The following is a 72,089-nucleotide window of genomic DNA, read 5'->3' as shown; positions in this document are numbered from 1 at the left end:
GTATTAAGGTATACAGCAAGGTGCATTGAGTGAAAGTCTTCAAAAGGGAAGGCTAAATGCAAAGCTTACTTAAGGGTTAGTCTCAGACAGGAAATAGTTCTAAAATTTGTGAGTGACTAAATATTTATAATATTTTAAAGAAACAATGTTTTAAAGAAATATTATTCTCATGCTAGCTAGTTTATTTCCAAGCAAACCATGAGTTATGTTTTAAACACATGCCATGTATGAAAGTTAATTGAAAAACTATTTATGTGTGTTTAATTACACAAAGCATGCGTTGTTATCTTTAAGGACATGTTTTCTATGCGTTATGCTTTACATGCTTTAAAGAGAAAGTCATTGTATGACTAGTGTTACTTGGAACTCGATATCGAGGGACATTAGAGAAGGTATCAGAGCAGCTCGATACTAAGGGACAAGTTCTGAGAAGGTATCTGAGCAAAATTACCTAAGGTATGACGGTACTTAGTTATGGCCACGTGCACGTAGGTAGTTAAAGTCAGAGATTGAGCAAAAGGGTTCTCTCTTGATTAGAAGTTGATATTGGGATTTAACCACAGCAGGGTTTTTCTCAACTAAGGAACAGTTTAATGTTTTATGATGAAAACAACTTTATATGCTTTATGTTTGGAAAATGTTTATATTGCAGTACAAGGTTATTGTAGAAATTTATATTTTAGTTTAATCTCTTTACTGTGATTTTTGCATGAGAATCACTTTTCTTTTTTATGTCACTCATTGGGCTAGCACGCACACCCTATTTTGCAATGTTTTCCTTTTTCCCAAGTAGCGGTCAAATCCTCAGAAGGTAGCTTTGCATTTGCTCTGCCATTCAAGGACAAAGTTATTGTAACCCGTCTGTTAGGTGGTTACTGTAAATATTGTACACATGTTACATTTGTTCATATAGAGACATAAGGTTTTGGGTATCGGGACTTAAGAAACTAGTAATGTAATCTCTCTAAGTATTTTGTGTGTAAACTTAATATTTTTAGCCATAGAGGCATCCACTATGTATGAGATTGCATGTTGGTAACAAAGTTATTTCCGTTAGAATTATTAGGCAGTAAGTATCAGTTCAAGACTCGGTTCACCTGTTTGAACCGATTGACTTGATGCTTTTTGTAATAGATAGCTTTATTTTTCTGGTTTTGAGGCTAATTTTCCTGGTCCATCAATTTTTTAAGAATGTACATGTGTTGTATGTTTAGTTTATATGCCGTAATGTATGACATATAATTTTAAAACTCACCGTAGGTTATGCATTTATTCATGCATATCTTTATATTATAAGTGTTATAATATAGAAGTTTTCATGACTAAATTACTTTAAAGCATGCTCATGCATCATACAATATAAGAGTTATAATACATGCATTAAGCATATTCATGCATCATCTTTATATTATAAGTGTTATAGTATAAGGGTGTATGTTAGCATACATGCTTAGTTCACTACAAATTATATAAAAGTTATATATAGTAATGAATGAACATTGCATGAAGCATGACACTTCGGTTAATTTATAAAAGTTAATGCCTTGAGGATTTCTAGCTTAGCAATGTGGTTGATTTTAGTTGTTTCATTCTTTATAAGTGTTATAATTAATGAAATTAAAATTAAAATCAATAAGAAAGACATGCATGCTAACTTAGGCTTTAATCATGTTTTAAAAGAGTTTTATAATTTGATTGAGATAGACCTAAGATCACGGTTATAATGAGATTAGAGACCTAAGTTTAATCTCTTAATTATATTTAATAAGATTAAATTAACTAATAAAAGATTAAATATATACCAAATTTATCTATAAGGGACCTTTTTTCTAAGGCGGGTTCTAGCTAGGCTGGGGTATTTAAGTTGACGAAAATGGAACACCCCTACCTGGGAACCTACCTAGAAAGATGAATTAGATAGATTTGTTGCATTCATGCAAATTTGATGATAGTCTGTTAAAGTGTTTAAAAATACTGGAATCAAACTTGTTGAATTATCAAAAGCAAGTGTTTTTTTTTAGCAAATTAAACATCCACTTAGTTAAAATCAATAGCCAGATTTACTAAGTTAGTAAAATCCTAGGTAGAACATTTATTGGGAGGTACTTGGGGTATATGATACTTCACTTAAACCTCTACACGTTTCTCCCTAAAAGTTCACACAGTGAGATCTATCCTCGGGCCTCAAGGCACCCTGGGAGTGTCCCCCTTAATGATGGTGTTTGGGTAGATCAATACCAAGGTGAATGGAGAGAATGTTCATCTTAAGTGGGAGTGGGACGTGTGACAACATATCCCACGGTCTCTCTCATTAGGTTGGATAACGTTTTCGTGCATCGCCTCGAGGCACCTTGGGAGTGTCCCTCAAAGGGTGGCTGTATTTGTACAACTCTTTATCTGATCTCCAGAAATGGATAGAGTTTCTTTAGTCTCTTGTCCTAATTTGCTCTTTCCCTACAGTGCGCACATTAGGGCGAGAGTCTAGGGCTTAACATGAAGGGTTACATTTATGTGGAATTGTTAAGGATGTTAACAAATTCTGAACCGAACAATGGTGACTGTTAGATTCAATTACAAGGAGTTGTTTCTGTCTAATGGTTGAGAATGTCTCATCCCAGTGAAGGGGCACTTGATCACCCCAACGGTGACTTTTTTCCTTCCTCATAGGGACATCATTGCAAAATAGATGTCACTTAGGGTATAACAGAACTATTTTGCTAACCTAAAATTGGCGTTAAAAAATGGTAATGCAAGTAGACTCATTAAGTTTGTTCTTTTTTCAGCAACTTTAACAAAAATGGCTACCGCTACACTTACCTTATTACAGGGGTAAAATGGTAAACTGGCCCAGCTGTACTTACAAGCAATTTATGAAGGGTCATCGTACTATTGATTGGTTATATCCAATGGACATAGAAATATATCTGTAGTGCAAATAGTGCAGCTGTTGGTCTTTAGTGGACTGCTCGGTAATTAACGGATGGTGGATATCGTGATTATAGAGTTTAGTCAGTTATTCACGTACCTTGGAGCTTCAAGCTATAGGTTCATAAGGTCCCCATGGTAGCTCAATGGATTCAGGTTGAGAATCAATTTTTAGGTTAGTTTTAAGTGTTTAAATTAATAAGAGGAAATTTTATTATATATGATATAATTAAATTGATTCAATTATATGTGATATAATTGATTTTATGTATTAGATACATTAATTGGAGGAATTAATATAAATATGATTTATATTAAATGCAATAAAGGAGAAAAGATCTACGGTTTAAATATTACATATGATGTGATATTGAAACTATAGGTTATAAATATAATATGATAAATTAGTTATTATATTTATTTATAATAAAAATAATTATGAGATAATTGTTTGGTTGGTCCTCATTTTCGTTGCAAGTTGGAAGTTAGTATCAGTTTTGATAATTGATGGATAAAAGTGAAAAAGGTTTTCATTTTTCAAGATTGCATCACATTCGACTGGGTTGAAAGAAAAGCTATACCATAGCATTTGAGAGATTAAACGACCAAGCTTCTCGTTACCATACGATTGCTCCACGTTTGCTAGACGATCGAGTATCTAACTCTATACGATAGAGGTTTCTCATTCTCCTACCTACTCGACCGTTTAACTCGATCGTGTACATCCTCCTTGAGCCAACACCTCCTAGATTCTCACACCGAGAATACCAACGCAACCGAGTGGTGGTGTCGAGCTTTGTCGTTTGAGGGTCGAGGATCAAGTCTTACTTGATTGGGTTCGAGGATCTGACAGTTCGTGAGTTGCACTGGTTGTTCGTTACATTTGTGTACTTTATCGAGGTTACTTGGATGCATGACTGGTGTTGATCGAGGGAATACGCGAAAAATAGTTCTTCAAAGGTATGTCACTCTGTCTTAGTTGGTTTTAACTTGAAAGCATGTTATAATTTACTCAATGATGCATAATTGTTGTTGATTGTTTGTAAAGGCTTTGTTCTTTCACAATGGGTTGGAACGATGTTGCTTCCGCTGAATGGTTCTCTTGTTTAAGACTTCTTTCAATTGGAATCAGAGCCAGGTTGTTCTGATATTCCAAATTCCATTGATGTATTGAATTGCATTTACATTCTTGGTGGTTTTCAGCAGGTCTACATTGCGTTTAAGTGTTAGATGTAGTTGTAGATATGAATTAATGGTTGTTTCTGGGATGATTGCCTCTGTTTACTGCTAACCCATAACCTGCCGCACACTAGGGTAGGCGTCCAGTGTCAGTTGGGAAAGGGAAATGTTTCCATTAGAACCAAGATGGGCATTAGAGGTAGAATTGTCCATGGTGGTAGGAAAGGAAGAAGGCTAAGGCCAAGGCCAAACAAGGTAAATGTGATTTACTGGTTTTGGAAACTTATTTAGTGGAAAATGATGATTCTGCCTGGATTATAGGCTATAGGGCCGCTAATCATGTCTGTTCTTCTTTTCAGGGGGATTAGATCCTGACAGCAACTTGATGCTGGTGAAATGATGATGCAAGTAGGCAACGGGCACGTTGTCTCAGCTGTGACAGTGGGAGGCCTCCAGTTGACTTTATAGAATAGGTTTATCATTTTGAATGATGTATATGTAGTTCTCGAGTTAAAGAGAAACTTAATTTATGTAAAATGCTTGATTGAATGTAAATATACTCCCAACTTTTCGGTGAATAAAGTGTTTATTCTGAAAGATGGTATTGAGATATGTTCAGCTAAACTGGAAAACAATTTGTATATTCTAAGGCCATTACCAACAAATTCCCTCCATAACATATAGATGTTTAAAATTGTCGTAACTGAAAATAAACAACTTAAAGTTTCTCCTAAGAAAAATGCCCATCGATTAGGGCACATCAATCTCAATAGGATTGATAGGTTGGTGAAGAATAGACTTTTAAAGGAGTTAGAGGAAAATTCTTTACCTGTGTGCGAGTCATGCCTTGAAGCAAAAATGACTAAAAGACCTTTTACTGGAAAAGGTTATCGAGCCAAAGATCCTCTAGAGTTAGTGCATTCAGATCTTTGTGGTTCGATGAATGTGCGAGCTAGAGGAGGCTATGAGTATTTCATTACTTTTACTTATAATTATTCAAGGTATGGGTATGTTTATTTGATGCAACATAAGTTTGAATCCTTCGAAAAGTTCAAAGATTTCAAGGATGAAGTTGAAAACGCATTAGATAAACGGATTAAAACAATTTGATCTGATCGAGATTGGAGAGTTTTTGGATTCTGAGTTCCAGAACTATTTGATAGAACATGGAATCGTTTCCCAACTCTCAGCACCTGGTACACCTCAGTAGAATGGTGTATCAGAGAGGAGAAACAGAACCTTGTTGGATATGGTTCGGTCGATGATGAGTTATGCTTCCTTACTCGACTCGTTTTGGGGTATTGCAGTAGAGACTGCAACTTATATCCTCAAATATAAAGGAGGTAAACCTTATCCTTGTGACACTACAGATACTGCCCACTTTGTAGATGTTACAAGTATTGTAAAGTGTTACAGATGGTCTGATTCTGATCATTCATGTGGAGACATACGAGCAGGGGTGTCTTATGCAAAGGAGTTTGTATAAGATCGGACCAGGAAATGTTTAGTCTTGTTATATAACATCGTTCATGATAGAGACTTTCATTTCACTATGATGACCATAGATAACATGACCTTAATTATGAGAGAGTTAGGACTCGTCTGATTGGGGATCTGGGAACTTAGCTACACCAGATGAAATTCACTCCTTCCCTATAGCAGGGGTAAGTAGATAGATTACTCCCTTAAAGGCTGATTTTGGGGCTTGAACGATGTGGCACCACACACTTTCTCATGGCTCAAGAGGTGTTCACTCATGGTAGGACTATGATGTATTGTTCATTAGAGGAATCAATGGTACTTAACGAGTTAGATGTAACTACAGGGGCAAAACGATAAATTGGCTCAGCTGTACTTACGGGCGATCTGTGAAAAGTTATCGTACTGTTGATTGGTTATATCCAATGGACACAGAAATATATCTGTAGTGAGAATAGTGTAGCTGTCGGTCTTTAGTGGATTGCTCGATAGTTAACAGATGGTGGGTTTCGTGATTAAAGAGTTTAGTCAGTTATTGACGTACCGTTGGAGCTTCAAGCTACAGGTCCATAAGGTCCCCTTAGTAGCTCAATGAATTCAAGTTGAGAATCAGTTTTTGGATTAGTTTTAAGTGTTCAAATTAAAAAGAGGGAGTTTGATTATATATGATATAATTAAATCGGTTCAATTATATGTGATATAATTTACATGATGTATGAGATAAATTAATTGCAGGAGTTGATACAAATATGATTTAGACTATATAAAGGAGAAAAGAACTATGGTTAAATATTACATATGATGTGATATTAAAACTATAGCTTATAAATATAATATGATAAGTTAGTTATTATACTTATTTATAATTAAAACAATTATATGATAATTGGTTGGTTATTTTCTCCATTAACCGTGAAAGTAGGAGGTTATGTTCAGTTTTCATATCTGGAGGATAAAATGAAAAGAGTTTTCATTTTGTTAAAAGCTCGCTTCATTAGTTGCATTACTAATCGTTTAACTGATGAGAGATTACACGATATCCTTCAAGCGAGAGTCTAAACTATCGTGTAAAGCGATTTACTAAACAATCTCATGCTAAGCGAGATTTACTAAACGATCGTGTAAATGATCTACCGTGTTTTACCAAACGATCATGTACTAACGAGACTTACTAAACGATCAAGCATTCACTGTCTATGTGATAGACAATACTTTCTCCCACTAGCTTGATCGTGTAGTTCGATCGTTTATCCTCCATCCCTCTACCAAATTCACACAAAGCCCACGCCTCCTGGATTCTCACCCCGAGAATACCAAGGTTGCCGAGTAGTGGTGTTGAAGGGTGCTTGTTTAAGGAGAAGACTGTTCGTGATCACTAGACGATTAGGTAGGCGATCTAAACGAAAGCGAAAGGTTGTTGTCCACTTGTTGACGAGAGCGAGACAATCATAGAAGAAGAGTTCTCCAAAGGTATGTCTCTCGTTCCTTTTGTTATTAATTAAGAAAGCATGTTGTAATTTTGTTTAGATGCATAACTGTTTTATATGTTTGTGAATGCTTTTAATTCTTTCATAATGGGCTTGGAAAGATCTTGCTTCCGCTCATAGGTTCTCTTTTATAAGAAATCGTTCACATAGGTAACATGGCCTTAATCTTGAGTGAGTTGGGAACTCCTGCATATGAGGGCGGTCCTTTGATTTACATGGGTGCGAGTGGCCAGATCGTCGGCTCAAACCTACCACTTTGCAGATTCGTCTGATTGAGGAACTGGGAACTCAGCTATACAAGACGGAATTCACTCATTCCCCGAAGCAAGGGTAAGTAGATAAATTGCTCCCTTAAGGGCTGATTCCAGGGCTTAAACAATGTGGCGCCACACCTTCTCATGGCCCGAGAAGTGTTCACTCATTGTACGACTATGATGTATTGTTCATTAGAGGAATAAGTGGTACTTAAGAAGTTAGATGTAACTACAGGGGAAAAATGTGAAACCCGGATTTCTATTTTCCTTACTTAAGCAAGTGATAAAATGAATTAACTAAATGTAAGTTAAATCCTAAGTTAAGGGGAAGGAAATTTCTAAGTATTAAGTAGATTTTTCTTTGAATAAATTAAGTTGAGCTTTAATTGGTAATATTGTAATGAAATTTGTATAACAAGTAGGTTGATGAGAAAGTTAGTGTGAAATGGTGAAGAAGGAATGGGGATTTGAAAAGAAAAATATGGACATCGAAGTTGGGAAATTTGGGAAAAATTGGCTAAGTATGGAAAATTTATGTGAAATGCGTGTTGTGCACAAAGCACTAGAAGGCAAGTGACTAGTGGCACAATCGTGTAGAAATTGCACGGAGACGAACAATGTTCGCTGTAGCTAAGAGCGAGATCGTTGAGAGCGAGATCGTTGAGATCGAGACCAGCAAGATCATTGAGAGCAAGATTTTGAGCAAGAAAGATTGGAGAAAACAGTTGGAGAGAAAGATTGGAGAGAAAAGTTGGAGAGAAAGATGAAGAGAGCGAGATTGGAGAGAAAATTTGGAGAGAAAGATAGTTGGAGAGAGCGAGATTGGAGAGAAAGTTGGAGGGAAAGCTGGAAAGAGCGAGAGTAGAGAGAGCGAGATTTTGAGCTAGAAAGTTGGAGAGAGCGAGAGTAGAGAGAGCGAGATTTTGAGCCAGAAAGTTGGAGAGAGCGAGAGTGGAGAGAGCGAATCAGCGAGAAAGTGGGAGAGAGCGAGAGTGGAGAGAGCGAGAGCAGCCTGTGCGTCAGCAACGCCTTGTCCGGTGCTGCATTCGAACGTCACGCCCACGCCTCGCCTATGCATCGATGGCCGGGCAAGTGTATATGCATTGAATTTGGCTGCATTCTTGTAGATTATACATTGAAAACCCTAATTTGAATACAAAAAAATATTGAAGACTAAGGGTAAATGTCAATTAAAATCTAGGTGTCCGATTAAGAGAAATTCTTAAACGCTAAGAAATTGTGTTGGATGCATTTGGGAAGAACACATTGAACCAAGGTGAAGTCAGCTTACGTTAATAAAGGGAGGATTAAACATTTGGCCATGCAGCCAAGTAGGTGCTGTCAATCCGATGAGAAATTTGAACGCCTATAAATAGGGAGTTGGGATTTCATTTTCAGATCACACAAAAATCATAAATTTCGTAGAGAAAGTAGAGGGCAGTGAGGGTTCAGAGGAATGGGTCAAATTTGGACGAGACGATCTTCTAATATACTCATGCGTTTGGAGTGATTTTAAAGCCATTTGAAAGCTCTGGAAGTCTAGTTTTCAGAGTTGGGCTGCCGGAGGAAAAGGCTCAAAGGAACTAGGCTGGAGGTTGAGAAGAAGGCAGAAGGGTCAGACTATCGGATCAGTCTGAGCCAGCCTAGAAGATTTTGAGATTCCGGCCAAACCACAAGGAATTATAAGCTGAAAGTTTAGGGTAATATTTCTAAGACATTTTAGAATAATTTTGTAGAATGAATTATTTCCAAATAAGGTTCGGAACTATGAGTAATCTAAGTTGCAAGTTGAATCTAGATTCTAGGGGGTGAAAAAGGGACCCAAGGAGCTACTAGAGTGAAAAGTTCCTAAGAGTTCGAGGTGAGTGGCTAAAATGTTTTTGAACTAAAAATTTTTTAAACTGTTTTGATTACAAACGTTTTACAGAAAGCATGTTTGTGAAAATAATTCTCATGCCTACTAGTTTTATAAAGTGGTTTCCAAGCAAGATCTGAATTGTGTTGTGAACGCATGCCTATTGTTGAAAAACTATTTACATATGTTGATTTTATCCAGCATGCGTTACCATCTTTAAAGCCATGTTATATATGTGTTATATTGTACATGCTTTAAAGAGAAAAGTTGTTTATAAATAATTTTGGTAAAATGCAATGCCGAAGTACGAGGAGAAGGCATCCACCCAACTAGATACTGAAGTACAAGGAGAAGGTATCTATTGGTACTGAAGTACGTTTGAGAAGGTACCAAACCAACGGGATACTGAAGTACATTGGAGAAGGTATCCTAGTAGCTCAATATTGAAGTACAAGGAGAACGTATCTGAGCAGTAGTACCTAATGTGGCCACAGGTGAATAAAGTTAGAGATTGAGCAAAAGGGTTCTCTCTGGACTAGCAGTTGGTGTTGGGATTATTTTACCAGTTATAAAGTACTTTGATATGAGAAATGCTTTTATTGTTTTATGTTTAAAACAGCTTTACATGTTTTACGCTTGGAAAACGTTTATGCTACAGTACAAGTACTGTAAAAGTTTATGTTTCAGTTAAACACTCATTACTGAAATTATGCATGAGAATTTACTATGTTTTCTCGGTCACTCACTGGGCGTAAGCTCACCCCATTTTCAAATGTTTTTGTCCCCCCCCCCCCACAGGTAGCGGTCAAATCCTCTGAAGACAGCTCAGTATCTGCTCTGCCACTAAAGGACCAAAAGACTTGTAACCGTTTGCTAGGTGGTTACTGTTAATATTGTACACATGTTACTATTGTTCATATAGGGACTAGGGTTTGTGGGTTTTAGGACTTGTAAATCTAATGTTGTAAATACTCTAAACATATTAAGTTTCTAAGTTAATAAATTATGGGCCTACAGCCGTCCCATTGCATATAATTTGTATTTGGTATCAGAGTTATTCCGCAAGAGTTTTTAGGCAGTAAGTGTCAGCCTAAGGGTTGATAACTACTGCAGTCACGCTCTTCTCTAGGTTAAGAGGGTGGTCTGAGGCGGGATGTGACACAAAACGGTAAATTGGCCTAGCTGTGCTTACAAGCGATTTATGAAGGGTCATCATACTATTGATTGGTTATATCCAATGGACACATAAATATATCTGTTGTGCGAAGAGTGCAGTTGTTGGTCTTTAGTGGAATGCCCGACGGTTAACAGATAGTAGATATCGTGATTAAAGAGTTTAGTAAGTTATTCACATACCGTTGGAGCTTCAAGCTACAGGTCTATAAGGTCCCCTTGGTATCAAAATGGATTCATGTTGAGAATGAGTTTTTTGGTTAGTTTGAAGTGTTCAAATTAACAAGAGGGAATTTGATTATATATGATATAAATAAATTGATTCAATTATATGTGATATAATTGATTTGAAGTATTAGTTACATTAATTGGAGGAATTAATATAAATATGATTTATATTAAATGCAATAAAGGAGAAAAGAACTATGGTTTAAATATTACATATGATGTGATATTAAAATTATATGTTATAAATATAATATAATAAGTTAGTTATTATATTTATTTATAATAAAAACAATTATGAGATAATTGTTTGGTTGGTTATAATTCTCTCCTTTAACCGTTGCAAGTGGGAAAGTTACTATCAGTTTTGATAATTTATGGATAAAAGTGAAAAAGGTTTTAATTTTTCATGATTGCATCACATTAAATTGGGTTGAAAAAAAGCCATACAATAGCCTTTGAGAGATTAAACAAATAAGCTTCTCGTTACCAGACGATTGCTCCACGTTTGCAAGATGATCGAGTATCCAACTCTATACGATAGAGGTTTCTCATTCTCCCACTTACTCGATCGTATACATCCTCCTTCCCTCTACCAAATTTACACAGAGCCCGCACCTTCTAGATTCTCACACCGAGAATATCAAGGCAGTCAAGTGGTGGTGTCTAGATTTGTTGTTCAAGGGTCGAGGATCGAGTCTTACTCGATTGGGTTTGGGGATCTGACAGTTCGTGAGTTGCACTGGTTATTTGTTATGTTCGAGTGCTTGATCGAGTTTTCTTGGATGCATGACTAGTGTTGATCGAGGGAATATGCAAAGAATAGTTCTTCAAAGGTATGTCACTCGATCCTAGTTAGTTTTAACTTGAAAGCATGCTTAATTTACTCGATGATGCATAACTGTTGTTGATTGTTTTTAAATGCTTTGTTCTTTCACAATGGGTTTAGAACGATCTTGCCTCCACTCAATGATTCTCTTGTTTAAGAGCTCCTTCAAAAGGTTGGTAAGGCAAATGTTTCTTAATCTTCCAAGAAGTTCCATAGAGGTTCAATCTCTGGAACTAAGTCTGTTGCACCTTCTTCTTCCAGCACAAGCAAGTGGAAGAAGAAGAAGGGTAGTAAGGGGAAATGGAAAGTGCTTGCTAACCAACAACCTGCCACGCCACAGTGTAGGCGACCGACGTCGATTGACAAGGGAAAATGTTTCCATTGCAACCAGGATGGGCACTTGAATCAGAAATGCCCTCATTATTTGAAGGAGAAGAAGAAGGTCAAACAAGGTAAATATGATTTACTGGTTTTGGAGACTTGTTTAGTGGAGAATGACGATTTGCCTGGATTATAGACTTTGGGGCCACTAACCATGTTTGTTCTTCCTTTCAAGGAATTAGTTTATGGCAGCAACTTGAGGCTGGTGAGATTACGATGTGAGTTGGCACCGGGCACGTCGTTTTAGTTATGGCAGTGGGGGGCCTCCGGTTGACTTTACAAAATAGGTTTATCATTTTGAATGATGTATATGTAGTTCTCGAGTTAAAGAGGAATTTAATTTCTGTAAAGTCGTTGTTTGAATGTAAACACACCTTAAATTTTTCTGTAAATAAAGTGTTTATTTTGAAAGATGGTGTTGATATATGTTCAGCTAGACTGGAAAACAATTTGTACGTGTTAAGGCCATTAGCAACAAATTCCCTCCATAACATAGAGATGTTTAAAACTGTCGTAACTCAAAACAAACAACTTAAAATTTCTCCTAAAGAAAATTCCCAACTTTGGCACCTTTGTTTTGTGCACATTAATCTCAATAGGGTTGAGAGGTTGGTGAAGAATGGACTTCTAAACAAGTTAGAAGAAAATTCTTAACCTGTGTGCGAGTCATGCCTTGAAGGCAAAATGGCTAAAAGACCTTTTACTAGAAAAGGTTATAGGTCCAAAGAGCTTCTAGAGTTGGTGCATTCAGACCTTTGTGGTCCGATGAATGTGCGGGCTAGAGGAGGCTACGAGTATTTCACTTGTTGCCATGTGTTCGTTGCTATCGTGCTTCGCGCTAGGAGTGTATTGTATAAAATAAATTGGAAAAATAAGTTCTAAGTATGAATGATGCATTGATGCTTTGATGCGTTTATGTATTTGTAACGCGGTTGTGCGTTAGAGATGTGCAACAGAACGCACGATACTTCTTCTATTGACGTTCAAGTTTTCCTAAATCAGACCCAAGTATAAATCCAATTTAGGTTCCAGGTAAGTCCAGGGTCGAACTCAGGGATTCAGGTTAAGCTAACGCAGACCTTGTGTGGTAGCTATTGTAGGGATTTTCTAAATATATGAAAAGATGTGTTATTTACACTAAGGTGTTGTGCCTGTGCAAGAAGATACAAAAGAGTTGAGTAGTGAGTGATGGGTCGTGTGGAAACAGATTTTAATGTAAGTGGTATGCGTCGATCTAAGATGAATGTACACGAACTAGAATATGATGAATGAAATGCAAATAAATGAGATGAAAGGAACTAAGTCAAGCCGCAGAGTACAATCTCTTGTATATGCGTTATACTTTATTCAACATTTCTCAATGCGAATAACATACAAAACCTATCTCTGAGATGCATGCGTCACAGAATGCAATAAACACCAGTAAGTCTATCTCTAGATGTACTAGGCATTCTACTTGATGCTGGCCTATTTACTTTTTCAAATAATCTAAGCTAAGGATGCTTTTACAAATTGATCAAGTTAGCTTAAGTGTTTGAAATGAAATTTTGCATAAAGAATAGATGCAATCAACATAAACAATAAATAAATAATGGTGAAGTGTGATGGATCAAATATATGAATTTATAAAGAAGCAGATTGTCTTAACAAAAGCAATATTTAATCAGATGAAATGATAGCGATAAATGAGATGAAAGGAACTGAGTCAAGCCACAGAGTACAATCTCTTGTATCTCTTTGGCTCAATTCTAGTTGTGTACAATCACTTATATAAGAACTGGACGAAGTGTCTTGCTCAAGCTCGGCTTTCTCCGCTCCTTGACCGACAGTGATGGTGGTTCTCTACCCTTCTGCTCTTCTTGGCACTACAACACAGCTTCTAAAGATCTAAACTATGACTACGCTAATTATGAGAGTGAGAACTTGAAAATTTTTTAACTTTGAACTCTGGAGGGATTTCATCTATTTATAGGCGTTGGTCATCTCCAGCTTGGTGATGGGCAGCATTAAATTCTATGCCCTGGTCAGCCGCCTGACACTCAGAAGCTTTTTAGATGCCGCCTGCTACAGGTTCCCATACATGCAAGTGGTGATTTGACACAAACAGCCTGAATCAATGAATCTTCCTTGCGTTGAATCCCTCCAACGCATGGCCCATGCGTTCAGAACTTTGCCTGTGACACTTCTTAATCATGTGTTAGCTTCTTATTGAAATCCTGCAGTATAATGCGTTAGTGCCGTAGTATTTAGTAATAAAACTTCTTTTGCATGAGTTTACTAATGTTTGAGTAATTCCATGCGTTTCTTCTAAAAATGTGGAGAATTTATCATTAAAATCCTTAGTTGTTCTAACTTAAGAGCCAAAATAACTTGTATTTCTACAAATTATCACCACCCCCAAATTTGAACAATGCTTGTTCTCAAGCATTCCATAAATAATTCTTTGTTATCTCCTTTGTCTTTAGTGTGCAGAGTTCGCCTCTCATCATATTCAATTATAAGCTTGAGACAAGAGTTTGGAAAATGTACGCAGATTGACTCTTTTCTAAAAGGAATAATGTTTAGTTTCAGGTGCAGCAAGCCTTTTATTAACAACTCCTTTCGTTTCTCAAAACATTCCCTTTTTTTTTCTAAACCAGAAATGCGTTAGATACTCTTTTTAAGATAGATGCCGGATAAAAAGAAAAAAATATGAATTTTCAATTACCCATGCATTGTTCTAGGTATCCCACCTTCGTTTTGGCTTGCCCCCACGGGTGTCATGCGAGCATCCAACTACAGGTGAGAACCCTTCACAACTAAACTCATATCTAATATTCATGCGTTTCAAGATACAATTTCTTTAGACTAGATAGAGGAGTTCTATGGGATGCATCGGTCTAGGAGACTTAACTTCATTTTGGCTTGCCCCCATGGGTGTCATGCGAGCATCCAACTACGGCTAAGTGCCTATTCCAACTTTTTAACTCATGTCACTTTGAGGTTTTTTTTTTCTTTTTTTTCTTTTAGAGTAATGACAGAGGTGTTGCGTTTAACATTTTTCTATTTTGTTCCCTTTCTTTTTGATGTATCTGGTTAATGCGTCTTAATACAGATTTCCCTCATCCCCAAATTTGGAGATGAGCTAAATCCTCATTGCTAAAAGAGAAACAAAATTTCAAAAAGGTTTTGAGAGTTTCGAAAGGAGTTTTGAATTAAAGCTTGCATGCGTTAGAAAGAAAACATGTAGTCTTTTTAGAGAATTTCAGTGTTGATTTTCCTAACGCGTACTCTATACTTATAGATTTTATATTGTTGATATCATTGAGTAAGGCAAAGCACAAGACTAGAAAATAGCTAAAGAACAAAAAAAGTATGCTAAGGTCAAACGCGAGGAAAAAATGATAAAAAATTTTCATTCATTTTCATAGAATAACATGAAACAAACAAACAAGTCAAACATATACAAAAGATCATCAACTAAATCAAAATACAAAATAACCAACACCCCAAAACTTTATTGTGCTGGCGCATCATCCCTACGTTCTTCTACAGGGTCTTCATTCTAAAGCCAAAAGGTTTCTAAGACGATCAGGTAGTGGAGGCAGGGCAAACATTCCAACCAAGACCTGATTAATGTACCACGTTGTATAAACAAATTGGTCTTGCATCCTTCTTGTTTGCTGCCTTAAGTAATCTCTTAGAACCTTGTTTTATTGCTAAAGACCTTCGATGGACGCGGCTAATGGTCTGAGTTGATCACTGATGAAAGCTTCAAACTCTTCAAGGTCAGTGCTGCGTTGAGGTGGTGCTGGCTCTTCACTTCTTCCAACTGGGTCATCAAAATTTACTGTGTTACTCGACCCTAACCCAGTTGGTCCAAAAATGGTTGGAGGAGGCACAAAATTGGGAATTGGACTTGGTGAGGGCGAAGGAAGGGGGCAAGGGATGTCTTGATCTATTCAGTAGGTTCTTGGTGCGTTGGATCAAGACACCCTTTTAGCAGGGCCATTAGTGAGTTTTGGAGAGTGAGGTTTAGGTTTAGCCATGCTTCTTCATCCGTAAGTTCAAGCTCTGCTTCGTAATCTTCATGCTTTGAAGCTTCATCATTGTGTTTAACTATCCGGACGCGTCTTCTTTTGGGGGTGCGTTTAGATGATCGAGATCTGACTACCACTTCTTTGGGAGGTAAGGCAGGCTGATGCGGTAAACTGCGAAGTAAACGCCTGATTAACTTAATGTTCATCAGACTGTTGATCTCTTCATGATCATCCCCCAGACGGATGCCCCCGCTTTTAGAAAATGCACAGGTCAGCCATGGAAAATACAATTGTTCTTGTGGTTTGGTCTTGATGGCTTTGATTTGATCCCTTATTATTCTTCCAACATCTAAAGGGATGCACTACATGATACAGTTGGTAGCCAAGACGTGTTCTTTTGACAGTGTCTCATCATGCGTTGTAGGCATGATGCTTCTCTTGACCAAATAATACCATAGATTCGCATCTGGGTTTAAGTTCCTGGAAGCTAGCATCTTTGCTCCATTTCTAGACGTTTTCCATTTGCTTCAGGCTTGGCTACAATCTTAACGCATCTTCAAGTTGGCTCGGCGTTGGTTGCTCGAAGATGCAGTTGCCTTCTGCATCCGGATTACTAGCGATATTGAACACTTCATTGATTTTATCGGCTAATAAGCGCACCAATACCCCATCAAAAAATGTTGTATTCTTCTCCATGTCAAACTCACTACTGTAGAACTTGTGGACGAGGTTGGGCCAAATTCGTGTGTGCCCAACACAGAACTGACCCCAACCCATTGCAACTATGGTTTCAGTTATGTATGCCGGTAGTGGGTTGTGCTCAGGAAAGAAGCCTTTCTCTGCAAGAATATCATTGAACTGGCGCTTTCTTCCCGTGGTCTTCTTAGGTAACACGTCGTTTACCTTGCGTTTTCCCACCATATGTTCCATGGCTTCCCGCACCATCTCTCTCAATTCGTTCTCCAATTCCCTTTGGAGAGCAGACTTCCTTCCCCTCTACCTTGCGGGCTGATAATCTTCCAATTCCTTCTCTAACGCATTGTGCCTTGAGCAGCTCCCACACATTGCATCCTTAGGACCGGATGCTGATTGCTCATCTTCTTCCTCCAAGATTAATTTTCTCTTTCTTGTCACTCTCTTTGCTTTTGAGGGCCCTTCATTCGCATTAGTTTGGCCTGATTGCGACGCATCTGGGCCAAATCCCCTTTCTTCATATTCTTCATCTTCTTCTTCTAATTCTGCTTCGAGCATCATTGCGTAGCACTCCGCTTCGTCTATTTCAAGTGATGCGTTAGGTGGGTCAGAATGCATCACTTGCTCTTCTTCTTGGCCTTGATTCACACTTGCCAAGATAGCTCCAAACACTTCTTGCTCGTCCCGTCAAGCCAATTCTACTAACTCTTCAAGGTTACGCTCTGACATAGGATTGTCAGAGCTGGGCCTAGGTGGAGTAAATGAAGGGGTGCCTGATGGGGTATGTGGCAACCAAGGGGATGAGATGATGATGGGTGAACGCGGTGGTTGGCTGGACGTGTCTGCTTCAACTGGGTAGATGGTGGCCAAGGGTTGGATTGACAGTGGAGGTGGTGGACGCACGGCTGATGATGGGGCGTTATAAAGGTAGGCTGGGATGGGGTCATGCGTCGCACCCACCGGAGTGATGTTTGGAATGAATGGTGGTGGGGTGGGCTTGGTATATGGCTTATTGGCAGCTGTGGATGACGATGGACGCTGCCTTGGTTTTGAAGGGGTTTTGGGTTTTGGTTGAGGGGTGGTTTTGGGTTGTTGGGTGGTCTTGGAAGAACGTTTTGTGGGTGTTTTGGTGGGCTTCGACTGAAATGGTCGTTGGGAGGTGGAGGATGCTCTGTCGTGCAGAGTTTTGGTTGGGACAGAGGCTTTTGAGGTTTTTCGAGGGCTTGGGGAAGGCAAAGTTGAAACAGATGAGGAGAAGAAAGAACTTACCGATGAGACGTCTCCAAAACTCATGGATTGATTCTGACTATCAGACGCTGACGACATCGTGGTTGAAGAGTGGCCAGAGAGATGCTTGAGTGAACGGCGTTGAGGGAAATGAGAGGGCTAGGTTTTTTTTCTTTTTCTTTAACAGAAGGCTCGAGGGTAGTGGAAGAAGAAGATGAAGACGAAGGGCCTTGATTTTTATAGGCTGGGGAGAGAGAGTGGGGTGACGTCATGCGGCGCCTGACGTCCGTAATTAATGCGAAGTCGAAGGGAAGTTTCTTGGGTTTCCAAGCACTCGAGTGCTTTGCATTTTCGAGACACGTCCTTTCGACTTGGGCCATGTGTTAGACTTAAGTCTAACGCGTCCGTTATTCCCATCCCGATTATACACAACTTTTATTTATTTATTTATTTATTTAAACAAGTAAAACTCTAACTATGAAGGAAATAACAGTGAACAATCAATCTTAAATCGCAAATAAACAAACAAAGTAAACTCAAACGCAGCAATAAAATACAAAATGAAAAAGGATTGAGGAAAGAGGAAGCGTCCCTAAAATATGTATCGATGCGAACGCAGGGATGCTTCAACACGAGCCTCAATTGTCTTCGCGTAGTGCAAGAGATGACTTTTGATGTTCTATGCCATCTTCAAAGTATGACTTCACTCTTTGGCCATTTACTTTGAACGCGTTGGTGCCATCCTCCCACGTTAATTCTACTACTCCATGGGGAAAGACTGTTTTAATGATGAATGGTCCTGACCACCTTGATTTTAACATTCCTGTGAACAAACGCAATCGTGAACTGAATAATAGAACTTTTTGGCCAACAACAAACTCTTTCTTACTAATGTGTTGGTTGTGCCAACGCTTGGTCTTCTCCTTGTAGAGCTTGTTTTTCTCATATGCGTTCAATCGCCACTCCTTCAGCTCATTGAGCTGAAGTTTGTGTTGATCGCCTGCGGCGTCCAAGTTCAAATTTAGCTTCTTAACTACCCAAAAATCTTTGTGCTACAACTCTAGAGGTAAATGAAAAGCTTTTCCAAATACTAGAGAGTATGGAGACATACCTATGAGGGTCTTATAGGCAGTCCTGTAGGTCTAGAGCGCTTCATCCAGCCTCTGTGCCCAGTCTTTCAGCGATGCGTTGACAACTTTCTCCATGATAGATTTTATTTCCCGATTGGATACCTCAGCTTGACCGTTCGTTTGTGGGTGGTAGGTGGTAGCGATCTTGTGCCTAAGATTATATTTGGCAAGTAATTTAGAAATGATGCGATTAATGAAATGCGTACCTTTGTCACTTATCAGGGCTCTTGGCGTTCCAAAGCGTGTGAAGATGTTCCTGGTAAGAAACTTAGAAATAGTGGACGCACATTTTTGGCACAAGCTACTGCTTCTACCCACTTTGATACATAATCTACTACAAGCAGGATATATTGTTGGCCGCAGGACAAAGGAAAAGGTCCCATAAAATTAATGCCCCAAACATCAAATAATTCAACTTCAAGAATATTGTTCAAGGGCATTACGTCCCTTGATGAGATATGCCTGGTGCGTTGGCAGGTGTCACATTTACGAACATACTCCCTCGCGTCTTTGAAGAGGGTGGGCCAGAAGTATCCACTTTGAAGGATCTTCGCAGCAGTTATTTGCCCACCGAAATTCCCTCCGTAATGAGAGTCATGACACTCAGCCACGATGCGTTGTGTCTCTTCCGCCGGAACACATTGACGCATTATGGAGTCGGGGCCTTCTTTATAGAGAAACGGTTCATCCCAAAAATAAAATTTGCTGTCATGTACTAACCGTTTCTTTTGCTGAGAGTTGAATTTCCTAGGGAATTGCTTGGTAGTTAAGTAATTAACTATGTCCGCATACCAAGGTTCCCTACCTTCAACTCTGAATAAGCTTTCATCACGAAATGCGTCTTTGATTTCACTTTCTTGATCTTGCATTTTTTGATTTTCTAACCTGGAAAAGTGGTCAGCCACCTGGTTCTCAATTCCCTCTCTGTTCTGAATATCAATGTCAAATTCCTGTAATAGCAACACCCATCTTACTAATCTTGGTTTCGCGTCCTTTTTACTCATCAGGAACTTTATGGCTGAGTGATCTGTATATATGGTGGCTGACGCACCAACCAAATAAGATCTAAACTTCTCGATGCCAAACACTACAGCCAACATTTCTTTTTCTGTGGTCGTGTAGTGTTCCTGAGAGTCATTTAGTGTTTTGGATGCGTAAGAGATGGGATGTATCAAATTTCCTTTCTTCTGACCTAGCATGGTACCTACTGCAACATCACTCGTGTCGCACATGAGAATAAAACACTGTGTCCAATTCGGTGCTATCAGTACTAGAGCTATAGTCAACGCATATTTCAATGTTTCAAATGCATCGCAGTAGTCTTCATTGAAATCGTAGGGCCGATTTGCTTCTAGCAATGCGCTCAGAGGTCGCACAATTTGAGAGAATCCTCTAACGAACCTTCGATAGAAGCTAGCATGTGCTAGAAAACTTCGTAGAGCTTTCACATTTGATGGTGGTGGAAGTTTAGCTATGACATCTATCTTGGCTTCATCAACTTCCAACCTAGCTTTAGATACTTTGTGGCCTAAGACAATTCCTTCAGCCACCATGAAGTGACATTTTTCCCAATTCAGCACAAGGTTTGTTTCCTCCCATCGAGCGAGGACAGCCTCCAGATTATCTAAGCATGATTGGAATGAGTCTCCAAAGACTGAAAAATCATCCATGAAAACTTCAACGGTCTTTTCCAAGAAGTCAGAGAAGATTGCCATCATACACCTTTGGAATGTTCTAGGTGCGTTGCATGGCCCAAAGGGCATGCGTCTAAACGCGAACGTTCCAAAGGGACAGGCGAATGTTGTCTTTTCCTGATCTTTTGGGTCAATCAAAATCTGGTTATAACCAGAGTATCCATCAAGGAAACAATAAAATTCTTTGCCAGCAAGTCTGTCAAGCATTTGGTCAATGAAAGGAAGGGGGAAGTAGTCATTCTTGGTTGCCGCATTGAGCTTCCTATAGTCCGTACAGATGCGCCAGCCCGTGACAGTTCTCGAAGGTATGAGATCACTATTGCTATTGACTATCACAGTTGTTCCCCCTTTCTTGGGAACGCATTGGACTGGGCTTACCCAGCTACTGTCAGATATAGGATAGATCACTCCTCCGTCCAACCATTTTAGGATTGATTTCTTGACCACTTCCTTCATTATAGGGTTCAGCCTTTTTTGAGGCTCAATCGATCCCGACTTCCCTTCTTCCAGCCTGATCTTATGCATGCAATAAGATGGGTTGATGCCAGGGATATCCGCTGCGTCTAACCTATTGCACGCATGTGCTTTTTCAGCATCTGTAAAAGAGTGTGCTCATTAGGCTCAATAAGATTCGTTGAAATAATTACAGGTAAAGTTTTATTTGTTCCAAGGAAGGCATATTTCAGTTGACTAGCTAACGGTTTCAACTCAAGTTCTGGTGGTTCCTCTAGTTATGGACACGTTGGTTTCGTCCGTCGCTCACTCAGACTTGGCGGCTTTGGTTCTTTCATGATCTCTTCCAACGCGAGGACCTCACACACTGATAACTTGTAGAAATACAAGTTATTTATGTTGCCTTACTTAGATATTGCAGTTAAAAGAGAGAAAATATGTGCCGATTGTATGAAAATTAGCTAAGAAATAAAATAATTATAAATTATCGTAAATACACCCACTAACACCATCAAGATGGTGAAAAAGATATTTCAAGTCTGTTTTGCAGGAAACCAAGTCACCGCTTGCAATCAAGGCTCAGAGAGAAACTGAACAACACATCTCCGTCACAATGCGCCTGTCAATCAACAATGAAAAACGATCAACGCAATGATGGCACAATGCGACAGTCGATCTAGAGTTGAACTTCAACCGCATGTGGTAATAAAAATAACACTGCATGCGGACACACAATCGAAAGATGCAAGTGAGCAACGCAATTGTGGAGGATTATGACACGTGCACAATTAACCGTTGTGTATTATTGACGGACTGATTGCATAACAGAAGGAATATTTATTCCACCATTTTCAGAATTTCCATAACAATAAAGAGGGGACCACAAGTCAGAGAGTCAAAGCCTTCAACCTATAAATACCCTCATAGAATTCACTGAAAAGATATACTAGATACGAGGCTATCTTCATATCTGTATATTGAGAGAGAGGCTGATCTGAGTGCTGATCGGAGAAGATCCGTGAAGAAAAGAGACAAGGCCGAGAGGTGAGTCTCAAAGCAATTCTACCAAATCCCCGCCGTGAAGCTCTGTACCTAGATCCCTTCTACCGGTTGAGCAAGCCTGAGAGGGAAGCTCATCCTTTCGCCCACTTCATACACCGACAAGCGATTTCTCCATCCAAATCTGTGTCAAGACATTGGCACTCATCTGTATTTGTTTCTAACTCTCATTGATCAATTATATTTCATCTTCCTAGTCTAAATCATTCACAATCATGTATCAGACGTTTGATTATATAGTTAAATGTCTTGATCATTTACATCTCCATCTTTCTATCTATTTCTGTTCCTCCATTAATTGCTTTCTTCACGATGTTTTCTTAATCCTGTGGTGATTAATATGAATTAAACAAGTTAATTAATCTGTGCTAAAGAAATAAAGATTTTTAGCTAAAGCATGCTAGACGACATCTTCACCTGTGAGAGCAGAAGTGAAGATGTCATTTTGATCGGTCGAGAGAAGGTTAGAAGAATGTGTTAACTAAAGCGAGAAGTAATTCTAGAGAAGGAAGAAACCTTGCGTTCATTACGTTCATCCCTATTTCACCACAGAGATGTGGGAAACGCGGTCGATCATCGAGAGGTGGATGCCAAAGGAAAGCGGAACCGTACTTATATCTTTAACGCAATTAAGGAACTTGCGATGTTTATATTAATTATCCTTTCTCTTTCTACTTCGCACATAAGACTTGCTACCGCATAACACGATTCTTTGTATAATCTTCACAGTCAGTCTCAACCTCGATATCTTGTATCATGTAACCTGTATCTTGTATCATCATAATTTAGGTTTATTTTATCGCACTTTACTTTTTCTGCAATTTACTTTATTATTGCATTTTTATAGCTTATCTTTACTTTATTGCATTTTTAAATACCTGTACACACAACTTATATTAATTGAAAAACCCCTGGTCACATATATCACGAATATAACGCAATAACCTAAAACGGTCCCTATGTTCGACCTCGGATCACATGGAGAAACTTGCAGTGGAATTATACTTGGTTCTAACGCAAGGAAAATTGTGACAATGCACAACATCCATGCGTGTATGACATAAGAACATTCATAAATAATGCATATCTAGAAGTAGTATCGCATAAAGTAAATAAAGTCGTCATTAATCCTGCGTTGTATGACATAAGGTCATAGAATTGGAATACATTTTATGTCTTCAAGTTTATGGCATCACGTTATATTTATGTCTTCAACAAGTTTATGGCGCCGTTGTCGGGGATTGATTAACAGTTATTGTTTGAGTATGTTTGTGATGTTTTGCAAGATAGATCTCTTTGTACTGGCTGTTCAACGTGGAGAGCAATATGATAGTTTATGAGTACTGGTACCGAACAAGAATTCGAAGTTGACCCAGAGATCGAGCGTACCTTTCGCACAGGGCACGTCAAAATCGAGCAAGGCGAAAGAAAGTAGCTAATATGGCAGATAATAATGACAATGTGGCTACCGCAAGAAATCAAGGGGCAGTACGACCAGTGCAGAACCCAGTCTTCCTTGCCGCTGATCGTGACATTCCCATGAAGAACTACGCGGCGTCTAACCTGTATGATTTTTCGCCTAGGATTTCGAGACCAACAGTAGAGGAGAACAAAAGGTTCGAAATAAAACCGATCATGCTCCAAATGATCCAGAACGCAGAGCAATTTGGGGGTCTGCAAGGTGAAGGCCCACATGGCCACTTGACCAGTTTTGTCAAAATGTGCGGCAACTTATCATTACCTGGCGTTACCCCTGAGGGTATTAGACTATATCTGTTTCCTTACACCTTGAGGGACGAAGCCAAGTGGTGGGCTCACTCACTAGAGCCAAACGAGATTACATCATGGGATCAGCTGGTTGAGCGATTCATAAAGAAGTTCTTCCCACCAACCATCAATGCAAGGCGACAAAAGGACGTGCTAAACTTTGAGCAAATGGACAATGAGGCCCTGAGCACCGCCTGGGTGTGATTTCGAAGATTGATGAAGAACTACCTGCATATCAAGATACTCGATTACGTCCTGATGGAGACATTTTACAATGGCCTGAACAGATCGATGCAGGTTGTTGCTGACGTCTCCGCGGCAGAAGGTTTTATGGACAAGACGTATACTGTGGCCAAGGTCATCCTTGACCGCATCTCGCGAAACATGGATGACTGAATTGATGATGGTTATGGAGGCAGAGGTTCTAAAAGACGAAAGAATGACACTGCCATTGTCCCTGCGGAGACAATGACCACACTAGCCGCTCAGATGGCCGTAGTGACCTCATTCCTCCAATCGATGGCAATCAATCAAGGAGCCATACCCCAACAATTAGCGCAACCCGCTATGCCAGCTCAAGTGGCCGCAATAAGTTGCGTTAATTGTGGAGGGGCTCATGTAGCAGAAATGTGCCCATCGAATATCCAACAGGTATGCGCCATCCAAAATAACCCCTTCAGCAACACCTACAATCCGGGTTGGAGGAACCATCCTAACTTCGGTTGGGGAGGGAATCCTAACCAAGGGGGGCCAAGCAACCATCAGAGTGGCAGTCGAGGGAACTCTCCTTTTCACCATAATTCGAATTAAGGGCAACTAAGGCAATCACACAATCAACAGCCCTCATCTTCAAAGACCTCCAAAAGCTCATTGAAGGTCCTGCTCAAATAGTATATGGACAAAAATGATGCAGTAATGCAGGCGCAGGCGTCTTCAATTCGAAATTTGGACATTCAAGTAGGCCAGCTGGCATCTGAGCTCAGAAACATAACCCTTGGTATGTTGCCTTGCAACTCTAAAGCCCCAGGATCTCATGGAAAGGAGCAATGTCCCTAAGGACATTGGGCAGGCAAGCTGGATCACCTGTAAAGGTGTGGATTGCGCTCATTCAAAAAAACGCATCTTCCGGTCCATATCTCACATTTGTGTTTAAATGCTTTCTTTAATTCTTGTCTTTATTGAATTCTGAATTATGTCATTTATTGCTTCGATTAATTTGTTTCATGACTTTATGAATTTAAGACTCATTTAATTTTTTTGCATTTATTTATGTGCTGTCTTTACTTTCCTTACTTTCTGTATTTAATGCGTTATTCTTTACTGGTGAATGATTGAGAAATAAGAAGAAATTTATTACCGCAAGTCATAGAAACTTGCGTTGATGAAAAAAAATATAATAATAATAATAATAATAATAATAATAATAATAATAATAATAATAATAATAATAAAATAATAATAAAACAATCAACATCTGGTATGCATGGCAATAATGGACACATCTTGAACCAACAAGATGCGCTTTGCGTTCACCCAACCCAAATGCGTTGAATCTGAGGGGTGTGTTACGCGCGTACGTGTCCTTTGCCCGTCCTTAGCAAAATGCACTATGTTGAGGTAGTGTTGCACTGGTAGCAATACCGTGCACCCGATCCTCTAGAAATGTGTTTAGTTAAAGGGTGTGTTGCGGGGATACATGCATTGTTGCCTGTCCTCTGCGAAGATGCATTTACGATGGGGAACACATTGCCTTAATCTTTTCCTTGCGTCCATTCGAATAAAACATTAAAGAAAATTCTTTTTGCAAATTTGAGAAGTCCAATCGTTTCATATTCCAAATAAATGATGAGTCCGCAAACGAAAGGACGTTTTTCTGATACCTCATAAATGAGGGCAGTTCGAACGACGGGCCTTTTGAGTGTCCGAGGCCTGCCACCGCAAAAATAGCGTTTGGCCCACTAAGGCCCAACCTATAAATAGCCACTTCCACGTCTGTGAGCACACTTTACCTCTTTTTGCAATCTGAAAAACCCTAGCGCCCCTTGCATACCGAGCTTTCTTCTTCCCAGAAACCAAACGTTTTCCAATTCTTTCACCTAAGCATCCATGGCCGACCAAACCTCCCAACCCTCTACTTAACCCTCAGCACCTTCCACTAACCAAATCTCCATGAGAGAGGCAGCATTAATCTCCATGCGAGAGGCAGCATTCCTTGCTGTCAGTCGCCGTCTTGCTGTCCAACCACACACTGTTCCCCGAGTCATCGGAAGACCTCGGCGAAACCCATTAGCCGTCAGGCCTCCTCAAGTCAAGAGGGGGCAAAGTACTGAAAGCACCCCACTCCCAACTTCAGTAGTCTCCACTGAAAATGAAAAGAGGAGACGCAATGACAAGGATGTATTCGGAAACATTCTGAGTAACTTGGAGGAAGAAGGAGGATTGCCCGAGGCAGGGGTTGTAAACCAACCACTGTCTACGGAGGAGGTGACAGTGGCAGTGACTGAAGAAGTGGTGGTGACGGAGCAAGTGGTGGAAGAGGAGACAAGAAGAAGCACTTTGGCTTTAGAGACTCTTGAGGAGACTGCCAACGCAGAAACCTATGACAGACCCTCTAGAGTTGCGGTGGAGGAAGTTGTGGAGAAAAAGAAACAAAAGAAGAGCAAAGGGAAAAAAGCTGGAGAAGGTGAGGCATCTCATCATGGCAAGGAGAAAAAGAATAAAGAAAAGGAGGATGAATAAGATGAAGAGGCCAAGAAGAAGAGAAGGAAGGAAAAAAAAGAAAGGAAAAAGCGCAGGCGTGAGGAAAGGTGCCTGAGGAAGGAAGAAGAAAAGAAGATGAGGGCTGCGAGCACAGAGAAGGATGGAGAGTCCACCTCCATGAGGGAGGACAAGGGGGAACCAGCACAATTAAGGGAGCCAGCGCAACCGAAAACAACACAATTGGTTGCGATGGACGAAGGAGAAGAATGAGAGGATACCCCCCTGATGCGGTGTCGCAAGGAGAATGCGCCGCAAGGGTCTACCATTGACCCTTCAATTTTAATCCAAGCACTAGAAGAAGTGGAAAGAAGAAGAAAGGAAGAGGAAGAGAGGCAGGAGAAAATGGAGCGGGTGAAACTCATCATCACAGAAGGGAATCAAAGAAGAAGACTGCAAGATGAGAAGATGCGCATCAATAATGAGCTCGCAAGGATTGAAGAGGAAAGGAGGCTCAAAGAGGAACAACGCCTTTTGCTAGCCTCCGAGAAGTTTGTAGAAGAGTTTGAAAAAGAAGTGAGGGAAGAGGAAGAAGAAGAAAATAAAAAGAAGGTAGAAGAAGAGAGGAGAATGAGAGAAGAAAAGGAAAGGAAGCGCGAAGCCAACATGTAGCTTTGAAAAAGAAGAAGGGTAAAAAACTCGCTGAATGCGAGAAGAAGGATCAATACAAAGAGCGGGAAAAGAAGCAAAGACAAGCAGCCCGCCTTGCGTTGGCTAAAGACAAGGGCAAGGCAATAGTGGAGAGTAGCGAGCCCGCATTGGTGAAGAAACGTCCATAAAAAAGAAAAGAAAATGACAACATGTTGATAGAGATGGGCTTTTATCCTACGCCAATGCCACTACAAGACCTCGTCACGAGCGTGATCGTGGAACATGGTTGGGGCATATTTTGTTAGTGCCTAGCAATTGTTGTTCCGCAGGTAGTGAGAGACTTCTACTGCGGACATCTGCATGGCACCAGAGATGCAGTGACCTTTAAAAGGGAGACGGTGTCCTTCCGCGCGAGGGACATCAATGAGTTGTACCAGATGAAGGATAACCCGGATGCACCAAGCAACAGAATCATTGATGATCCCACGAAACAGCAAATGGAAGATGCGCTGTAAATTTTAATGCAATCGGGCACGATGTGGACGGTTTCTTTGAAAGGCATCCGCACCCTGGCATCCAAGTCATTGCTCCCGGAGGGAAGGCTTTGGGTTTATTTGGTCAAAAAGTGGCTGATCCCAACAACGTATGATAAGATGATATCGAGGGATTGCGTCATGGCCGCATACTGCATTGCGCGCGACATACCAATCGATGTAGGGCAGTTGATCGCAGGACAGCTCAGAGCATTGGTGGGGCACATCCGAGGGCAATACTTCTTTCCATGGACTATCTCAAGTCTGTGCCTGTCAATGGGCGTAGGCATTGATGAAGAGCCCATGTACGAAGTCCACGACCTCATCAATATCAAGATCTTGAGGATATTCATCAAGGACTCCCCACACTGCCCAGAGCTACCCTTAAAGAGGCCAGCCATCGATCTCAATGCGCCGCAAGAACCCAAGCCAAAGAGACAGCGCAGAAATGATAAGGGAAAAGAAAAGGTTCAAAAATCACCAACGCATGATCCAGAACCTTTGGACCCTTTACCCTTAGTAATCCGCTCTCCAAGCCCTCCAAGACCCACATGAACAACCTTCTTCTCCACTCCACGAGCACTTTACCAATCTTCTCCTTACTCCAAATTCTCCAACTGCATACCCAGCAGCCTCATACTCACCTTCAGCACCATCACTGCAACATTCCCTTCCACCGCCGCATGTTGATGACCCACACGATTTGGGTAAAGGCACCTCTGCCCGACCCCAAAATGTTGTTGGTGAAACATCGTAGGCACAACCTACCATCACCTCCCTGGCTGCCGAGTTAGCAAAAATGCGATCGCTCCTCTCCCAACAACAATAACTCTTTGCCCAGTAACAAGCCTTCTTCGACCAAAAATTTGATGCGATAATGGAGCAAGTCGACCGTATACAGTGTAGTGCTGCCACAACAAGGGAGGCCTTGATCAATATTCAGCGCAACACTTATACGGTCCATCGACACCAAAGACAGCTTGCGGAGCACAACCACGAGTACTTTAATTTTCAAACAGCATATCTTCATGGTCCCATGGTGCCTCCGCATCTCAGGTAGCATCTGGTTTTCGAAGAGACTCCACCCGCACCGCATCAGAACCTTCCTCCAGACCCTCTTGCCCTTCAACAATAATCTTTACAATTTTTTTTTATGCGACCATTTTGTATTTGTAGTCAATTCATTATTTTTCTAAGTTAATTAAATTCTTTGACTCTTTGTATAGGCAACCAATTTTTGTATTGCGTTAGTTTATACTCTTTTGTATACTTAGTTAATACTCAATACAACTTAGTACATATTCACTCTACTGTTGGCTGTGCCTCTTTCTTTATCATCCTTTTTCAATTATTTGCAATGTTCTTAATCTTTTATTTTTCTGTTCTTCATTGTGCTGTCATGATGTATAATATGTTTATACTTAGAAACATTTCCCACACTTGGTAAATTCTGACTAACACTTAGTTAATTCTTAGTTATAGCAGTACTTTACCTTTTATCTTTCAAAGTTCTGCTCAAACCTTCTTTTTGAATTTTTTTTCTAAATGTTTGTCTAGTCTATCCAAACAACACAATGAGGACCTTGCACATCTCTAAATTTGGGGGTGGGGAAGGTCTGAGCAGATGAGATCAAGACTATGCAGTCTTTAAGAAAATGCGTTCATTTTCTGTAAAAAAAAAAAAACAATAAATTTTCCTACAAAACTCTAATGTCAGCGCAAAGGAAAACCTAAAAAATAATCCCAACCTAAAAAGAGTTAGCTGTGAAAAGAAACTGCTCGTAGTTCGATATTCGCATGATACCTGTGGGAGCAAGCCGAAACGAAGGTAGGTTTCCAAGAGCAATGCAGTATGAAAATGAAAAGAAAAGAAAAATGAGAAAAGAAAAATAAAAGAATGCAAGAGAGAACTCCTCTGAATATCATGATTTAAAGTTGAAATTGACACACAACCGTAGTTAGATGTTCGCATGACACCTGTGAGGACAAGCCAAAACGAAGGGTGTAACCATGACCAACAATCTCTAATAAATGACGCAAGATGACCACCGCATATAGATGCATCAAGTTGTTTTGACAAAGAAAAGGTAAACATTCTATTTTAAAACCAGAAAAGCATTTTTGAGCAGAAATTTGTTATATAGAAGAATAAAGTAGGGCTTTGTTAGGAATTAGTAAGGATAGGAGGAAATTATGTTGTCAAGTACTGTGCCTAAGTGTAACATTTGGAGCAACCAATCGACGCAAGAATATAGGTTAGGAATTGAGCATTATTGCGTTAGTAGAAGATATGCTTGAGGAAAAGCATATATCTAAATTTGGGGGTGTGATAACTTGTAGAAATACAAGTTATTTATGCTGCCTTACTTAGATATTGCAATTAAAAGAGAGAAAATATGTGCCAATTGTATGAAAATTAGCTAAGAAATACAATAATTATAATTTATCATAAATACACCCACTAACACCATCAAGATGGTGAAAAAGATATTTCAAGTCTGTTTTGCAGGAAACCAAGTCACTACTTGCGATCAAGGCTCAGAGAGAAACTGAACAACGCATCTCTGTTGCAGTGCGCCCGTCAATCAACAATGAAAAGACGATCAACGCAATGCGACAGTCGATCCAGAGCTAAACTTCAACCACATGCGGTAATAAAAATAACACTGCATGCGGACACACAATCGAAAGATGCAAGTGAGCAACGCAATTGTGGAGGATTATGACACGTGCACAATTAACCGTTGTGTATTATTGACGAACTGATTGCATAACAGAAGGAATATTTATTCCACCATTTTCAGAATTTCCATAACAATAAAGAGGGGACCACAAGTCAGAGAGTCAAAGCCTTTAACCTATAAATACCCTCATAGAATTCACTGAAAAGATATACTAGATACGAGGCTATCTTCATATCTGTATATTGAGAGAGAGGCTGATCTGAGTGCTGATCAGAGAAGATTCGTGAAGAAAAGAGACAAGGCTGAGAGGTGAGTCTCAGAGCAATTCTACCAAATCCCCGTCGTGAAGCTCTGTACCTAGATCCCTTCTACCGGTTGAGCAAGCCTGAGAGGAAAGCTCATCCTTCCATCCACTTCATACACCGACAAACAATTTCTCCATCCAGATCTGTGTCAAGACATTGGCACTCATCTGGATTTGTTTCTAACTCTCATTCATCAATTGTATTTCATTTTCTTAGTCTAAATCATTCACAATCATGTATCAGATGCCTGATTATATAGTTAAATGTCTTGATCAGTTACATCTTCATCTTTCTGTCTATTTCCATTCCTCCATTAATCGCTTTCTTCACGATGTTTTCTTAATCCCTTGGTGATTGATATGAATTAAACGAATTAATTAATTTGTGCTAAAGAAATAAAGATGTTTAGCTAAAGTATGCTAGACAGCATCTTCACCTGTGAGAGCAGAAGTGAAGATGTCATTCTGATCTGTTGAGAGAAGGTTAGAAGAATGTGTTAACTAAAGCGAGAAGTACTTCCAGAGATGGAAACAACCTTGCGTTCATTACATTCATCCCTTTTTCACCATAAAGATGTGGGAAACGCGGCCGATCACCGAGAGGTGTACACAAAGGGAAAACGAAACTGTACTTATATCTTTAACGCAATTAAGGAACTTGCGATGTTTATATTAATTATCCTTTCTCTTTTGGCTTCGTACATAAGACTTTCCATCGCATAACATGATTCTTTGTATAATCTTCACATTCAGTCTCAACCTCGATATCTTGTATCATGTAACCTGTATCTTGTATCATCATAGCTTAGGTTTATTTTATCGCACTTTACTTTTATCGCAATTTACTTTATTATTGCATTTTTAAATACCTGTACACACAACTTATATTAATTGAAAAACCCCCGGTCGCATATATCACGAATATAACGCAATAATCTAAAATAGTCCCTGTGTTCGACCTCGGATCACACCGAGAAACTTGTGGTGGTACTATACTTAGTTCCAATACAAAGAAACTTTTGACAACGTAGAGCATACTACAAGAACATTCCTAAATAACGCATATCTAGAAGTAGTATCGCATAAAGTAAATAAAGTCATCATTCATCCATGCGTTGTATGACATAAGGTCATAGGATTAGAATACATTTTATGTCTTCAAGTTTATGGCATCACGTTATGTTTATGTCTTCAACAAGTTTACGGCATCACGTTATGTTTATGTCTTCAACACACACATGGGTCACTTATTCTTCAGGAAACTCTATACTGTTCAGTTGACATTCTTCATTGTCCGGGAACTTTAATGTGTTTAACACATTAAACTTCACCTCTTGATTGTCTACGTGCATAGTCAATTCTCCTTTATGCACGTCTATTAAAACTTTCCCAGTGGCTAGGAAGGGGCGTCCAAGGATAATTACTACATCCCTGTCCACTTCATAGTTTAGATAATAAAATCCGCTGGGAAAATGAAGTTGTCAACTTTTACCAGAACGTCTTCAATCTTTCCTTCAGGGTACTTGATTGTTCTATCAGTGAGTTGAAGAGTAACAGAAGTGGGTTGTGCTTCACCAATTCCCAATTTCTTAAAGATTGAGAGTGGCATGAGATTAACGCTGGCTCCCAAATCACACAATGCACCGCAGGTTTTCCCGCGTTAGACGTACTTGGTTCTGAATGGCTTGTTGTCTCAGGCGTTCTTTCTTCTTGATCTTTGACTGCAATTGAACGTGTGTTGCGTTCTTTTGAAGGACTTCTGTTTCTTGGATTCATTCTTCTTTCTTCAAGAGCTTTTCCACTTCGCAACGTCACCGCGTGACATTGCTCCTTTCCATTGTTGTTCCCAAGAGTTTCATTGTTGCTAGGAAAAACTCCAGGCTGCCTATTCTTTAATTCACTCGCTATCTGTCCTACTTCTATCTCCAGGTTTCTAATAGAGGATGCCTTGCTTTTCAGCAACACGTCATTTTGGGCGATGTACTCCTTTAATAGGTTCTCAAGCGGAGATTCTGAGCTCGACGACTGTCCTCCTCTATTAAAGGGTTATTAGTGTGGCTGATTCGTTGGTTGAAATGTAGGCGGCGGTCCTTGCCTTTGCTGTTGGTTCGCCCTTGGGTGGTGCTCATGTTGATTTCCTCCTGTCCAAGAAAAATTTGGATGGTTCCTCCATCCGAGATTATATGTATTGGAAAATGGGTTGTTTTTAATAAAGCATACTGACTGCGGGTTTTATAGGCAATGAGCATAGGAATGAGGATCTCCATAGCCCACACAGCTAACTATGGGCTACCCAAATGCTTCTACCTAATTCACCTTCTGCTGATTTGATGCGTTCCCTAGCGATATGTTCTGCAAAAGGCTGGTCATCATAGCCACTTGTGCAGATAGTGTGGTTATTGCATTGGAATCGATAGAATTAACATTCTGAGATCTCTTCTTCCTGTCAGTTCTTGCATCATACGAATCGTCCACCCATTCCATGTTGTGCTTAGCAATGCGGTCTAATATCTCCTTAGCTTCCGTGTAAGATTTATCCATAATTCTACCAACTGCAGCTACGTCAGCTGCCATCTGTGATACTCTATTCAATCCACCATAAAAAGTCTCCATCTGGATAGTTAGTGGTAATCCATGGTTTGGGAAATTTTTGACCAATCCCTTAAAACGCTCCCATGCGGCGCTTAAAGTTTCAGCTTCTTCTTGCTCAAAGTTCATAATCTCTCGACGTCTTCTCGTGTTGGTTGTAGGTGAGAAGTATTTTTGCATAAATTTCTCCACCAACTTCTCCCAGGTAGTGATCTCACTAGTTTCCAGTGAGCTTACCCATTGTTTTGCATCATCACGCAAAGAATAGGGGAACAAAGATAGCCTGATCGCCTCTAGGGTGATTCTAGGAATCACAAATGAGTTACACATTTCTAGGAAACGTTTCATGTGGGCGTGAGGATCTTCTCCACGACCACCCCCAAATTTTCCAGCAGTCTGGAGCATTTGAAGCATTACAGATTTCATCTCGAACCTCATCCCATCTGGCGTTGGGTATATGATTCCTAGTGAGAAATCATAAAATACAGGGGACGCATACTCCCTTATGGGACTCGTGCTACTGTTCACCATTAGGATTGATTTTGTGCAGCATGAGCTAGTTGTTGAGCTAAGTTCTGATTTTTCTAATTGTCCGCCATTGCTTGTTGTCTTTTCTGTTGTCTGAGAAATTGTTGCCTCAACCTTCGACGAATATTAGATTGGTTTCTACGTCGGAAGGTCCTTTCAATCTCAGGGTCATATATGAGTTCAGGAGTGCTCTCCCTGCTCATAAACATTCACAAGCTTAGGCTTGGCTCGTAATAATCCCTCGACTGAAGTGTTCCTACAAAAGATACAAACAAAATTTCTGGTTAGTTTTATTTATGAATCCCCGGCAACGGCGCCACCATGCTTATGTCTATCTGCATCATCCTATCTATTGCCTCATATTATGATTATGGGATATGGAAAATGGATGTCATGACTGGCTTTTGAATGGTAATCTTGAGGAGACCATTTATATGGTGCAACCCGAGGGATTCATAGCCCAATGTCAAGAGCAAAAGGTTTGTAAGCTGAATAGGTCCATTTATGGGCTGAAACAGGCATCTCGATAATGGAACATAAGGTTTGATGTTGTGATGAAATCTTATGGCTTTGGCCAAAATGTTAACGAGCCTTGTGTCTACAATAAAATCATCAACAGTTCAATAGTTTTCCTAATGTTGTATGTAGACGATATCTTACTCATTGGGAATGACGGAGACTTACTGACTTCAATTAAGAACTTGATCGCGACCCAATTCCAGATGTAAGATTTGGGAGAGGCTCAGATTGTTCTTTGGATTCAGATCTTTCGGGATCGAAAGAACAAAATGCTAGCACTGTCTCAAGCATCGTACAATGACAAGATGTTGATCAAGTACTCGATATAGAATTTCAGGAGGAACCTATTGCCTTTTCGGCATGGAGTTACATTTTCTAAGGAACACTGTCTTAAGACACCTCGAGAGGTTTAGGAAATGAGACGGGGCCCCTATACATCTTTCATGGGCAGTTTGATATATGCGATGTTATGTACTAGAACTGACATCTGCTACGCTGTGGGGAAAGTCAGTAGATACCAGTCTAATCTAGGACAGGGTCACTGGACAGTCGTCAAGAACATCATCAAGTATCTTTAGAGAACGAGGGACTATATGCTTGTGTATGGTTCTAAGAATTGATCCTTACAAGATACACAGACTCTGATTTTCAGACTGATAAGGATTCTCGGAAATCCACTTTTGGATCAATGTTCACTCTTAACGAAGGGGCTATAGTATGGAGAAGCACCAAGCAGGGGTGCGTCGCTGACTCTAGTATGGAGGCCAAGTATGTAGCGGCTTGTAAAGATGCTAAGGAGACCGTTTGGCTCAGGAAGTTCCTGACTGATCTGGAAGTTGTTCTAGACATGTCTAGGCCCATCACCCTTTATTGTGATAATAGTGGTGCTGTGAAAAATTCAGAGAAACTCGGAGTCATAAGTGCGGCAAGCACATTGAACGAAAATACCATCTCATCTGAGAGATTGTGCATCGAGGGGACATGATTGTCACGAAGATAGCTTCAGAGCACAACGTTGCTGATCGGTTTATGAAGGCTCTCATGACTATAGTGTTTGAGGGTCACCTATAGAGTATGGGTCTACTGGACCGACCGCAGCTGGACTAGGGCAACTGGGAGATGTTGTACTGGGCGTTTGTTCCCTAATTTATTGTTTTGTATACTTGTAATGTGATTATCTTGTACACCTCACTAGCATTAGGACAAGTTTCAACTAATTTTAAGAGTTACTGCAACAAAGCACTTTCTCATCTACAAGGACGCAATTTCCATTTCAAAGTCTTCGCCGAATGCACTTTGGTATTGTTCATTTTGAGAAGCACTGGTGTCTAAGCAAGTTGAATCACAAACTAATGACTGAGAATGTCCTACCTTCAGTTCCACATCTACATCAAATTCAAATAGAAGTTAGTTTTCATTCAATTGGGATTATAAGTTTATTATGTGTCAAACTATTCATTTGAAATAAATAATTATAATTTTTTTATGTGTAATGCGAGTGAGTACTACAAAAATAATGCAATCTAGGATACATCTATGTACTTCACATAGATATATTGAGGAAAAGACAAAGCATGACTTACAAGAGTAAACACAAAGGAAAAACAAAACTATTGTAGTGAGAGTAATCCAAAAAGACTTATTTGTATTCATATTTTCATTAACCATATTGATTCTAACACAATGCGGTTTTAGCTTATGAAACTCACTTTATATAATACCTTTTCATCACATTTTAGTGAATGCATACTCTTAAATATTTAAAGCAAAAAATCATAACAAACTAATATTTATTTCCTTACTCATAAATAACTTTTCATTGAACTTTGTTGCATGCATGTTCTTAGATATACAACACATGCAAGCATAGCATAGCAATAATGATTTTACACATAGATAAGATACATGCATAATCTTAGATATATAAAACAAAATATTTTGAGATGATAATATACTATACTATTAATTATTAATGAAAAAAATAAATGTCTTTCATTTGTGATTCGAAAACAATGTTTGAAAATTAAAAAGTTATGGAAAGCTAAAATGTAGTATATATTTTTATTTTCCTTAAAGTATGATTAGCAATACAAAATTCAAGTCACGCTTTTTGAATCTTATAAAAAATTTTGTTGGTTTCTTAAATTTTTTTTTTTTTTTTGGGGGGGGGGGGGGTTGGATTTGTCTATATTTTTATAAGTTGTGCGAATTCATTTAATTTGATAACTAAAAACATAAATAATGTTCATAAAAAAAAACTTATAATCAAATATAAATTTTTTCATTTATCACAAATTAAATTTCAAAGAAAAAACTTTCTTCTCACCATTAAGTATATTTGTTGAAATAAATAGTATATGTATGTATAATGTGTGTGTGTATATATATCTCTATATATATAGTGGATGTAGAAGTAGCAGATAGTTACTATGTTTGTATAGAATTCACACATTAAAAGCTTGAAAATATAGCAAAATAGCGCATCTCTTTCGTTATACACAAAAACATATATTCTTCTTATATATGTATAACTTCCTCAACTTGGTAAACATGTTTTGATGTGTAATTCGAGTGAGTACGACTAAAATAGTGCAATCTAGGTTATATCTATGTACTTCATTTAGATATATTGAGCAAACGAGAAAGCATGACTTACGAGAGTAAATACAAAGGGAAAACACAACCATTGTAAGATACATGTACAATCTTAGGTTTATAAATTAAAATAGGAAAATATCTTTTTAGCCCCCGAGTTTTCAAGAATATATGTATTTGGTCGTGGTTTCAATTCGGTCATTTTAACCCCTCAGTCTTTGTGGTTTTACATATTTTTTATATTCTTTTCAATTTTGATATGACATTTATAAATAAAAGATTTATTTCCTCTATCCTCTCTCTTCCCATCCACTCTCCACTTATAATCAAATATAAAATTGTTTCATTTACAACAATTAAATTTCAATGAAAAAATCATTCTTCTCACCATTAAATAAATTTGTTGAAATAAATAGAATATGTATGTATGATGTGTGTATGTTTGTGTATATATGTGTATGTATATATATAATAGATGTGGAAGTTGTAGATGATTATTATGTTTGTATAGTATTCGTACTTTTTTAAAGCATGAAAATATAACAAAATAGCGTATCTCTTTCATTATAAACATAATCATGCATATTCTTCTTCTATATGTAAAACTTCCTCAACTCGGAAAAATTCTTTTCTCAAAATTAGTCAAACATTTTACATTTCACAATGACACATAACTACGTATATCTCTAAGAGTTGTGTCTTATCTGATACTGTTTAATATGAATTTGAACTCAAACTCTTCCTTTAGATAATTTTTAAACACTTCTACCCATAGCTTTAGGAGTAGATGATAGGAATAAATCCACATCGTTGTGTCCTAGAGGAACCCATTAGCTTTAAAACATAAACGGCGCAACCCCGATGATAAATTATAAGAAATTGGTTGCTTCCGTAGATTTACACAATAACTAATCTCTAACGTGTGCTCGATGGAGAAAGGATTTAAATTGGAAGAAAAATAGTTGAAAATTAGTAACATAAAAATCAAAGAGGATGAAGAAGATGAAGAAATAGGGTTTTTGTATTCTATCTTCTCTTAACCAAATTAGATAGATTCAAAAATGACAATTAGTTCCATGAATCAATGTCCAGATCCCCTAAGTAACCAAAATTTTTTAGAAATTCTTTTTGAAAATTGTTACAAAATAATAAACTTTTTGACAAAAAAAATTAAAGAGAAATGTATTAAAAAGTTATTTCTTTTTACGCATGAGCATGGTTACTTGAACCTGAACTTGGCATAGCTAATAAAATTGTAAGATACAAGTAATAAAAGAATCCTGAACTTTTTCCTTTAAGAATATTTACCTGGATGATATTCAATTTAGCAGCCATAATCTTTGATCAACTTAATCCATCTCCTCTGGCTTAAGTTCAGCTCCTTCTGATCAAAGATATATTTCAAACTCTAATGATCCGTAAATATACGACAATGCTCTCCAAACAGATAATACCTCCAAAGCTTCAGAGCTAAGACAACTGTTGCTAATTCCAAATCATGGGTATGATAGTTGCACTCATGCTTCTTTAACTGTCGAGAAGCATAGGCTACCGCTTTCCCATCCTGCATCAGCACACAACCTAGTCCCTGTCAGGATGCTGAAAGAACTTTAATTATAGAGGACCTGTGAGTGGAAACGGCTCATCCAAACTCCATTGTGAAAGAACACATACATTAACAGTCATACAAAACAGATTATGTATTAAATCATAAATTACAACATACTTCTAAATTAAATATAAAGAATAAAGAGACAACACCTTTGAAGAACACTTTCTTCAAATATATCCCCCGACCATTCACAAACGCAATGAGCAAGAACTCGATCTCCCTCGAGCACGAGCAAGTATAAAGTCGATCTTCAAACAGTCAGAGACAACCATAAGATTACCTTGGTATTCTCGGTGTGAGAATCCAGGAGTGGTGGGCTCTGGCTTATTTTGGTTGGAGGAAGAATTAAAGTGGAGGAGGAGATGATCGAGTAAACGATGTACTATCATGTAGAAGATGAAAGTCTATTGCATAGAATGGATACTCAATCGTGTAGTCTCACAAGTTATCGTCTAATAAACTCGACGCTATCGTGTAGTCAATCGATAGTTAATAATGTAATCCCTCTAAGATTTTGAAACCTAATTTCATTTTATCCCACAATTTCTATAAAACCATGTAACCACCAACTAAGGTTGGTTATTGAGAAAAAGAAATTTAATTATCAAATAATTAATAAATTATAAATAAATATAATAACTAACTTATCATATTATATTTATAACCTATAGTTTCAATATTGCATCATATACAATATATAAACCTTAGTTTTTTTTTCTAATTTATGGCATTTAATATAAATCATATTTATATTAAATTTAGTAACTATGAATCTTATTCATAGAAATCATATTTGAATCATATTCAAATATTAATTCCTCCAATCATACAATAATGAATCAAATATAGTATGTCAATTATATCATATATAATTGAATTAATTGAATTATATCATATGTAATCAAATTCCCTCTTATTAATTTGAACATTTCAAATTAACCCAAAAACTGATTCTCAATTTGAATCCATTGAGCTACCAACGGGACCTTATGAACCTGTAGCTTGAAGCTCAAACGGTATGTGATTAACTGACTAAACTCTTTATTCATATTATCCACCATCTGTTAGCCGTCGGACACTCCACTAAAGACCAACAGCTGAACTCTTTGCACTACAGATATATTTTTATGTCCATTGGATATAACAAATCAATAGTACGATGACTCTTCACATATCGCTCGTAAGTACAACTGGGCCGATTCCTCTAATGAACAATAGATCATATTCCCACTATGACTAAACCCCTCTCAGGCCAAGAGAGGATGTGACGCCATATTGTTATTAGCCCTTAAGGGAGTAATTTATCTACTTACCCCTGCTTAAGGGAAGAAGTGAATTCCATCTTGTGTAGCCGAGTTCCCAGCTCTCCAATCAAACGAATCCCCAAAATGGTAGGCTGATTGAGTCGGTGATCTGACAGCTCTCATCCATGCAAATCAAAGGACCGCCCTCATAGGCAGGAGTTCACAACTCACTTAGGATTAAGGTCATGTTACCTATGGTCATCCTAGTGAAATGAAAGTCTCAATTATGAACGACGTTATATAATGAGAATAAACATTAGTTGTCTGGTCTTATGCAAACTTCTTTGTATAAAATATCCCCGCTTGCATATATAATACATGAATGATTAGGATCAGATCATTTGTAGCACTTTACAACATTTGTAACACCTACAAAGCAGGCCATACTCGTAGTGTCACCAGGATATGGTATCCCTCCTTATCCATATACTACAAACCATTTAGGTGATCACTTAAAACACGATCCACTTGTATGTCTCCCATTCATGTTTAAGATACAACGATAACCATGGATCTAACTTCGGTTTAAGGTTTCACAACAACCACTGTTGTAATCTCTTATAACCTTGTCTATTACCACGCTTCCATTGTGCTACTCTGATATTATCTTCCTTAGTTTGTCCAAGAATACCTCACCTAGCCATCTTTTAGCTAGTCGTTGAATTAAACTATCTACAAAATAAATTTTCTATCTCAAATACTAAATGAGAATAACTGAATTCATACTTACCTTCCTCGGTAGATCTTTACATAGCGTTGTGAGTTCTAGCTCCAGTTGCCTGCTAGGTCATGTCACTTCCGTTATTTGTCTTAGTCTTCTTTGTCTAACTCTTAGGTTTCTCTTTAAACCTTTATTCTATCACACTTCCCTTAGGTTTTACTGCACTCAAACCTCAGATTTTTCTAGCTCAACCCTCTGGTTTCCAAGAACATATACTTTGATACCAAACTAGTATCAACTAACCCTTCAACTTTCTTAGAAACTTATGTTCTGATACCAATTTGTCACACCCCACCCCGAGCCCGCACTCTTGAGCCCGAGAAGAGGCGTGAGGGACCATAGATACCACCATTTTGTGTTATCTACTATCGATCTGAACCTCTTTACTACACTTAGTAAACTTTAAGCAAGGAGATAACGACTACTAATTAAGTAGGCCCATTTTATTATAACAATGTAATGTTTATACAATTCCAAGACTTAATTACAAAGTTTACAACAACCATTCTTAAAACCCTCCAGAAGTGTAACTGTGGCTTGTGGCAGACCTTGACCTTAGCAGCACCTTGGAACTCCTCACCTTTCGCTACCTGGGAAGAGAAACATGAAAGAAAAGAATGAGCTTCACAAAGCTCAGTGAGTGGTAAGCAACTTATAGAGTCTATTTCAACTCATAATAACAAGCATATCATAAATACGAGGTTACATTCAAACCTCAGCTTTGAATGGGTTTGTTCTCAACTCTATCTATACGCACGGTAGATAGCTAAACTGATAACTACTTAGAATGAGTCTATTATCTAACTACACACACGGTAGATAGTTAACTGATACTAATCATGAACGCTTACTCTAATGCGTTTCCTTCCTTTTGTTCCCTATATCTTCTATGTGCACATAGCTCCCCATCATGGGCTCAGAAGCTAGGCCCGTCGGCCCCCTGACCATCCCATACAAGGATCCTCCCACAAGCTCAGGAACTAGACCTCTCGATCCCCTGACCATCCCGTGAGGTTTTGCTTTCGGGCTCAGGAACTAGGTCTATTGACACCCTGACCATCCCGATCACATAATCTCATTCTCATGCTAGATACTCATTCATAACATTAGCATATACAATTTAATCTAAAATATATGCTTTAAGACTTTCTCTTAGAAGTTACTTGATCTTCTCAGGCTCCTCTTTTGAACCCTAAATTCCAGATTCAAATTAAAGCTCAGATTACTCATAGTTATAAGATTTATCTCGAGCTACTCCCTTCTACAAACATGCTCTAAAATGTCTCGGGAAGCTTACCTTAAAGCATTAGCTCAGAAAACATCGTGGTTTGGCCGGAATCCTAAAACAACTATGACTTGCCCAGCTTACCCGACAGCTCGACCCTTTTGTATTTTCCTTATTCTCCAGCCCGATTCCTTGGAGATTCTTCTCCGGCAGCACTACCCTAAAACCTAGACTCTTTTAGCTTTCAGGTGGCTTTAGAATCACTTTAAACGTATGAGTATTCTGGGAGATATCCTTGTCCCAAGTTGATGCTACTTCCAGACTTCACTGTCCAACAGCATCTCCTCCTCTTGGAACTTCATGACCGACGCATGATCTCACTCCCAACGCATGGTCTCTTTCAAAACCATCCTCTAACACTCTTCTTTACACACAGCTTCCTTTAGTGCCTCTGTTCTGACTTTCATCCGATCAGCACTTCTTTTCCTTCGTTCGACACACGAATGTCTCTTACTTACTCCATTCTTAGTGATCTTTATGAACTTAAATAGTTTTGTGGGCTAAAGTGAAGTGTCCTGCTCCTTTTATAGGTTTCTCACCCTTCTCCTTTACCCGACACCTCCTCCTTTGATCACATCCAGGCATTTTCCTCTCATTTTGCCAATGTCCAACTTCATCCACCTCCTATTTGATGTGTCTTCTTCATGCACAGAACTCACCTTGCATGAATATTCATTCGTCCAACTCCTACTATCTCTGTTTTAGACTTCCGTTGGTAGAGCCATTTGTCCTGATGAGCTCATTAATCTTGCGTAATGCAGTCCTCAGCACCGCTGATGATGGAAATTTAGTTGTCAATTACATGACGACTAAGATTACGTGAACGCAATATGAGATGCATGTTCTTAATGTATGCGTTGATTATCATGCATCGGTGGTCATGCACTAGACTTACAATGTGCATTAACAAATGTATGTGATGACCATGCGTTCCTGTCACAAGTTTTCTTGCGCTCACGCCAAGTATAACACGAATGCAAGTTTCTCGGGTGATCTGAGGTCGAACTCAGGGACTTGTAGCTAGATGTATGCGGTAATGTGTATGCGGCAGTTTAATAAAAGAATGATTGGGGTTGTTAAGCTAACACTACTCCTACTCTTAACGAACAGACAACGCAATGAGAATATGAATGAGAGGTAGAGACACGATAACTATTGACGTGAAGTACATGGATGGAAAAATAGATAAAATGTGGAGATGTCTTCATCGCAACCTTAAGCTTGACCGCAAGGGCAACCTCAGCCAACACAAGCTATGCGATTATGCTACACACACTTGAGCCTAATTCTAGAACGCATGCGATGTATATGCGATAGTGCCAAGAACCCTATGCATAAACCTCTATAACCCACTCACGTACTCTCATTGCATGAGTGTGATGGCCGCATATCACCACCATATCCTACTTCTTGGACACATGCAATATCCTCTCCGTAGGGTGCATACGCTGTGTGATAGCAAATTGAGCTTATCTCTAAGTTCCCCATTCTTGCTTATGCGTTCCAATCCGCTATCTCGAGTCTTAGATTTGGTTTTTAGACTACTCTCTCAAGTATTCCTAAATGATGAATGATGCGCTCATATGACAAGGTAACCGCATAAACTTGGCTGACATAAGATTATTCCTATCTCTAGTGAACAATAGCTTACATTGCTTAATGCGATCAACCACTTACCCTCCCAGGCAGTTGGTTGTTGCTGACTTTACTCATAGACAAGCGTTGCATCCACCTATGGACAGGCGTTGCTACAGCTTCACACTAAGCAAATAAGGTTTTCTCACACACTCATGCAGTGCACACCTCTCGGTGGTTTGCTACATGCTTCATATCTCTAATCCACATGACTAAGTATGCGATACTCTAGCAATTTCACTAAGTGATGCAATGAAAGTTAAGGATGCTAAGTAAAGAAAGATGGAGATGGAATCGAAGGAAACATAGAAATACATTGAACACATAATATATTAATTCCTTAATCACAAAATGTAATACAATACATTATAAGAAAAGAAGAGAAAATGAAATGACCAGCTGGAAGCAATGTCTTGCTTCCAGCAGATGTGTGTCAAGGCTGCCGGTGGTGCTATGGATAGGTGGTGGAGCTGACTCTCTCGAGACCTAACTTCGGTCAAAGGCTCTAGTTATCACTCGGAATGGAGGAAGGAGATGAAGAACTCTAAAGCTTTCTTCTCACGCATTTGTCTGGATCGCAGGGATAACCCTGGATGATTTGAACTTCTACTCATCAGCTTCTATTTATAGAGCTTGAATCGCCGACAACATTAATGGACTGCTTTGATTCTGACACTCGCGGCGCATTAGTTCTTTCTGAATCTTTGCTGCTAACGGCGTGGTAGGTGAAATGTCAACATCATCTTTTGATTTTCTCGAGATATGTGTTGATGCGTTCATTCCACTAACCTTGCGTTGATCCCTCTAGTATGCGTTATCGTGTAGCCGCAATCGTGCAGTGACCACATTCGCTTAATACCGCAACTTCTACATGATCACCACAATCACTTGACGATCGCAACTCGTATGCGATGGACGCATGTGGCTGATTACCGCAACACCCATGCGTTGATCGAATGCGCTTGCCTTTGCGATGGAGAGTTTCTCCGCATGCGGTCGTCTATGTAGTATTCTGATTTCCGTGTTTTGATAACGGGCAGAAATGCACGTTATCATAATACTAAGTTCTTAAACAATGTTGGCTTGCGTTGATAAAATATGTTAAATTGTATCCATAAAGCATCACATTCATAATATTGCAGTCGCATGCGTTCATCGCATAGGAACAGTTGATTTTTATATTTTTATGCAGAATATGCGTTAACGCAAGGCAGAAATTGTGATCATAGGAAATCATTGGTCGAGCGCAACATTACCGCAAGGCTTTGCGGTGATCATGTTCGCAAACATTTGCTCAAGAAGGATTGCCACAACTTGGTCGGCACAACATGGCAAGCACATCTGGGTGAAAGGCCAATTAATCGTGATGGGACAGAAAGCTAATGACAGTCGAATCCGAACTAAGTTGACAACTGCTAACGATAACAAGTACATTCAACTTTTCGATGACAAATATTCGACGCTTCAGTCAGGGAATTAAAGTCGTCCCATCTGTGAAATCATGAGAGAGAAGCCGCTGTTCACCCTAGATGTTCTATAAATACCAAAGGCATCCATCAGAAAAGAGGTTCAGCTGTTGTTTACCATTCCACCAGTTCAGAAGTCTGTTCATAGTTTAGCCTTATTATTAAATTTTCTTTTATTTTAAGGTGGACGAGAGAGAAGAAGGTTGTGCCGATAGATCGTTCTGGTAAGCTTGGAAGAGCACCGGAAGCTTCAAAGACAGAGGAGGGCCGACGCTTGTGGAAGCAGGAACATCTTTGGACCCGAATAGAGATTTACAGTGTAAAAGCCTCGATCAGCAAGGAATTGCTACCAGGCTCTCTATACTTTCATCTTCCATTGTTATTTTGTACTCAACTCATTTATCGAAATGGAATCTACTTCTCTATATCTATTCACTCTCTGTTGTTTACGCATGAGTAGCTAAATCAGTTGAATGGGTTGAGAAGCATTTACCTAGCGCAACTAGGGAATCTTCATTCTATGCGATTATCTTGTATTATGTATGCTTCATTCGTCCATTAGAGATACTCGGGAGGGTAGTCTAAGGACAGGATCTAGGCTTGGGAAGGTCAGGTTAGAATCTAGGCTCGGGAGAGTTAGATTAGAACACATAATCAAGAGATAGAAGCTTAGGAATAAGCACTATTTGCTATTAACGCATCGCATGCATCCTAGAGATAGGATACGATTGTCTGCGGTCACCTTGCCTTTATGCATTTTGCATCATCGCATAGGGAAATAGTAGTGACTTAGGGATAAGCTCTATGGACACTTTTGCATTCGACACATGCATCCTAGACTTAGGAGCATCGCATTTGCATTGGAAAATGACTTATTGTGCATGGTTGTAGCATGATCGCATAGTCTGACGCATTCCCGAGTAATGCTAGCTAAAGACCTTCTCAACCCGTTCATCCGCATACTCAGTGCATCTATCACACAACATACTTCTCTCAAATCCACTGCATTTGTTTATTTTTTTCATTAACGCAATCAACAACAAACCAACAATTAATTGAGTTACCGATTGCCATAAAGTTTTCCTAAAAAAATTACCAACGCAACCGATTTTCCAAAGTCCATAAGTTCGACCCTGAACTTACCAGGAAACTCAGTGGGATTTACACTTGGATTCTGCTGAGGAAACTTGAGTGCTCAAGGCAATTTCACCATCACATATCATCCATAATCCACATCATAAAATCGACCACCACGTTTGTGTCCACTTTCTTTGTTAGCAACAAAAATAGACAATTCAACGCATAATAACGCATAATAATGGGTTAGCCAAGATTCTCAATGCTGAACGTCGCAAGCTCATTTTCTCATGAATTCCTAACATAATTTCCGTATATTATGCTTAATAGTCCTCATAATTCTAAATAAAAGACCTAAGATGATGTGCATTTCTACATGTCATCAACCGCCCCATCGTTTAGTTCCTGCTTCTATCGTCTAGCTCCAACAGCCCATCGTGTAGCTCAATCGTTTAGCAAACGATCTAACTCTCAACGATCTTGCTCTCAACGATCTCACGCGTAGCCTATCGTTTAGCTACTGAGCCCATCGTTTAGCGCTGACGCCTATCATCTAACGCATCCACTCATTGCTTAGCGTCATCGCCCAGTGCCCACCTATACGATCGCCTACCTCATCATGTAGCTCCCCACTTTGCTACATGATCGTCCAACGCCTGCCTACACAATCGCCTACCCCATCGTGTAGCTCCCTGCTTTGCTATACGATTGCCCAACGCCCATTTACACAATCGCCTACCTCATCATGTAATACTGCTTACTTACTATACGATCATCTACCTCATCGTGTAGTGCCACTCTTTTCTACACGATCGTCCAGCGCCCATGCCCGCGCAAACTTAAGGCTGCCACATGCTTTGCTAACCTCTCAAGACATAGGCTGCCGCATGCTTTCCCCCACATATCATTTCCTCTCGGCCATACTTCAACCTCTTTCAATGCTCAAATAACCTCTCAAATGTTCATGGCCAGTGCCTTGTCAAATACTTAGCCATTTCTCTAGCTTCTAACGTATAGTTCTTTTTGGCATCATACTTAACCAAATTTTCACTAGTTAAGGCTTAACTCAAAACTACTCAAGAAAAATCTATTCAACACTTAGAAATTTCCTTTACTTCAACGTAGGATTTAACTTTCACTTAGTTAATTCCCTTAATCATCTGCTTAAGTAGGAAAAATGGAAATCTGGGTTTCACAAACTGGTGGTACCCTGATCTCAAATCTATCTTAGAGAGCACTGTGGCTCCCTTTAGTTGGTCAAAGAGATCATCTATTTGAGGCAATGGATACTTGTTCATGATCGTCACCCTGTTCAACGGTCTATAATCAATACACAATCTGAGTGTACCGTCCTTCTTCTTCACGAACAAGATCGGTGCTTCCCAAGGCGACACACTGGGTTTGATATACCCCTTTTTAATCAACTCATACAATTGAATCTTTAGTTCTTTCAATTCTATTGGCACCATCCTGTATAGTGCTTGTGAAATAGTAATTGTGCCTGGAAGCAAGTCAATAGTAAACTCAACTTCCCTATCAGGTGGTAAACCTGATTACTCTCTAGGGAACACGTCTAAGAACTCCTGTACTACTGGCACATCTTCAGGCTTCAACTTCTTATCTTGAGAAATCATAACATGAACGAGATAGGTTTCACAGCCTTTGCTCAATTGCTTCCTGGCCTTTACTGCTGATATAAAACTCCCGGGAAGTAACCTTTTACTTCTGACAAATATTACTTCTTGTTCTCCTAGTTTCCTAAATACTACTTCTTTCTTATAACAATCAATAGAAGCATAACAGCTACTCAGGAAATCCATACCCATAATCACATCAAATTCTAATATGTCTAAGGGAATTAAGTCAACAGAGAAGTTTTGACCTTCAATAATCACATTACAACTCCTATAACATTCATTTACTACCACAACATCTCACATAGATGTGGAAATATACAAATCATCAGACATGATTTCAGGCAGTTTATCTAAACGTGATGCAAACACATTAGACACAAATGAATGCGTAGCACAAGGAACATATAACACATAGGCAGACTGATTACATAAAATTACATTACCAGGTACAACATCTAAGGATTCTATTGCCTTCTAGTGAGTAACTGCGTAAACGCGCCCCTGCTGCTTGGGTCGGCTTACTATTCCCTTCTATTTTGCTCCACTAGATCCTTCCCCTCTGGTTTTAGCTCCTCTTCGCTGGTCAATAGTCTGAGATGTCACTCGTTGTATTGTCTAGGCTTCTCAAGCCAACTGTGGACATTCCTTCTTAAAATGTCCTGCTTGACCACACTGAAAATAAACACCACTTCAACTATAACAAACTCTGAAATACCGCTTACTACAACTCGAACACAATGGTTTCCTGTCTGTACTGGCAACTGACTCACGAGTACCTCCTATCACTGATCTACTAACTGATCCAGCTATTGGTCTTGATCTCTTCCTACTCGAACCCTACTGGCTCGCGCCTCCCTAACTTCTCGCACCTGACTGTCAAGATAACAGAGGTTTAAAACTCTTAGCTCTGAACTTCTTTCTGTAGTAGGAATACCGCTAACCCAACCTTATGGTCGTCAAGACAGCCCATCACATTAAAACATTTCTGAATCAGATCCAACCAAACCTCAACCTCTCTTGGGTCCACAGCAACTTTGAACGTCATGGGACCTAAGGCTTTAAGCCTTTCGATGCTATATTTATTTTTCAGATCCATCTAGACTAAACTCACACTAGCTACCAGTCTCTATGCAATTCTATCAAATACCCTTACCTCTAAGTGAGGATCTACTCCTACTTGTGGAGTACTTGACTCCCCTTCTGAAGTCATTTCCTTGACCACTGGTTCCCTGACTCTTATCTTTCTTGGCCTTGGATTCTTTCTAACCTCAGACCTCTATTGGTAGGGTCAGTGTTCCCTTCTTCCATCTATTTGCTCTATCTATTACTTCTTCTTGGCATCCTTACCTGATTAATAGTACACATGCAAGGGACTCATACTAAAGGGACCTGGACTTATGCATGAACTCTCTCTCATACCCAAACTCTTATGCTCTGATACCAACTTGTCACACCCCCTCTCATATTGCTGATGCGTGAAATTATGATGTGAGTTTGCGGTGATGTGTGTTATGCGGTGAACATGAAAGTTTTCCTATCAAGGCCCAAGTATAAGCCTCCTTAGATTTCTTGGTAAGTTCAGGGTCGAACACAGGGACTACTAAATAGATATGCGACAAACACTTTGATTCTGTTGTGGTGGTAAAAATAAATGAAGTGGATAGTGTTTTGATTTGGATTTTTCTTATGCGACAGAGTTGAACATGGAGTGATGAAAGCATAGAGTTACAATGAGTATGCAATGAAGGGGTTGAGAAGGGGTTTAGCTAACACTTCCTAAGATTGCGCACAAGTTATGCGATCATGCTACACACAAATATCAATACTACATTTCTCAATGCAGAATGCCATAATTCCTATTTCTAGGACGCATGCGATGTATATGCGAAACAGTCGATAGGACTTATTTCGATGTCTCTACTCTTGACTATGCGATGATGATTGATGCACAAATAAAACAAGGTGACCGCATACCATCATTCCTATGTCTAGGGCGCATGCAATGTGTAAATATGCAATAGAACTTATGTCTAAGTTTCTACTTCTTGCTTATGCAATTCTAATCCGAGTCTCTCAAGCCTAGATTCTAATCTGATTCTCTCAGGCCTAGATTCTATATTTAGACTACTCTCTCAAGTATGTCCAAAGGGTGAATGATGCATACATAAGACAAGATGATCACATAAAATGTAAATCTTAAGTCATGCTAGCTAAGTACTTCTCAGCCCATTCAGAAATTTAGCTACTCATGCGTGGTATGGAGAGATTGAACATAGATTGAAATGAAGTTTCCATTTTTTTGCAAATAAAGTAATGAATACAAAAAAACAAATGGATTTGAGAAATGAGAAGCCTGAGTAAGTAATGTCTTGCTTCCCGTGGCCTTTTACACTGCTCTTTGTTACTTCAACTCTATTCTCGTGTGTATTCTTACTCTCACAAGTTTTGGCCCTCTCTCCGTCCTCTATGTATATGTATAATTATATGCGTGAACAGACTAACTCGTTTTTCTCTGGTGGCCTTTGGTATTTATAGATTTGAAGGTGAAGCAGTTTTTCTTGCTAATGATTGTAATGATGGGTGACATTAATTCCCCTATTCTGTTGTGTCGTTTAATAGTCATCGAAAGCTGAATGTACTTGCTACAGTGTGGCTTTGAACGGCTTTTCAATTAAATTCGGAATCAATCGTTATTAGTTTTTCGTCCCATCATGATTTATTATGTTGTCGCCTTGATGTGAGGTCTTTACGCGATTGTCTTTTCAAGAAAACTTCTCATGATCGCATGTCTTGTGATTGCAACTTCAAGTGCACTAACGCATTGTGCCTTTGGATCGCAATTTCATACACGCCATCGCATTGTACCTACAAAAAATAGGTGAATTAACTGCTTTTATGGATGAGCGCTTGGGATAGCAATTCCTTTCAATTTAGCACTTTCGGACATGATATTGCCTATTTTACCATTGCATTCTCTCATTGTTTTACTTATTTGAGCTGTAACTACAAGTTATCAATTACCCTCTTAACTTGAAAGGGAATATGACTGTAGCAGTCACCAATCCTTTTCCTGGCACTTACTGCCTAACCTACGTTCATAACCTATATAGAAACCTTGATATGTATATACAACTTTTAACCATCAACATTTACATAAATAGAACCATCAAAGTATTCACATTCATAACCACAGGGTTTCACAACATTTAACATACAACTATCACATATGTACAAAACTAGATGCATTGGGTCCCCAACATAGTTACTAGTCACTGAAAACCCTCCCCTAACATGTGTACAGTATATAAAGATATCCACTTAGTTTCTTCTCTTCTCAGTTATGTCCTGGGGTGGCAGAGCGGCAGCAGAATCAACTTCTGGGAACTCGACCACTACCTGGGTGTGGAAAAACATTGAGAAATAGGGTGAGCTAATTGGCTAGTGAATGACTTAAATAAAACTGGGAATCTCATGCTTCAAACTTTAACATAAAAATTTAGGGTTTAAGTTGGAAAACATGTCAAGCAACTTTTCAGAAATCATAAAGCATAAAACATAACAACGTTTCCCTTTTTAGAACTAACTGAACCTTAGTTGAGAATGAACATCCATCGCTCTAATTCCCAATATCAAGCCATGGCTAGAAGAGACCCCTACTTCGATCTCTTCATACTGAGTTGTGGCCAGGAGAGACCTCTACGTGGATCTCTTTATTGAACTACCTACGTGCACATGGTGTTTAATAAGTACCGTCAACACCTTATGTACATTTACTTGAATACTTTCCTTACCTTCAGTATTCGGCTCACTTAAGCTATCGAGTTCTCAAAGAGCATTAATAAAAATAGTTTTCAAATATAGTATAGAAATCTCTTTAGGATACCTTCCCTACCTTTAGTATCCTTTTTCATCGTGTTTAGAAATACCAATGCATATACTTCCACAATCCCACGTATTTAAAACTTTGTACATCAAGCTTCATTAAACCTTAGCTTTAACGCTGATGCATGTTTCATTCTTTGTAAAACTAGTTAGCTTAAATCATGATGAACTAGCTTGTAAAAATATTAGCATGCATTAGACATGAAAAACATACTTGGAAAACTCATACACTAGTAAACATTCTATGTTGGTCATGCTTTCAATCATAGAAATAAGTTGATTGAAATCATATAAAATCTTATGAGAATAACGTTGCAAAACATGAGCTTTATCACTTAGAAACATTAATAACTCACACTTGTCCCAGCCTTTAACGGTTTATAGTTTTCTTCTAGCTCTTCTCGACATCAAATTCAGTTGTAAACTCGATCTTTACAGCTTTCTATCCTTCGAACATAATACGCTGTCCAGATTACTCAAATTCTAGACCAGTCGCTTCTTCCTACAATTTCACCTGTTTCCCTTCAAATTTAGCTCAGGAATCCTTCACAAAAGTTTTTAAGAAATGAGTTAACTTACTAACTTCAAATTTTTAGCTTAAAATTCCTTGTGATTTCCTCAGGAGCTTCTGATATTTGAGTTGCTTGCTTATCCTTCCCAAGCAGCTGCCTGCTTGTTCAACAATTTCAATATTCAACTTCCAGAGCAAATAACTCGAATTCTAGACTTCATATTAAGAAATTTAAGTTTACAAAGTTTTTTATAATTGAGTTAAAAATCTTACCTTAAAATTTCAGATCAAAATTCCTCGTGGTTTGGTCAGTAGCTTCTGATCTTTGAGCTGTTTGCTTATCCTTCCCAAGCAGTTGCCAGCTTGTTCAACAATTTCCAGATTCAACATCCAGAGCAAGTAACTCGTATTCCAAAGTTCATTTTAAGAAATTTCCTTCTAAAAGGTTGTTTAGAATTTTGTTAAAAATCTTATCTTAAAATTTCATTTCAAAATGCCTCGTGGTGTGGTCAGGAACTTTTGATCTTCATCACTGGCTCTGATGCACTTGAGACTGGACCTTCTGGCAGATTCTTCAATCTCTAGCCTTCTTCCTTCATGATCTCTCTCCGACTGCCCAACTACTGAAACTAGACTTCCTCAGCTTTCCATTAGCACCGAAATCTCTCAGATAGCACGAGGGAAATGTCTAAACGAGCCTTAGAATTTCCCCCTTTTTTTAATACCACTGACTGCCCTTACTGCATGAAATCTTAAGTTGTCACTTCACCCACTAATGGGTTTTAAGGCACAAGATTAAGCTAGCTGTTAGATTAAACAGTGCTTAAGGCACTAATCCAACCTTAACTCCCTCATTAACTCTTTACTTCAGCTTGTCGTGCCTAGCCGTACCATCACCATTGCTAACGCCCAACTCATCACCAAAAGCTTCTCACACGATGAATACTTAGACAATTTTGGCCCGTCTAAATTTTCTAACACCAAACTCATCACCTAAGCCTTTTCTCACACCAAGGCTTCCTTCAATCTTCCATACTCAACCAATATTTTTACTCCTCTAACCACAAACACTTCACCCGAGGCCTAACATAACTCAAGTTTCCTTCTTCACAATCTTCCTTCCTTGTTTTCCTACATTATGCCATAATTTCACCTGTCACTTACTTAGCATTGTAATCACATGACTATCATATTTAGGTAGGAAAAATAGGGTTCGGGGTTTAACTCTACAAACTGAAAGTTTTAGGACATACAACCCAACATTAAGAGCAAACAGATTGTTACTCACGGAAGGTAGGGTAGGTGTACCCAATGCCTTAGTGCTGAAATAGGCCAATCTTGAAGAAGTAAATAGTTCAACTTATGCTATGCATCCAAGCAGTATGAAGATGTATAAATGTTATAGAATACTATTAGTGGCCTAAAGTGAAAAGAGAAATAGCAGAGTTTGTGTAACAACCCGACCCCCTAGGACCTAGGTAAGGCCGTTACTAAAATAAATGCATGCAAAGAATTTATAACGACGCTCAGTTATTTGAAATAAATGCTAATTAAAAACAAGAGAAGTTTAAAAGACATTTATTAAATGCAATTGTTAAAAACAATAATAGGGTACCCATAAATCGTAAAGGTTAATAAGTGCATATGAAAAACAATTCTTAATAATAAGTTTCAAACATCAAAACTAAACATTAAAGGAAACATGAAAAGAACTCTAAATCTCCTGATGCAGAAGCATAAAAACTAGTCCCAGTGGCTCGATCATGAAGTCCGCTGCGCCATCGCCGGTACATCTTTACCTTTCCCTGAAACATCAACATAAGAAAGAATGAGTATGAAATACTCAGTAAGTAGCTCCACCACTGGGGTCAGGCTAGGCATCTATGTCCTCTAGATACTCGCATATGGCACATAAACACGTGAAACAGACAAGAGACTGAGTCCTATCCTACTGTAGTTAAGTATGCCCACAAAACTGGTAAATCCCGGAGGAAACACAAAACTGGTGAATCCCGCAGGAAACACAAAACTGGTGAATCCCGAAGGAAACACAAACTGGTGAATCCCGAAGGAAACACAAAACTAGTGAATCCCGAAGGAAACACAAATTGATAAATCCCGAAGGAAACACAAAACTGGTGAGCATCTAACTAATCAATGAGGATATTCACACAGTCTCAACGTTCAAAGAATCAACACCGTACAATTTTAAAACACACATGAAATCCTTGGTACCATGGCTCCATCACATACACATAATCCTCAACAACATATTATACAACATTCATGTAGACCTTACATCATAATTCTACAACATACAAGTATGCCTCAACACCAGCAGATCAGACGTCAACATATGAAAACATATACCATCACATACTAATGATTAAGTGCTTAGGTGTGTATTTAAACAATTCAGTACTCGTGCCATAACATACTTTGATTCAGGTCATACTATCAATTAACATGCTAACCATTTACCATAACTTACACTCACCATGCCAGCATACAACTAAAGCCTGGCCCGTGGGCAGTTCCAGTGGTAAGATTACTTACCTCAAAGTAAATCCAAATTAGTTCAAGCAAGCTTATCCCCGCCTTGCAAAGCAGAGCGTTCAAGCAACACTATATTAAATCCAATATTTAAATTAATCCTTGAGTCCTTCCTAATTAACCAATATACTCATGGTCTCTAGTTTGAACTTTACTGAAATCGTGGCTTGGTCCAACGTAAATTTTCATACTCACAAAGACTTACCAACCCTAACAAATTTTCCGCCGAAATTGGTCTTAAACTTCAAACTTAATGGGCCACTTCAAAATCCTCCCAAAACTTCATTCTAAAATTCCAACATTATGGGTTAATCAAATCAAACCAAAATCTAAAATCTTAGTGGGTAACAATAAATTTATGTCAAAACTTGATAGGCATTCAAGCTACTTTAAGAAAAGATCATAAAAATACCCATTAGCTTTCTCAAAAATCTCAAGAATCCGACGAGAGCAGTGGCAAAAGAAAACCCACACGACAGACCCGCGATGACAGCAACTGCAGTGCGTGAGTCGAGGTTGGGCGACGAACAGCTACGAGAGTGGACAAGGCTGGGCGACGCGCGACTTATGATCTGGGCGGTGCGGACTGAAGAGCGGTGGCTCTCGGTGAGCTTGGGTTGGCAATCAGTGACTGGCTGGACGCGTCTTAGATCTGAACTGCGAGCATCAGATCTGGTAGACAGCTAAAGTCGCGTGGTTGGCTTCTCAGGATCGACACAACTGTGTGATGGAGAGTGGAGCAGCGACGTCTGACTGGAGGCGCGAACGGCTGGCAGCGGCGGACCCAATCGACGAAAAGGAAGAAATGATTTCTGTGGGGGGTGGGGGGGGGGTGGGTTGCCGGCGCGAAGGTGAAAGGAAGGGGAAAAGAAAGAAAAAAATAAACAAAATAAAAGGAAAATAAAATACAATAAATAAAATAATATATATTTATTTCATTTTATTCTTTTCCTATTCCACTTATTCTATTAAATTCCTTTCATTCCCAAAATGAAATTAATTCCTGCTATTAATTTCCAAATTGAACTATCCAACAGGAAAAGCCCAATTTCCACAATAATTAAACTTCAGCAATTACACTTAAATGCCCAAAATTCCAGAAACGCCCTTGAATAATAAAAATTATTGAAATACACTACCATAAACTTTTGGGGTGTTACAGTTTGTTGATAAATGTTTGATATGTTAGCAGGTTAAGCCTAAACGGCGGAGACCGGCAGAATTACTTAACCCACTTTCATTACCAGAATGAAAAATGGAGCATATTACAATGGACTTCTTACTTGGCTTGCCTAGAACGCCATCAGGTTATGATGGAATTTGGATAATTGTTGATAGATTGACTAAAACGGCTAAGTTCTTACCAGTGCAGAACATATTTACCCTAGACAGGTTGGCCGAGCTATATATTGATAGAATTGTGAGCCAGTTTGGTGCTTCAATGACGATAATGTCAGATTGAGATTTGAGGTTTACTTTGAAGTTCTGACCTAGTTTATAGAAGGCTCTGGATACTAAATTTCATTTCAATACGGCTTTCCATCTGCAGACAGGCAGCCGGTCAGAGCGAACGATTCAGATGTTAGAAGACATACTAAGAGCACGTGTATTACAGTTTAAAGGCAATTGGGATACACATTTATCGTTAATCGAATTTGCGTATAACAGCAGTTATCATTCCAGCATCATAATGGCTCCATACGATGCTCTATATGGAAGACCATGCAGGACACTTGTATGTTGGAATGAAGATGGAGAAAGGGAACTGTTAGGCCCAGAATTTGTTCATCAAACGTCAGATAGTGTTAAGCTGATAGGAAATAATTTAAAGATAGCGTGAGATAGGCAGAAGAGTTAGGCTGACGAGTGAAGGAGAGAGTTAAAGTTTGAGATAGGTAATCAAATAATGTTTAAGTTATCCCCCTAGAAAGGGATAGTCGGGTTTGGAAAGAAAGGAAAGTTATGTCCAATATATATTGGATCTTACAAGATAGTGGAACGAGTTGGTCCAGTAGCTTTTAGGTTAGATTTACCTCCAGGACTATCTTGTATATATGATGTCTTCCATGTATTGATGTCGAGGAACTACGTACCAGATCCTACTCATGTATTATCAGAACCACCAGTGCAGTTAAAAGAAAATTTTACTTACGAAGAAGAACCAATAGAAATCCTCGACAGGAAAGAGGAGGACGAATTTTGGTATTATGTTGAGGAACCACTTTAGTAATTGTATTATGGAAGAATCACGGAGTTGAGGAAGCCATCTGGGAGACTGAAGAGAAAATGAGAAGCTGATACCCTCATCTATTTAGTTGATGGACTTGCAACAAATTTCGAGGACGAATTTTCACAAGGGGAAGGTAAATTGTAAACTCTAGATTTTGAATTCCTTAATGTCTATGCTTGACAATTTACAATGTTATTTATTGTTTTTAAAGCATGTTGAGTAAGATGGGTTTATTTGGTAAGGTGTTTCAATAAAAAGGAGTATGTGAATATGCAATTAAAAGGAAATTTTCTAGGTGATAAAGGAAAAGAGATAAAACTTGATTATGTAATTGGAAGAGTGGAGCAATTAAGTAAGAATTAAATGCGGAATTTGGCAAAAAGTATTTAATATTTTTTTATATATAAATTTAAAGGGGTTAATTGTTTAAATATTAACAAAAGGGGAGTAATCTAGCCTAATTTAGTGGGGTATTCAATTTAAAGTAGCTGCTGGCAAAATTTTTAAGGAGAATAAAAAGGTGCTGGCGGTGCATATAAAGTAGCAAATTGTGAAGGTCGGTGTTTAGAAATATATCGTGCAATTTTGAAATTTCTTTCATAAATCCATAGGGATTTGAGTGGAGAAGACATTCTAGGGCTGCCAAAGTGAATCTCAACTAGAAAGATGGTGAAAAACGGAAAAGACTCGAGGTTGATATGAATTCGTGCAGTTTCAAGCAAGTTGTGGTGTTTTGAAAACTCCGAGCTGTAGAAAAGGAATTAGAAGCTGAAATTTTGGGTTAGCACGAAAAGAGGCTTATTAAAGATTTTCATGAAGGATGTTCGTGCAAATTATGGATGCAAATTGATGAATTTTTAGGTAAACTGAGGTTATACGGGAATTCAGTTGAAGTGTTCAAGGAACTTTAAAGCTGATTTTGAAGTTTTCAAGGAACTTTAAAGTTGCAAATCCTCAGGTTAGTAAATTAAGAGGTTTTTTATGAGTTTAATACAAGAAATGTGAGGGAATTTGGTTTAGAAATTGATTAATTAAGGGCTGAAAGCTATAAATGTTACTGTTACGTACAGTTTTATACCCGTGGAGAATTTGAAGAATTTCCCTCAAACCAGTTGATCAATCGAGATATTTGGTTCACAAATGTTGAAGATAATTGAGTAAGGAAGAACTTTGAGGGCTGCTTGAGGAGAAAGAATTCGGGAAGACCATCAATTTTGAGGAAAATAGTGGGTTGCGCAAAATTTCGCAAAACAGGGTAGTCGAGATTCAATCAAAATTTTGAGCTATCCAAGGTAATTCGTGAACTCTAACTTATTGGATAATTTGATTTAGAGGTAGTTAATGAGTTTTGTTGAAGAAATTTTAGTGGTTTTGGGGCTGATTGGGTGAAATCGAAATTTAAAAGCTTGAAAGTAGATGTTGAAAAACAAAGCAACTTGTAGAAAATTGGTGGTCTGATGGATGAAGATGATGTCTGACATCTTTTGCCCATCATCAACATCCTATTTTTTAGATTTAAGGTCGTTTAAATAATTTGGAGCTATTTGTTTAAGACTATCTTTGAACTGAAAGATGCAACTTGGAAAAGTGATTTTATAATAAATTTGGAAGATTTACGGTTGTTTTTTCTTTTGAACTTGTTTGAATAATTTAAAGGCTAAGGATGCTTAAACCCTAAAATTTTTCCATTTTGGGGATTATTTAGGGGTTAAGGGAATTATGGCAAAATGATTGTTTATGCAGAGTTTTGACTGGATAACCTTAAGTTAAAAATGTGATTTTCACGCCAAGTTCAATTAGGAGAGGCTTATAAATCCAAAGGATCGAGCAGGAAATTGTGAATGGAAAAACTAAGTGTTTTTCAAATGTTTTAGCAAGCACATATCTACTTAAAAGTTTAGAATCATGTTTCCCTCACTTTATGATATGCTTAAGTAGTTTCCAAGCAAACTAGTTTTTCAAAGAGGTTATTAATGCATACTCAGTTTAAAGAAGTTTATGAAAGCATGATCCTCAGTATTTACAAATTTTATGTTTTAAAAGCATGTGTTAGAAAATCATGATCACATGATAGAAACGTTAAGCACATGTTTTAGGTTATTCATGCTTTCAAGTATACATATTTTACCGTATGAGTATTTATGATGATTATGTTAAACCCGATACTGAAGGAATTGAGAAGGTATTTGGGTAATAGTACCTAAGGTATGATGGTACTTAGTTATATGCTTTCAAAATGGTTGGAAACTGCTGTCATCACATTCTCTTCTAGATTAATAGGATAATCTAGGAGGACGTGTGACAAAAACAATAAGCAAACGTGCAATAATATTTACAAATATATTAGAAATTTAATAAAATATTATGGAAATCAATCACGAACACCTAAATAATCGTTCCTCACACTCAATAATTTTTGTTTTATTTCTGGAAAATCGATCTCAAACCAAAACAACAATTACTTTTGTGCTTTCTTTTCATTTAATTTTTTCTTACTCTCTCTCTCTCTCTTGTTTTGGATGAAGAGAAAATCATACAAGGGTTTCGAGATGAAATAAAACAAGATGAAAAAAGAATTCTCTTCAATAGTGGATATACAAATCTAATTTTAAAAACTTTATAAGAACAATCCTTACAAGTAAAAGCCCTATAATGGCAATGAAAAATAGAAAAAAGTTAAAGCTAAAAAGGTTTTGGTATTTGTGCCTTAAACCCTAGTAATTGATTAGTTTATTAATTTAATTCTTAAACATCGAATATTAATATTTCCATCAAAAGTTAAAGTACAAGGTTATTATTCTAACTTTCTTTGAACCACAAGGACAAAACTTACAATTTAATTAACCTATAAAAATAAATTTAAATTTACAAATTATAAAATCTCCCACGAATAATGGAATTGCACATGATCCTCATTCCAAGCATGTGTTGTTTTTAAGATTTATGATATTTTGTGTCTTGTGTAGAGAAAAGGGTTATACTCTATCTCTTTTTGCATGATTAATAGCATTAACAAGAAAAATGCGGAGGTTTCAAATAATTTGAAGAGTTACAACAACAAAACACTTGTCCATCTTCAGAGACGTAATTTCCATTTTTAAATCTTCGTCGAATACACAAATTTTGGCATTTTTCATTTTGAGAAGCACTAGTGTCTAAGCAGATTAAATCAGAAACTAGTGGTTGAGAATGTCCTACCTTGAATTCCACATCTACATCAAATTCAAATAAAAGTTAGATTTTCATTCAATTGTGATTATAAGTTTATTATATGACAAACTATTCATTTGAAATAAATAATTATAACTTTTTTTGTCTCTTTTATGTGATTGCGAGTGAGTACCACAAAAATAGTGCAGTCTAGGATACATCTATGTATTTCACTTAGATATATTGAACAAAAGAGAAAGCATGACGTACGAGAGTAAACACAAAGAGAAAATGCAACCATTGTAGTGAGAGTAATAAAAAAAAACTTGTGTATTCATATTTTCATTGACCATATCTATTCTACAACAATGTGGTTTTAGCTTTTGTAACTCACTTTATATAATACCTTTTCATCACATTTTGGTGAATGCATACTCTTATATATATTTCCTTACACATAAATACTTTTTCATTGCACTTTGGTGCATGCATATTTTTATATATTTAAAGTAAAGAAAGAAAAAAAAAGATATCAAACTAATATTATTTCCTTAAACATTAAGACATGCATGCTCTTAGATATATAAGACATGCAAACATAGCATAGCAATAATGATCTTACACAGATAAGATACATGCTATATCTTAGGTATATAAATTAAAATAGGGAAAAATATCTTTTTCGTCTCCAAGTTTTCAAGAATATGTGCATTTGATCTTTGTGGTTTCAATTCGACCATTTTAATCCATTGGTTTTACAAAATAGGATTAAAAGGTGGTTATTCTCATTTTCTATACTAACTAGATATTTTTAAAATTCTTTTCAATTTTGATATGACATTTATAAATAAAAAATATATTTTCTCTCTCCTCTCTCTTCACCTCTCATTCTTCCATCATCATTCCGAATTTCCCAGTTCCATCTCTTCTCTTCCTTCTCCAATGGACACATCCTCTTTGGCCTCTCATTTTCTTTTATTCTTCAAACCTTCTAAACTTTCATGAGATAGCCCATGTTGTCAAGTAGAGAAAGATTAAAGTTCTAACAAGTTTTAATTTTTATGGGAATGTTTGTGCCCATATTAATTATTTTAACAAGCTACTGATCATTTCAACTATCAGATTTGCACTCAATAATTTTAAATCAGCAGAGCTTGATACAAATAAAGATCATGAAATTGTAAAAAATCTTTGAAATGTTTATATAAAAACTTGCGATTTTTTTTTTCTATCCGTGCCAATGGTACTGAATAAAAAACAAGTTCTTGCCAAGTTGGTGTTGTCAAATTCAATCGTGGTGGTTCACGAGATCTCTAAAATTTTTTCCTTCTGGATTGACTTCTTGAAATAAACGCTCTAATATTGAAGAAAATGGATCAGTAATGAAGGAAGAATGGTGAAGGGAGGGAAAGAGCAAGAGAAAGAGAGAAGAATCGTGGGGAGGGGAGGAGAGAGAAGAGTGAGAAAGGTGAGTGAATAGGAAGAGATAGGAGAGAGAAAATATACTTTTATTTAAAAATGTCATATAAAAATTTAAAGGGTCTTTTCAAATATAAAAAAATGAACCAAAATATTTACATAACATAGAAAAATTTTAGAATTACCAATGATAAACGCTGATAAACACTGATAGGCTTCTACCAGTGTCTATCAGTGACATTAATAGACACTGATAGAAGTATATTAGTATATATCAACGTCTATCACTGATAGTTCTAAAATTTTATTATATTTTATAAATATTTTCAACAGTTTTATCATTTGAAATAATTTTCAAAATTTAAAAGAATATAAAAAAATATCCAATTAATTTAGGAAATGTGAATAAGGACCTTTTAAACATATTTTGTAAAACTAGAGGACTAAAATGACCTAATTAAAATCTTAAGGACCAAATGCAAATATTCTTGAAAACTCACGTACTAAAAAGATATGTTTCCCATTAAAATATTTTGAATTGAGAATATACTATTGATTATTAATGAAAAAAATAGATGTCTTTCATTTGTGATTCGACAACAATGATTGAAAATTAAGAAGCTATGGAAAGCTAAAATGTAGTATGTACTTTTTTTTTCTTAATATGTGATTAGGAATTAAAAATTTGAGTCTCACTTTTTGATTTCATAAAATTATTTTTGGGTTTCATAAAATTTTTGTGGGTTTGGATTTGTCTATGTTTTTATAAGTTGTGCGTATTCATTTAATTCAATAACTTAAAAACAAAAATGATAGTCATAAAAAAACACTTATAATCAAATATGAAAAATTTTCATTTATCACAATTAAATTTCAAACTTAGTCAAACATTTTACATTGCACAAGGACACATAACTATATACATCTTTAATATGAATTCGAACTCAAACTCTTCTTTTAGATAATTTTTAAACACTTCTACTTTGACTTTAGGAGAAGATAATAGGACTAAATGCAGATCATTGTTCCTGGACGAACCCACTAGCTTTAAAGCATAAACGACGCAACCTCAATGGTAAATTGTAAGAAATCAGTTGCTCCTAAAGATTTACGCAACACCTAATCTATGATGTGCGATCGACGGAGAAAGGATTTAAATTGGATGAAAAATAGCTTAAAATTAGTAACATGAAAATCAAAGAGGATGAAAAAGATGAAGAATTAGGAGCTATGTACTCTATCTTCTCATAACCAAATCAGAGAGATTCGGAAATGAGAATTAGTTTCATGAATTAATTCTCGAATCCGCTAAATAATCAAAAAAATTTAGAAATTCTTTTTGAAAATGGTTACAAAACAATAAAATTTTTGAGAAAAAAATAAAGAGAAATGTATTAAAAATTTATTTCTTTATATGCACGAGCATGGTTACTCGAGCCCGAACTTGGAGTAATTAATAAAATTGTAAGATACAAGTAATAAAAAAAATATCCAGAATTTCGTCTTTTGATTAAGAATATACCCTTACTCTTGCAAAAATTGTAGCACTATATTAACCTTTAAATTTTTTTCAAAAACTGTTATTGGGGTAGAAATTTTTAAGAATGGAAAAAAAATTAGATCCCAAGGAAGTGCAAAAACTATGAAAAACGAGAATAAAAATAGAATACTAGCACGTTGTTCCAAATCACTATCACAATCATTTGAAGTCACTACAACACCGTCTTTCAAACTTCAAAAGATTTATACTCCAATTGATATATTTTTACGTGTTGATTGAGAAATAACTTATACAAGAATTTGACAACATTAGAATCATCCATCAATTAAATAAGTGAAGATCATCCATTAATTTGACTATACTAGAATTTAGAAAAAATTCTTCACCTAAATAGAAGAGAATATTACAATTTATCACATATGTCATGGATAGACTTTTAATAAAGAAAGTTTTTGTAAAGAAAAAAATTAAACACATTTTTTCTTGAGATTGAATCTTGAACTCCAAAAATTTTGATCTCTCACTTTAATAATGCTATAAAATAGGAGTGAAATATTTATAGATTCCTCTCTAGGAAATTTTAAGGAAAATTTGCATGAAAACAAACTTTTAAGAAAAAGGATTACAACTTTTCGTAAACAACACTCACATGGAATACATTTTAAAGATTTGAAATAAAGTTGAAAATGTTGAATATATTAGAGAAATATTATTAAAACGAAAGAAAAACGATGTAATAGGTATGTTTACTTTGACAAAATATACAACTTAATAAGTAAAACAATAAGCAAATAAGCAATAATACTTACAAATATATTAGAAATTTAATAAAATATTATGGAAATCAATCATAGACATCTAAATAATCATTCCTCACACTCAATAATTTTTGTTTTATTCGAAAATCGATCTCAAACCAAAAAAAAATTCCTTTTGTGTTTTCTTTTTTAATTTTTAATTTTTTTTTTCTCTCTCTCTTTTTTTTATTATTGTTGAATGAGAAATTTCAACGAATCACGAGTTACCACATCATCAATGTAAGCTGAGCCTATTGGAAAAATTATAAGTTGGATTGGGTCAAATAATTACAGTTGCTCACGCCCAACCCAATTCAAACCCATGGTGAAATTTTGGATCAAATTAAGGATTAAGCTCAAGTCTAGTATTTCGGCCCAACAACAAATGGGCCCAAGCCCAACTTTAGCCCAAACCCAATTTGGGCTCAATAAAATAATTAGACTCAAGCCCATGTAAGGCCCATGAGAAACCTCTATAAATAGAGGTCTTATCTCTTCATTTGGCAGGGAGGTGGGAGAAATTGAAGGCAAAAGCCCTCTGAAGATCTGAAGTTTGAAGCTCCAAGGATATGAAGAACATAACTCCTCCAAAGCTTTTAAGACCAGAAGTGTCACACCCCGCTCCAGATCACCCTCTTAGCCTAGGAAAGGGCATGACTACAGCAAGGGTCAGATACATCGGAATATCTTTAGGCAAAAATTTATTAATTCAGAAAAATAACATATTTAGAGTCATTACAACACTAGATTCAAAAGTCCTAGAACCCAAAAACCCTCGTCCTTATATGAACAACAGTAACATGTGTACAATATTAACCACCTAAACCGACGGGTTACAAATCTCTTATTCCTTTAGTGGCAGAGTAGATGCAGAGCTATTCATAGAGGATTTGACCGCTACCTGTGGGGTGGGGGGGGGGGTGAGGAAGAAGACATTTGAAAACGGGGTGAGCTTACGCCCAGTGAGTTACTTAAGAAAGATAATTGATTCTCATGCAAAATCTCAATAAAGAGTTTAACTGAAATATAAGCTTCTACAGTACTTGTACTACAGTATAAACATTTTCCAAGCATAAAACATGCAAACCTGTTTTAATCATAAAACAGTAAAACTATTTCTCAGTTGAGAATAACCCTTACTGTGGATAAAACAATCCCAACACCAACTACTAGTCAAGAGAGAACCCTTTTGCTCAATCTTTGACTCTACCTACGTGCATGTGGCCATACTAAGTATCGTCATACCTTAGGTACTTCTGCTCAGATACCTTCTCAAAATCCTTCAGTATCTAGTTGGTTTGGTACCTTCTCAAACATCCTTAAGTACCAATAGATACCTTCTCAAATGTCCTTCAGTATCTAGTTGGGCGGATACCTTCTCAAATGTCCTTCAGTATCGCGTTTTAAGTAAAACTAGTCATAAATGACTTTCTCTTTAAAGCATGTAAAGTATAACACATATAAAAACATGGCTTTAAAGGTACTAACGCATGCTGAGTATATTTACCACATATAAATCGCTTTTCAACAATTTCTCACATATGCATGCGTTTAAAACATAACTCATGGTTTGCTTGGAATCACTTTGTAAAACTAGTTGGCATGAGAATAATCTTCTTTAAAACATGCTTTCTACAACACGTTGTAATCAACCATTTTAAGAAAATTTTTTAGTCAAAACGTTTTAGCCACTTACCTTGATTGCTTAGGAGCTTTTCACTCTAGTAGCTCCCTTTTCTACCTCGGGTCCTTTTTCACTCCTAGAATCCAAATTCAACTTATAGCTCAAATTAATCATAGTTATAAATCTTATTTTGATATATGTCCTTCTACAAATATATTCTACAATGTCTCAGGAAGCTTACCCTAAAATTTGAGCTTAGAACTTCTCATGGTTTGGCCGGAATCAAAGAATCTTTAAGACTGACCCAAACTGATCCGACAGCCTGACCCTTTTGTCTTCTTCTCAGTTTCCAGCCCGATCCCTTCAAGATTTTCTTCTGGCAGCCCTACCCTAAAAACTATACTTTCAGAGCTTTCAGGTGGCTTTGAAATCACTCCAAACACACAAGTAAATTGAGAGAACTTCTCATCCCAAGTTGATTCGTCCTCTTTAGACCTCACTGTCCAATGCGTCCTCTATGACTAATGCATGGATTTGGCTCCAACGCAAGGTTTGCTCCACTGTCTCACTTTTTTTACGGTATTTCTGAATTGTGATCTAAAAATGAAGTCTCATGGCTCTATTTATAGGCATCCAAACCTTCTCTGGAGTTGACACCACCTACTTGGCTGTATGGCCAAGTGTCTCATTCTCATCCCATCAACGCAATGATGTGGTCATTGCAAGCTAAGTGTCTTCTTCCCACGTTGCCAACACATGCGCCTCCAATCTGATGCCACCACCTCAAATTCTTATGTCTTAAGGCTTTTCTCCCAAGAAGACACATGGTTTTGATGATGTTATCCTGATGATTTCATCCTTGTATGCGTCCAACTCTTGGTTGCTCAACGCATAGCCTTTACTCAATGCATAGAAAGCCAATTCACTATCATGAAAATTCAACTTAGCCATTGCAAGGAGCTAACCATCACCAACGCATAGGGTGACCGTCCATTCTTGACGCATGGCTCGCTTGCACGGCTTACTTGGCATGGGCGCATGGTGCTGGCCACCAACGCATAGGTGCGCTGCATAGGTTGGCCGCTCGACGCATGGGTGTGCTAGCTGCTCGATGCATTGGCGTGATTGGCCGCATGGGCTGCACACGGCGTCTTGACGATTGGCCGGGTGCTTAGGCGCATGGGCGTGCGGCGTGTGCTGGTCATCGCTCGCTCGCTTGCATGGGCTGCGCGCTTGGCTACATGGCAGGGCACTTCGACGCACAGCATGGCTGCTCGACTGGGTGCTCACCGCATGGGCATGGCTGCTCGGTAGTGTGCTCAACGCACGGGCGTATCTACTCGATGCATGCGTCTGACTGGGGCTGCTCGACGCATGGCCTAGACGCTGGCCGAGGCTGCTCGAAACATGGCTGTCTTTCAATGCATGCCTCGCCCACCTGTGTGCCTTCCAACGCATCATCTCCTTTTTCCTTCTTCAACCGCATGCCTTCACCAACAACTCTTCCAATGCATCAACACCACTCTAACACACAAAATTCTATACTTAGCCAAATTTCCAAAATTTTCCCCAAAAGTTAACCTTCCAAATTTCCTCTTTTCTTCTAATTTCTACTCTTTTCTCTACCATTTCATCCTAGTTTCCACATCAATCTACTCATCACACTAATCTCAATAGGGAACATACTCAAGTAGAGAAATTAGGATTCGGGGTTCTCATTTACCTCCCCCTTATAAAAATTTCGTCCTCAAAATTTCGCTACAAGTCTGTCAACTACACAACTGTGGGTACTTGTTTCTGATTTGCTCTTCGGCTTCCCATGTTGCTTCTTTCGTGCTATGGTTTTTCCATAGTACCTTTACCAATGGGATTGTCTTATTCCTTAAGACCTGTTCCTTTCTGTCAAGGATTTCTACTGGTTCCTCTTCATAAGACAAATTCTCTTTCAACTGTACCGGTTACTCAGGCAATACATTGGTAGGATCTTGCACATACTTTCTAAGCATTGCCACAAGGAACACATCATGAATACGAGATAATTCTGAAGGTAAATCCAATCGATATGCCATTGGGCCAACTCTTTCTATTATCTCATAGGGTCCAATATATCTTAGGCTTAATTTTCCTTTCCTACCGAACCTGAGTATTCCTTTCCATGGAGATAATTTCAAAAATACTTTATCACTAACTTAAAACTATAATTCTCTTATCTGCTTATCAACGTAACTCTTCTGCCTATCTCGAGCCGTCTTAAGATTATCTCTTATAATATTAATGCTATCTGATGTCTGTTGCACAAGTTCTTGACCTAGTAATTTCCTTTCACCGACTTCATTCCAACATATCGGAGTTCTACATGGCCTTCCGCCTCATACGGTGCCATCCCGATACTCGAATGGTAACTATTGTTATACGCAAATTCGATTAACGACAGATGCGTATCCCAACTGCCTTTGAATTGCAATATACATGCTCTCAGCATGTTCTCTAATGTCTGGATTGTCCGCTCAGACTGACCATCCGTCTGTGGATGAAAAGAGGTACTAAAAAATAACTTGGTTCCCATAGCTTTCTGCAAACTAGGCCAAAACTTTGATGTAAATCTAGAGTCTCGATCTGATACGATAGAAACTGGAGCTCCAAACTGACTTACGACTCGATCAACATACAACTTCGTTAATTGGTCTAGGGTATAAGTAACTTTAATAGGTAAAAACTAAGCTACTTTTGTCAATCTATCCACAATTACCCATATACCATCATAGCTTACTGGTGTCTTAGGTAATCCAAATAGGAAATCCATCGTAATATGCTCCCATTTCCATTCTAGTACTGAGAGTGGATTAAGTAATCTTACTAGCTTCTGTCTGTCCGGTTTAATTTGTTGACATATTAGGCACCTATCAACATACTCCGCTATTTCTCTTTTTATACCAGGCCACCAGTACGATCTCTTTAATGTTCTGTACATCTTCGTACTGCCCGGATGCATAGCATAGGCCGAACTATGTGCTTCTTTAGAATAGCTTATTTAAGTGCTAAATCCTTAGGTACGCATATCCTACCTTCTTTCAATAGCACTCTGTCCGCTCTTAATTGGTAGTCCATCCTCAATCCTTTATCTACTTCATCAGCTAAGTTTTGAAGATCGAAATCCTTTAATTGTTCATGTAGAATATCTTCTACGAGCGTAGGATGCACTTGAAATGAAGCTAGTAACCCTCCTTTTTGACCGATTGATAATGCTGCCCTAGGATTATACAACTCATTTATCAGTGTACCCTTCACTGAATTGATACTAGCTCTAGCTGATCTAGTTTTTCGACTTAAAGCATCAACTACTACATTTGCTTTACCTGGGTGATAGTCAATGGTACAGTCATAGTCATTGATCAATTCGAGCCATCTTCTCTGTCCCAAGTTTAGTTCCTTCTGATCAAAGATATGATTTAGACTTTTATGATCCGTGAATATAAGACATCACTCACCAAACAAGTAATGTCTCCACAACTTTAGAGCTAACATAATTGCTGCTAACTCCAAATCATGTGTAGGGTAGTTACATTCATACTTCTTTAACTGCCGAGAAGCATAAGCTACTACCTTCCCCTCCTGCATCAACACACATCCTAACCCTTGTCGGGATGCATCACAATAAACCTCAACCTCCTTACCTGGTGTAGGTAGAGTTAATACTGGTGCTGACACTAACTTCTGTTTCAATACCTGAAAACTGTGCTCGCATTCTGGCGACCACTCAAACTTCGTATTTTTTTTTGTTAGGTTTGTAAATGGAAGAGCTATCTTCGAAAAGCCCTCCACGAATCTCCTGTAATAACCTACTAAACCCAGAAAACTGCTTACTTCAGTTACATTCAGGTGTCGTTCCTAATTAACTACTGCTTCTATCTTTTGGGAATCAATGTTAACTCCGTCAGCTGAAACTATATGCCCAAGGAATACGACTTGATTTAACCAAAAATCACACTTACTAAATTTGGCATATAACTCATTTTCCCTTAGAATCTATAACACCATCCTCAGATGTTCTTTGTGTTTCTCCACACTACTAGAATACACTAGTATATCATCTATGAAAACTATCATAAACTGATCCAGATAATGATGAAATATCCTATTCATCAAGTCCATAAATACCACAGGAGCATTTGTCAATCCAAACGGCATTACTAGGAACTCAAAATGTCCATATCTAGTTCTGAATGCAGTCTTTGGAACATCAGTGTCTTTGACCTTCAACTAGTGATAACCTGATCTCAAATCTATCTTAGAGAATATCGTGGCTCCCTTTAACTGATCGAAGAGATCATCTGTACGAGCTAATGGGTACTTATTCTTAATGGTCACCTTATTCAACTGTCTATAGTCTATGCATAATCTAAGAGTACCGTCTTTTTTCTTAACAAACAAGACTGGCACTCCCCAAGACGACACACTGGGTCTAATGTACATCTTATCTACAAGTTCCTGTAACTGAACTTTTAACTCATTCAGTTCCGTTTGTGCCATCCTATATGGTGCCTGGGATATAGGTGTTGTACCCGGAATTAACTTAATAGTAAACTTTATTTCCCTGTCAGGTGGTAAACCTGGTAATTCTCCAGGGAACACATCTAAGAATTCTTGTACTACAGGTACATCCTCAGGTTTCAGTTTCTTATCTTGTGAAACTGCTACATAGGCTAAATATGCTTCACATCCTTTACTCAACAATTTCCTAGCCTTTACTGATGATATAAACTTCCTGGAAGTATTCTTTTACTTCTCACAAGGGTTATTTCTTTTTCACCTGGTTTCCTAACCACTATTTCTCTCTTAAAACAATACATAGTGGCATAGTGTTTACTTAGGAAATCCATACCTAGGATAACATCAAACTCTAGTAATTCTAATAGAATCAAGTTAACCCAAAAACTCTGATTTCCAAGAATTACTTCACAATTACTGTAATACTCATGTGCAACTAGAGTATCTCCTATAAGCATAGAGATAAACAAATCCTCATTCATACGCTCAGGCACTCTATCTATATGTAATGCACACGTGCTAGATACGAATGAGTGCATAGCACCAGGATCAAATAATGCATAAGCGGATTGAATACATAAAGTTATCATTCCAGTTACGACATTTGGAGCCTCTTCCGCTTCCTAATGTGTCATAGCGTATACTTTGCCCTGCTGCTGCTACTGTTGCTATTGCTGTTGTTGTCGTCCAGCTACCCCTTTCTGCTTAGCTACACTGGATCCCTCACCTCTAGTTTCGGTCGCTCTGGGTTGGTTTACAGTCTGTGTAACTCCTATTTGCTCACTCTGTGCTCCATGACTTAGCTGAGGAAAATCTCTCTTGAAATGCCTCGCTTGTCCGCACTCGAAACACACATTCCTATTACCATGACATACTCCTGTATGAGGTCTACCACAGTTTACACAAAGTGGTTTCCTCCCTGTACTAGCCTTTGACTTGCTAGCGCGACTTGATACCGATTTACCACTCGGTCCAACTACAGGTTTTAACCTCTTTCGACTTGAACTTTGTTGGCTCGTGCCTCCAAAGCTCCTTATACCCGACTGTCCAGAGAAAGGGGGTCTAAATCGCTTACTTCTCGTTTCTCCAGGCATTCTAAACTATCCTTCACCTGGCTAGAGTACATCTTCCCTCACTACACTCTGTTCTACTCGGATAGCGGTCTCAACTAACTGAATGAAATTCACCCAATTGGATGTAGAGGTAACGGGTGTACGTATTTTTCTTTTTAGCCCATTCTCAAATCTTCTACACCTCTCATTTTCTTCCGCGATGATCGGATGGGCATACTAAGATAACTCAGTAAATCTTTGCTCATACTCAGCAACCATCATTACTCCCTGAGTTAGCCTAAGGAATTCTTCCCTCTTCGCTTCTTTAAAAGAATTAGGGTAGTATTTATCTTCGAATACTTGTCTGAACTCAAACTAAGTCATAGTTTCTGAACTACTCCTTCTAGCCTCTATCACTTTCCACCACTTTTCAGCCCCTTTCTGCAGCAAGAAAGCCGTTAACTCGACCTTACGGTCCTCAAGGCATCTCATAACCTTAAAACATTTCTCAATCAAGTCCAACAAGATCTCAGCGTTTACTGGATCTGTGGCTCCATTGAACGTCGTGGCTCCTAAAGCTTTCAGCCTCTCGACGTCGAATTTCTTTTCTGGATCGTTCTGAATCGATCCTACACTCGCCGCCAATCTTTGAGTGATTCTATCAAATACTTGATCCTCCATCTGGGGTTCTACACCAACGCTTGGTGTACTTGACTCATTTGCAGAAGTTGTTTCTTGCTCTACTGAGTCTCTAACTCTTTTCCCGTTTGGATATGGGTCCGGTCTAACTTCAGGACCTCTGCTGGTAGGGTCAACATTCCTCTCCTCAGTCTGCTTGATTCGCTTGCCACTTCTCCTCAGTATCTTTGCCTAATTATTAGGTACACATGTTAGGGACTTTTCTGTGGGACTTAATCTAATGCATGAACTCTCTCTTTCACCGAACAGCTTACGCTTTAGTACTAAGCTAGCTCAAACCTTTCACAAGTTTACGTATACCTTTACTTTGATACCAAGCTGGTATCAGCTAACTCTTTAACTTTCCTAGAAACTTATGCTCTGATACCAAGCTGGTATCAACCCAAACTTTATACTCAACCTTCTCCCAGGTTTTACATAAACCTTTGCTCTGATACCAAATTGTCACACCCTGCCC

At 38.2% G+C, this 72,089-nt stretch overlaps 1 non-coding gene across 1 annotated transcript; it reads left to right on the top strand.

Annotated features, from left to right (window-relative positions):
* The first annotated feature begins 33,327 nt into the window (after positions 1-33,327).
* On the top strand, positions 33,328-33,431 carry LOC120089628 (small nucleolar RNA R71). The gene has a single exon (XR_005485301.1). It is a non-coding gene; the product is annotated as a small nucleolar RNA R71 (small nucleolar RNA).
* Positions 33,432-72,089: the final 38,658 nt, after the last annotated feature.

Source organism: Benincasa hispida, chromosome 10, assembly GCF_027475165.1.
Source record: "Benincasa hispida cultivar pf3 chromosome 10, pf3_genome.v1.1, whole genome shotgun sequence".
NCBI lineage: Eukaryota > Viridiplantae > Streptophyta > Magnoliopsida > Cucurbitales > Cucurbitaceae > Benincasa > Benincasa hispida.
This window is presented reverse-complemented; position numbering and strand designations above follow the sequence as displayed.